Source organism: Melopsittacus undulatus, chromosome 3, assembly GCF_012275295.1.
Source record: "Melopsittacus undulatus isolate bMelUnd1 chromosome 3, bMelUnd1.mat.Z, whole genome shotgun sequence".
NCBI lineage: Eukaryota > Metazoa > Chordata > Aves > Psittaciformes > Psittaculidae > Melopsittacus > Melopsittacus undulatus.
Genome location: NC_047529.1, coordinates 78,487,832 through 78,559,920, shown reverse-complemented (window position 1 = coordinate 78,559,920; position 72,089 = coordinate 78,487,832). Strand labels below are relative to the sequence as shown.

The window sequence follows — 72,089 nt, the reverse complement described above, 5'->3', positions numbered from 1 at the left end:
ACATAGGACTCTACCATTGGTTGTAAAAACATGCGAGTCCTTTACAAAGTCAAGGAAAACTGATCAGTAACAGGGGTTGCCTTTGGTCATGGTGCTGCAAACTAGTAACAGGGAACTTTGTAAAGGGACCCGTTCCAGGTTCTATAAAACCCAGTGTAAGAAATATCATTTGCTCCCTCTACCAATGCTCTGGGTCAAGCCTAGTATTTGACCGGAGATCCATTGGTTTTGGATTTTTATACAGTCTTTGTTTTTTATTAGGCTTTTTAACACTTGAAAATCTTGCAGCAATGTGTCTGTACAGAATAATCTACCAGCTACTTTGCAATTTTTGTCTCAAAATCTGTTCAGGAAATTTAAAAGGAGAGGGAAAAATTCAAACAAATTTAATTTAGGTAGTTATCATCACTCTAGGACTATACTAATTAGCTTTAAAACAGTGTGTAAGAGTATAAGATACTTTGTGTTATAAAGAATGTCTTTTGGGAATTACTGTTCATCCTGAATCATAACACAAAAACACAGAATTCCGCTATGAAATTAAGAGGTAAAATATTCAAAACCAATAAAAATGAGTACTTTCTCATGATAACAATAATTGGACTGCAGACTTATTACCAAAGGAAGCACGAGGCAAAAAATAGTAAGAGTGTAATGGATGGGAACTAGCTGAGAGTTGATTCCTGCTTGTCGTGGTTTAAACCAAGTCCGCACAGCTCATTCACTCACTCCCCCAACTTGCTCCCCCAACTCCCGGAGAGTTAGGAAGCAGAATCCAAAGAATGTAGCCCCCATGGGTTGAGATAAGCACAGTTTAATAGCTAAGGCATAACACAAATCACTACTGCCACTACTACTACAAACAATAACAATGAAGCAAATAACAAGTGAAGAGAATACAACACCTCACCAGCCACTGACCCATAACTCACCCCACCCTACCTGACCGAGCACTGACCGGTACCTCCTCCATCCCCCCCAGAGCTCCAGCCCTTCCGGCCAAATTCCAGTTACCTCCCCGAGCATGACGTGCTGTGGTATGGAATACCTCTTTGGCTAGCCTAGGTCAGGTGTCCTGTCTGCTTCCTCCCAGCTTCCCCTCCTCCCTGGCGGAGCATGAGCTCAGAAAAGGCCTTGGACAAACCAAACATTTGAGCAGTAACTCAAAACATACTTGCTATCAGCAACTGTTCTCAGCTCGAAAGTCAAACCACAGCACTGCACCAGCTACCAAGAAGGAGAAAAATAACTGCTACTGCTCAAACCAGGACACTGCTCATGACTGAAAGACAGCAAAGTATGCTTTTGTCAAAGTGTATTTGTAAAGTATATAGTTTATGTTAATTGTGACTATTTGTCAGAAAGGAACAGGAAAACATAAGGGTGCACCTTCATACTTGGCCTACCCGGGGTGCCTGGCCAATGCTGTTTATGACAAAAAGCAACTTCTTGCTTCAGATACCACTATTAAACAGCAGATTATTATCCAATTTCATATGTATAATATGCAGACAAGGAACAATTCTTGTTTACAGCCAAATTTTGCAGTAACCCTGTATTTGCAGGAATATCTTCTATATCAAATATGTCTATTTTTAGGCTTTAAGATTAAGCAGTAGAAACATGATTTGGATATATTAACAATTTTATATTCCCAAAATGGAAAGAACAAACATGTTGTTGCTGGAGGTTACAAAGACTATGAAACACAGAAGAGTTTGTGATGCCATGTAGGAATATCATTCCCTGGCCAAATTGCAAAGATATTGTTTTCTTGCTATGTGAAAATCCCTCAGTAGTTTATCTTGCCTTATTTATGTCCCATATTCAGCACAATTCGTATGTTTTCCATATTCCAGTTTCACTTCCAAAAAAATAGCTTTCAATAGTCAGCAGTGTTCTTAACTTTTCCCTTCTTTTTAATAAACTGTGAATGTTATATGGCTAGTGTTTGACTGTTTTGTTGAGTGCCGTGACCGTCAGCTGAACAAAATGGTAAAAAGAAATTATATGTTTACACAGAAAGCAAAAATTCCAAAGTTATAAATGTTGTTGCTGCAAATATATTCTGGAAGAGATATCAAAACATGCTTCAGGGCTCAAACCAGTATCTCACTAACAAATAACATGATGAAACTTAATGCATGGGGTTTGATCATTCTTCTGAAATATCTAGAATAGAATTCTGCTAAAATCTAGAGATTAAAAGGACTGTAAAATTCACTAAGCTTGATAGTTGTCAAATAACCAAATGTGAGAACTGTTTGGAAACCTGATCATAGTTTCAGAGTGACAGTTTCCATAGGTGACATTCAGATACAGATTTCTCCTAGCTACAAGAAGTGAAGAATGGACAAAAGAAGAGAGGAGAAGAGACAAGAGGGAAATACAGCAATCTGTGGGATATAGTTCAAAGTTAATCCAACACTAGTTTTACTTCTTTATACGTTTGGGGGTGTGGGTCTTGGGACCGGGTAGATGCCCTTTATAGAAATAGCTTGAGAGGCTCTGACTCACATTGTTGTTGAGTCACAATAACACTAGCAAAGACTACCAATTAGTTAACTATATCAATCTTTTACAAAAGCAACAGAAACATGATAAAACACATTCATGAAAATAACATAAGCATACAAATAACACTTTACTGCAAATTTTTCACCCTATACAATCAAATAGCATAAACTGATTTAAAAACATTTGTCTCAGGCTGTTCACAATGAATGCAATCGGCTTGACAGAGTCCTGATTTGGAGCTATTTAAGTTGATAAATTTCCTTCTGGATGTGAGGGGTCCAGTGGTTTTGTGCAAATGCTTCAAAAATAAAATGTTTTGCTTTGGACATTTTAAAGTACTTTTGGTTGGGTTTTTTTGTGTTTTTTTTTATTTTATTTTTCATTTAAAAATTAACCTAAATGTAACCATTCTCTCTTATTTTGTGAATAGCTCAGAGAACTAAATACAGCAGAGAGTCCAGTGTAAATTTTAATAAGATACAACATGATGAATGCATTTTCATTAGCTGGAGATGAATTTAGAAGTGCCTTGAAGAACATACAGTTACTCAAGAGAAACAAAAAGTATCTGCAGTGCCAGCAAATCATTCCCGCATAATCAGAGAAAGTTGGACTCATACTTAGGCCACCTGCTCTCAGTCTACAGGACTGCTAAAATGGCACCAAAATCCCCAGCTCCCTGAGCTTATAATTTACTTTCTCATAAGTTTGTAGCTCAGTAGTCTTTAAAACTGTGGCTAGAACCTGATATTTAAACAAGGTTTATTATATGAATACAAATATATATTATAGAAAGAAACCTGGAAAAATCTTGGATTTAGATTCACATTTTACTGACTATTAAAGAGCAAATAATATTAATTTAATCTTATTTCATGTTAAATATTTTTCAGTCTCATGGAATCCAGATTTGGATTGTAGTAGTCAATGGAATACCTAAATGATCACCAAAAAACAACACTAATTGTTCAGTTAGTATTTGAAAAGAGATTGGAAAGAACCTTTAAACAGTGATTGTAGCACTTCTAAAGTAAATGAGAAATTAATTAAGGCAATAATTTATTTTCCAATCTAGCTATAAAAGGAAGAATTGCCAAACAGAATTTCTTAATTTAAATCATACTGTCTCTCGGGCCAAAATACATGAAACTGGAGGTGGGCTGAGAAGACCCTTAACCAGATGCCTCTGTGGTCCTGGGTCAACATATTTGGCTCTAATTTATCCTTTTATCTAAAATAAAAAGTTAATCTTTCCCAACCTAAAAAAAAAAATAAACAAATAAAAAATGTATCACAATAAAAATACTTAAAGCATTGCTTTCTCCAAAATGCAAACTCTTGTATCATCACCCATCCAATCACAGTCTCAAAATTACTTTCTTATTTTCTACAGTTCTGAGCCTTTTGAGATTCCCTGTGTTTTATATAGCTGCAGGGACATCAAAATATAATTAACAAAGGAGTTGAACCTTTCTGGTCTAAAACTTGAAGCTAGCTGGTTAGGAGGTTCCAATAACTAGCTACCATGGCTAGTCAGATGGCTGATCACCTGTCCACCCCCTAGAGCCTACATTATAACATACTATGAAACTGCATGCTATGCCCACATCACAAGTTGCTCCCAGCAGATAGACAAAATCAACCACCTGGAGAAAGAAAGGGATGGTAAGGCAAATTAAATCAGTCAGCTGGAAATTATTCATTTAAAAGACAAGTGTAAAAAGTTTGCAGAATAATGATATATTTTCAAGTTGTTTGAACTAAATTAATGGAATTCCAGTACACTAATGTAATAACTGGCATTAGGAATGTGCAAACCCAAAACTATGTCATGAGCACATCATTTGTATTGTGACTGTATCATGTATATCAGTATTACCACTCTGGTCAACCCAGCTTTTAGCTCACCTGCCCTTTCAGAGCAGGCTAGTCCTCACTGCCCTGAGACAGAGAAAAGAAACTAGTAGAAAGCAAATTCAAGCAGAAGGTAGCATCAGCTTATACAAATCTGAAAATACTGCTATTTAGCAGAGAAATTAGAGGGAAACAAGATCCACTTTCTTTTAGACTGTGCCCCATAATAAATTATATGCTTTTTTTTCATTATGGAATCCAATAATGATGTCTCTTCATTGATGCACTGGTTGCTAGCACAGTCCTGGAAAAGAAGCAGGGGATATTTTAGATCTCCCACTATTGTATCTCCTACTGCTGGATTAAATGAACTGTTCACAGTACAGACAACTTTCTCATAGAGGTAACCCACTTAGCAGCATGTCACAGAATTGCAACCAACAGTAGCAAGCAGGAGAACAGGAGGCAATTTAGAATAACTTGGAAAATAAGAAGTGATATGCTAAGGCTTTTCAGTCTTTTCACAAATCATGAACTTTGTAGCATGTGTGACAATGTCCTAAACTGTTGCATTTACATTGTTCCAGTTATAAGAGAGGAGAAAAGACAGAGTAACATTACCTCTAAAGCTAATGTTGTGTGAGAAAATGAAAATAAAAATTAATTTAGAAGTATAGTATTTTTTCCTAAAGTAGATATACTTCTGAGAGAATAGAAATTATTTGAAAATCCTGGGTTGAAATTTGGAAATAGTTTGGAGAAAAAACACACATTTTGCATAAATAGACATTGATAAATACAGTAAATAAATACACTAAATATTCATTTAGTATATTTTCTTTTCAAAGATGACAAGTTTAATGAATAAAGGAGGATCAAAAAGTCTGGTGAACAGGTAATTAATTTTAGGAAGAATTAACCCCCTACTGTGTGTTGTTTTGGTGAAGTGGTGATGGAAAAAAACCCCCCCAGACTACTACGTCTTGATTTTTTTTGTTTCAGTAGCAAATCAAAAGGAAAAATTAGTATGTTCACACTTCACAAGAGTCATTTCAATCATTACATACAGCCATCTGTGAAGGCTCGTAAGTTACCCTTTTGAGTGTTTGATTAGCTCTTTACAGTTCTTGATAGAGTTTATGATACTAATGGAAAATTAATAAGACCCCTTTCTGTCCCAAAGAAAATTGCAGAAATTAAAGAAATTTTACTTTTACTACTTGTAATAAGAGGAAAAGAACAGTTTGCCCCTTGTGATTCCAAGTGATCAGAGAAATTTTTTAAATCGGTAAATTTGAATGAGTTGTTCCCTGGCTAGAACTCAGTGAGTGATTTAATGCTGGTGTGAAAGGAAAATGTGCCGGTAGAACCAAAAGAGAGGAAAGCAGCATGAGTACAGATTAATTAAGTGATAAGCTGAGATAGCTGCAGGAGTTAAATTTGTTACTTTTTCTGACAGACAGAAAACAATCCAGCCTTCACTTGCAGGCTGATATAAGAGCAAAAGAAAATGCAAGTGATTTTCCATCTTAGGAAACATTCTGATCTATGCAAAGTGACACAAATTTCTATACACGGATTTTGCAAAGTGTCTTCTCGGAACTGTTTCAAATCTTTTACATTTCAGTTGGGTATTTTGTACGCTGCGGGACCAATAAAGCCATTAACCTAGGGATGTAATTTCCTCCCTTTGTCCTTGGTTTCTTCCACTCTACTATCCTGATCTGTCCCATGTCTTCCACTGAAGCAAGGGTATTACCTTTAAGAGTGTTCTTAGATTTTCTCTAGCTGTTCAAGCCCTACATGTGGCTTTTTACAAGCACACTCATTTTTACAAGCACAATAGGATTCTGTGTCCTAGCATTTTTCATTTGCAGCCCTCCCTGAAACTTCTCTTTCAGCCATGGCCCTCCCAAACCACCAACTCCCTCCTGAGTTTTCTGTCCATACTTGGGAATCAGCAAAACATGTTGTGGTGGATATTGACTGGTTTTCTTGTGTGAGTTACTCTCTGGCTTTAGATTCTCTTTTTCTATGCAGCTAGGCAGGCAGACATAAGGGATAACGTTGAGTTACAGCTATCTACTTTCACAAAAGTCAAAGGAATTAGATGGCTTTGAGGTATCTAGACATTGTCTAGTATAGCTGAAAATGACCAAAAATGTATTTAAAAATTACTAGGGAAAGGGGGAGGCTGAATGCCAGTGAAACATAAACCTGATTTTCTTAGGAAGCCAGGCCAAAAATGGTGAGTAAATGAGAATATCTGGTGATCTGAATTTAGCATGTTCAGCCACTGAATAATTCAAACCTGTGGAAAAGTGTTGAAGGGTTATTGAACCTGGGGCTATAGATTCACTGCTTTCAGCAAGGCAATTAAAACTGCTACCAGGAAGAGTAAAACTTCCACACTCAGATGTGAAACAGAGATTTACTAAAAATTGATTAATGTCATCTTGTACTATTAAAGATAGATGACAAGCTTCTGGGTGCACTGTTGTAAAATCTTGACAAAGAACCTGCTGCTGTCTACAGAGCCACTACATTTCATGCAGCATAAAACAAACAAAAACTTTTCACATCTGATCCACTAATATAGGCTAATACAACAGATGCCTGCAAAATCTTTTGTAATATCAGTTTACAGTAATTAGACACTGCATACCATTTTGTCTCTCTCAGAGTACAGCAGTGTTGTGACATAAATCTTCTTTTGGTCTTCTAAGTCAGAAGTGGGAGCATTATTCACTCACATCTTCCTGAGCATCCAGCATTTTACTGAGCACTCAATGTGGTATCTTATGTAATTTATAGAAGAAAGAGACAAGTATACAAGGGTTGCTAAGAGGATAAGATAGATAAAAAATAAAACAAAGACAAGAGAGATAGATGACAAGTTGAGGGAAAAATAGTTTTATTATTTCCTGTAACATTCAATCCAATGCAAAGTATGGATAGATCTCAGACCTCTTAGTTCACTAATCTACTGAAAGCAAAGAAAGTATAACATGGAAATATGGCTCTTCAAAGTGAGTAAGATGGATTTTTCAGTGTGTCAGAATTGAAATCAGACACACCTACTTCTTAAAAAGTACCTCAGAAAGGAGTAAGCAGCCCAGAGACAAGGAGTGGATTAGAAAGGCCATTGTTGCAGCTCCTTAGTCCCAGATCTCAAAGATGAAGTTTTTCAGTGCATACCAACATACACTAAGTGTTCTTATGTAAAATTAATGCACTGAGAAACTAGAATTAAAAGACCAAATGAGCACTTCCTATCCATTTACGGTGGCCTCTGATCTTTTTTATACACTTTATGAAAAAAAAAGTGTAATTATTGCTAATCAGTTTTCAGCAGCCACACGTCTCAATGAAGGAGACCTGTTTTAGGTAGAATCATAAAATATTTTCTACAAACTAAAATACATTATGATGTAGCTAGCTATAATAAAAGATTTGGTTTTATTATGTCTCTTACAAAAGATGCAAATATATCTCAGTATTTCTTTTCTTCATGTGAGAACAATATGTGTTTCCATATTTAGCCCAAAAGTATCAAAAATCTATCAGCTACCATGCTGGCAACATGAACACCAAATGAAGTGTGGCCATGCAGTCTACCAATGGTTATATATTTAAGGTCATTCTGAAAGCCCTGGTGATAAAATGTAGGCTGAATTGGGTACTGATTAACAAAAAACTAGTCCATATCTTATATACATCTTTTGGCTTTGGAAGTAGACTGTGAAGGCTTTGTCACATTTTAGGATGGGCTACATCATGGAAGAACCCACCCAATATGTATGAGCAGCAGGGCCATTTTGCTCCATCAGTTAAACACCATCCATTCAGGCTCCTTATTTTGAAATAAATCATAGAATCTTAGAATGGTTAGGGTTAGAAAGGACCTTAAGATCATCTAGTTTCAACCTCCCTGCCATGGGAGGGACACCTCACATTAAACCATGTCACCCAAGACTCCATCCATCCTGGCCTTGAACACTGCCAGGGATGAAGCATTCACACCTTCCTTGTGCAACCTGTCCCAGTGCCTCACAGTAAAGAGCAGCAATATCTGAAGACCACTGGAAAAATGTAGCTTTGATGCTGGGGATTATTTTCCAAAGTCTGGGCATAAAAGATTGTTGGACAGTTAAAATTGTCTCACCTTATGACCTAAATTCAGACAAAAGTGAGGTGGTCTTTGTATTCCCTAATCAGCAATATACTTCCTCCCATAAAGAAATAGACCTGATTTTAATTTAGCACTTGTTTTGCCCAAGTGAATATTCTTATTTAAATCAAATTCTTTCCACAGAAAAGCCTGTTTCATGTATCTTTCTCTGTTTAATGGTAGGAGATATGCTGTGTATTCAGCTAACAAAATGAAGTACTGTGCAAATTAACATCAAGGAAGTCCTCAAGTGAATATGAGGGTGGACTGCATAATGAAGATCTGAGATCAAGGGCCTGAGCTGTGATAGTTCTCTTTCTCTTTATGCTGTATTTGTGCAAAGCAGTAGAGAATGTTTTGCTAGGATAAAAGGCTGTGATGCAGGAGAAGAGGAGGATATTTTACCTATAAAACAGAAACCTACAGTTACATGAAGTAATGATTCACAGAGAGTCAGAAGAGTAAGGCTGGAGACGCATGATACAACAGGAGCTGCACATACAAGCCGGGCAGTTAGACTTCTCAGGACAGAACAAATTAGATAACCATCAGATCTACAGCAGTTTAGTTTTTTTCAAGTGTTTTTCAGTGCAAAATATACCTACAAAAAACCTGCAGTCACTATCTTTTGTATACAAATGCAAATACTTCCAAAGAGGAGCATGTATAGCAGAGTAGACTGGTGGTCATTTTATTTCCTTTTCCCTAAAAGGATGTCAGGAAGATTACAACATGGGAAGGTTAAGAGCTAGCTCATGTCTGATTTTGAGATTCTGCCACAAGCATAATACTTTCCATGGTTTAGACAGCTCTTCTTAGCTAGCGAAGTAATAAATGACCATTTTGAGGCAGTGACAATGCAGATTTATTCACCTCTACAGGTAGTTCAAGTATCTCATTATTCTTTTTCTAATTATGTGTTTCTTTTAGTTTTTGTGACCTCAAATTTGAGTACTAAGGAAGCTGCCAAGTGTTTGTTCCAATCCCCAGGTTTTGGGAATGAACTCGTGTAAAATACTTTCATTTTTCCCTCTGAAAAAAAATCTGCTTTTTATTTGGACTTATGTGCATAAAAAAGTCAAACTTGGAAGAGAACAGCTTGATGTTATCAAAATGAAATATTTTCATTGAGTTAAAAAGACATCCTTCTGGAAGTATTGCATTACCAGGTGTTGGGTTGGTTTGCTTTTAAAAAGGCATTTTATCATTTGCAAATGGGATAGCTTGCAAAGATTGTGGCCGCTCTCCTTACTAAGGTCAGCTAAATTCATTCTTTCACCACTTTACCATGATTTAAAACTTTAACAAGTTGTTTCCAAGGAACTAGGTGAGAGTGACAATAAGTACAATAAGTGAAAACTCACTCCAGGGAGGAAAGTAAATCCATCAAGAATATGCTTGAGCAGGAGAGCAATAGCAGTGCTTAGCAATGGGTTAAGGGAGCATAGCAGGTGTCAAAGCTGCACTGGAGGGTGCAGAAAACACTCCTGACATATCAGGGGTAAAGACCCAGGAGGCATTAGGGAATGAGGCAGAGGGAGGGTGACAAGGAGGAATCAGTCTCATGGCAGCTGGCTGAGACAAGGCACAAGGAAGGTAGCTTCACTGCCTATTGCTGATCTCACTGCACCCTTGGGATGCATATTTGCTCACATCCATGTCTATCAGTTTATGGACATCCTTGTGCTTTCTGCTTCATAATAAAAGTGTCACCGAATGAAAGAGGGACTTTCATTGTTTACAGACCTTGAGCACAGAGCTCCTTGCACACAAAAACGTATTTGTTCCAATCCCCTTCCTCAACAAGAAATGGGCGCTGAATCATTCTCATCCAAATGTCACTGAACTTTCCTGGTTTAGGCTCCTGGTAGTTCAGCTCTCAAAGCCAGTGTCCAGGGACACACAACTCTAATAAATTTGATGGAAATAACACTGCCACTTGATTGACGCAAACAGTGACAGCAAGTATCAGTCTTATGGTCCATGTGACTGCTTAGGACAAGCTCAAGCCTTGAAAAGCTAAATACTACCAGATTAAAGAAAGAAATCCTATACTTTTGACTGTTTTTATTGTTCATTTCTGTTAAGTCTGTATTTTCTTTTTTAAAACAATTTGTTGCTGGGACTAAATAATATATGCAATCTTCTGATATATGCTGACATTCTGTTGGTCTAGCTCCTCAGATATTGTGGAAAAAATACCATAGAGCATGTGGGAATTTCACTTGCAGCTGTAACATATTACCGATTTTATTTTGGATATAACAATAGAGACTTAAACTTTTGGGAGCAAGAAACTGCCAGTGGGGCTTCTGGGTACTACACAACACAGTGAGTCCTAGAACTCTATATAAAGACTTTTCTAAGCTGCAGAAAATTCCTTTGACAATGTGTTAAAAAATATCTGCCTGTTAGGAGCCAGGAGTGGCTGTCATATTCTTCCTACAATGCCCTTCAGCAGAAAAGGCCTTAAACATTTTCAGTCAATCCAAACCATCCGGGTTACATATAATGTGCCGCTGAAGACTGCTTTATCAGTTATTCCTGGATTTTATACTTTTGGTTTTGTCAGCTTACACGCCCATGGTCCTCTATAACACAATGTATGTTACCCCAAAATTCCGATGCTTGCCAGGAAGATCATCCATGTCTTCAGTAGACTGTCAAACATCTGATTCATATTTATGGATGAAGATGTGAAAAGTCTGTCTTTAGCATGCATTATCACTAGCTCTTGTTCATCATAATAACCCACAATATGTGTAGGCCCATTAGGATTTGGGGGAGGGCAATGGAAATAATTCTGTAGATCAGGACCAAAACTGAACACATTTTGAATAAAATTTGGGCTGCTTATGTTCTAGCAGCCTGACTTCTCGCTGCTTATGACAGTGTTTAGACAAGCTTTTCAGGGAATTTTGTCAAAGCTGGTAGCCTGGATGACACTTGGATGACTCTAAGGTGGTGAATGATGGTCTGAACCATCAGAGCAGTTTCTAGGCAGCCAACCAGAAGCTCTAGATGGGAGGGCTCTGAACTGCTTTGGTAAACTGGGACAGACTTCAGAAGAGTAGCACTAACATGGCAGTGTTTGACATGTTGTGGTGACCCACAATATTCTGAATATGTCATTCAAATATTTTATCTTGGATTTTAAAACTTTGAGGATATGAACCTTCTGTTGATTATGCATTCAAACAGTGGTAGGGAGTAGGCAAAGAGGAGATACTTAATGAATCGTCTAATCATAGAATAGCTAGGGTTGGAAAGGACCTCAAGATCATCTAGTTCCAACCCCCCTGCCACGGGCAAGGACACCTCACACTAATCCCTGTCACCCAAGGCTTCCTCCAACCTGGCCTTGAACACCACCAGGAATGGAGCATTCACAACCTCCCTGGGCAACCCATTCCAATGCCTCACCACCTTAACAGTAAAGAATGTCTTCCTTATATCCAATCTAAACTTCCCTTTTTAAGTTTTAACCTATTACCCCTTGTCCTGTCACTACAGTCCCTAATGAAGAGTCCCTCACCAGCATCCTTATTGTCCCCCTTCAGATACTGGAAGGCTGCTATGAGGTCTCTTCCATGAGGCCTTCTCTTTTCCAGGCTGAACAGCCCCAACTTTCTCAGTCTTCATACAGGAGGTTCTCCAGTCCCCTGATCATCCTCATGGCCCTCCTCTGGACTTGTTCCAACAGTTCCATGGCCTTTTTATGTTGAGGACTCCAGAACTGCACACAATACTCCAAGTGAGATCTCACGAGAGCAGAGTAGAGGGGCAGGATCACCTCCTTCAACCTGCTGGTCACACTCCTTTTGATGCAGCCCAGGATACAGCTGGCTTTCTGGGCTGCGAGTGCACACTGAAGCCAGCTCATGTTCATTATCTCATCCACCAACACCCCCACCTGTGATGCTCCCTCTTTGTTTCTTGTAAGTCTACATCTAGAAATTCCTACTCTGTAACTGGCTTTGAATCCTTTCTAATAATAGCATATTCCAAATAAAGAAGATTCTTCTCAACTGGTTTAAGAGAGATCTGACCCTTGATATATTTTTGCCTAACTACAGTGTGGACATCTATACCTGAACTGCTGTCCTGGGCTTCTTTGATAATCATTAGAGAAATATATACTTTTCTAAGAGATCTGAAACAGATTTTTTAAGAAATTGAGGTTCTCTGAAAAGTTATTTCTTCCCATTGACTGCAAATGGATGATAAAATGAGTACATCAAATGCAGATGTCTGCATTTCGGATATCCAATGTTAAGGAAAAAGTCCACTCAGTCTGCAAAATTGCTGCTTCATGTATTATGACTTATCTCTAAATATTTGATCTTTTAAGATTAGTGTTCTGCATGTCTCTTTACTGAATAGCATCCAATTTATTTAAATTATTTCTCTAATTTGTCAAGATCTTTTTAAGTCTGTAGTCATATATGTTTACAGATCCTCACAGCTTGATGTCATTGGAAATTTAATAAGTACACTACACTATTTAATCGTTGACTACCTACTCAATGATTCAAGTCACTAATGAGAACATTGATGAGAACCGGGCACAAGACTGATCTCTGCAGAACACTACTCAATATGTAATGCTAGCCAACAAAGAACAATAACTACTAACATGGTTTCCTAACCACTTGCATATCTGTGTGATAGCAATTTCATTAAGACCTCACTTCCCAATTTAGTTTATGAAAATGTCACAAGAAACAGTTAAAAAACAGTAATAATGTCAAGATATCCAATATATACTTTTCTGCATACTCAGCACTTCTTATGAACAGAGAAGGAAATTTAGAGGGTATGATACATTCCTGACAAATTTATATTAGTTACTTATCATTTTGCTATTTTGGGGAGCTTACAAAAATATATCTTTTCATGTGTTTACTATTGCAAACTGAAGTTCAGATAATTGGTCCTTAATTTCCATCTCTCCCTTACCCCTCTTAAAGATAAACTTCATATTTTCCCTCTTTCCCTCAGGGACTTGCTCTAGATTAAAAAGCACTGTCTGTCTGAGTAGCTGTTCTAGGCTTCTTTGTTATGGAAGCAGACACTGAGGAGAAAAATAGAAAAGGAACTTTTTGCCTATCTCCAGATCTTGCTCTGATGTGGAGGCATGTGGCATGAAAATAAAAAGCAGTAATGTCAGTTTTGTCTAAAGATTGCGAGGTGCACACAGTCACTAAGAATTGTGTGACTGGACTCACTGAAAAGAATCCTGTACAACCCACTTTCACTGGACCTGCTTTGATCTAATCAAAGATAATTAACAAATAAACTACATAATTTAAATAGTGAGATTAAATAGCCAAGCTTAGATTTGTTTCCATCTTTTGATGTCTGAATACTATTGCAAAAGCATGACTCTATCAACAAATGACTGATTTCAAGAAACAAAACTGAGTAATATTCTAGGAATTGATTTGTGCTTAAAATCAAGAAGAGCTCTTGGTTTCTTCTGCAGAAAATTATGTTTTTATTAATCTCAGTTTTCTCCTGAAGCAAATATAGCATTGTATTCTGAAGGAGTTGCCTTATATTTTTGATTCCTTATTTTGTCTAATCAGTTGAAAGTATTTCCTATTTACATTTGTGTTTACTTTTCCATGTGAGTTATTACTTAGAGAGATTAGTATTAATATTATAATTTCTAGAAGTATAGTTACTTCAATTTACAAGAAACATTGCAGAAATATTGAATCATATTTCCTGAACATAATGAAAAAAAACAAGCTATCATTTAAGTAATATTACATTCAAAGAAGAGAGGAAATAATACAGGAATAACGGGAGATTCTCCATTGCCATTTTTAAACCTATAAAATATTTCCTGTGCCACTTGGAATCTACCTTATAATAAATGAAGCCACATTTTATTATTCATCACTAAAAACTCCAGCGGGCTACTTCTGCTTCTCTTCTTTCTTTTTTTTTTTTTTATCACTGTTTTTACTACTGGGAAAAATAATTTGGCATTCATGTCAAAAAATAAATAGGAACAATTTGACAGATATCTCTGTGAAGATCAGAGGAGCTCCGTTACACCAAGAAAACAGAGATAAAACAAAGACTAGAGTTACTGAGTTGAGGGAATGAAAAGACAGGTGCTAATTACTCTTCAATTTCTTAGACTACACTTTAGTTTCTATCTGAAAAGTATTTGTTCAGTCAAGTGGAGTTTTTTTCAAGATCTGATTACTTTAAGGGGGATGTAATTTCCTTTACATCTCCACCTACCTAATAAAGGGCAAGAGAATTAATAATTAATTATAAGCTAGAGGAGAAATCATGCTGACAAAATTCAATATTTTATTTTTCATGTAGGAAGCATACGTGAGGAGTGATTTGAGTGTCCAAGTTAGCTCATAGTATTCTCCTTAACTAATTGCTGTTTCAATCTTGTTAATTTTCTTCTGGCTTATGTGCCTGTGCCCATTAAATTTTGAAAGCAGCTATTGCCTTGCCTTGCACAAGCTGTATCTTGATGACAGAAAGTCGTTCCTGAAACTATGGGGAAATCAGTTTGTACCTGCACTGAGTGCCAGAATTTCACAGGAAGTAAGTGGATTTTTCTTGTGTTAATTTATTTACACTGCAGAGTTTATAGTGGTTTATAACATCCCACTCAGCGTATGCGATATAGTGAAGACACTAACCTGAAAGCAGGATGCCTGGAAACCATCAAAAGAAGTGTCAAAATAGGTGCTGCAGAAGTTCAGTACCTTGAAAACCTGACTGAAAGAAATTGTTCAAAAAGGTAATTTTTGTGCTTAGCAGACAGACCCCATACAGGAGAGTTTCCAAGAGAACAGCATCGAGGTATATGCGCAGCGGATGTGAGTCAACGTGTCTGTTGCCAGAGAGGTGGCATTTAGCTCTGACTATGCAATCAATTCCTTCTATTAGCAGTCTTACCAGAAAGCTGGCTGCCCTCTCTTGAAGATAAATATGCTCGCCAGTTCATCACTCCCTGTAGACTGCATGAAAAGACCATGTATATGGGAGTTTCAAGGAAAACGTAAGTAGGATTGTACTGGCCAGTTTCAGTATGACCAGTGTTGCCTTGGTTATAGCCAAATAAACACAGGGAAAGAGACAAGTGGGTATACAGCTGGGTACAATTTATCTGTATGTCTTTCCAGAGATAGTTCCTAAATGCACATTTGTAAGAGAAGATTTACATAACTTCTACCAGTTCTTTCCAAAGCACTTCTACCCAAGATGGGTCTCTGTAATGGGAAAAATATCTACTGCTTTTCAATTTTCCTTCTTTCTCCTTCTGTAACTTTTCATAACTTCTTTACCTTAGTAGAAGTTAGAATTAAAAAAAAAACCTTTATCACTGTTCTTATTTTTCATCAAATCTAATTCTAAAAACATTCTGCATGCTTAGGAACAGAAATTTATCAACATAAATAATTCTGTAAGTTCAAAAAAAGGCAGAACAAAAATACACAAGGTGTATTTTTAACAACTTATAGTCAAGAGAATAAATACTTAAATAGACCAGTGTTATTATTCAAAGCATAACAAAATCAGCCCTTTTCAAATAAAGCATTACTCATATGATACAATGTATGAGAGATTTTAATATAGATAATCTGTTTACATCTTTATAACTAAACTTTCACAGGTAGTAGTTAAAGAATCAACAGATACTGACTTCACAACTATCAATGTGAACAAAACATACCCTCTGAGACAAGTTTATATAAAATAGAAGACCTCTGTACCCAGTCTGAAGCTTGGTTCTTTAACTCCTGGAGAGCTAGGTTATGGTACTGAACATTTTCTACAGACGCATTTTAGATATTTGAATTTGAAAAGGAGTCTAAACTTAGATTTTGAAAAATAATTATTTGAGTTAGTTATTGGATTTTTTGAAAAAGTTAATACTAAAAATATGCATAAATATGCATTCTTGTAATTCATCTGCATGAAGAAGAGAGAGATTAAGAAGGTGGGTTCCTAGAAAGCAGGGAACAGGAAAAATCTCACAAAAAAGAGCTCGTGAAATTGTAAAATAGTCAGGGATATCATCTGAACATCAAGATGATGGGCAGAATTCCAGAGGGCATTTGTCTAGCTTTTAGGTAAAGTCAGATGAAAGATGCTCCACTCACTGCTGAAACAACAGAACAAATAAAGTGAGATGGCTTTCCTAAATACACAATTAAAAAATAAGTAAATAATCAGAAATCTAACACTGATTTGTTACTATCTCTTTCTTGTTGTCTGTAAGATCTGTGTTAACAAGCAAATATTCTTTTTAAAATATAAAAATGCAATGCAAATATTTGGTCTTTGAAAATGTAATACTATAATTCAGAATTGGTCATTAATGGAAGTATTAACTGAATAATAATATATTTAGCTTTTTCATGAAGGTCCATTTGTAGTAAAGAGATTAAAAATACAATGAAATTAACACAACTAAATTAGATTTGCAGATTTGGCTCAGAGAATGAGTTCTGTAAAAATATTATAGACATTTATTATTTAGCTATTTCACAAAGACTGTGCATATACACACAGAAATTATTTCTATTACACTACACTGGGTATCACTGCTTGCTGAATGCTCAGTCTCTAAATTTGATCCAGAAGAGACAACTGATACACGTAACTGATTTCTTAGTTCAAATTAAGTGCTGCACATTAATGACAGGGCCACTTGGGATTTTTGCATGGAAATTAAAGTCAATGCAACCAGTTTTCACAAGGATACAATTCTGTTTTATTCTCTTCTGCAATAGAAATCATTTTATATTCCTGTGATTCTGAGCATATGTAGATATGTAGATTTACAGTCTGCACTTATCCAGTTTCTGTTCTAAATGGAACCTTATATCACATTCAACATCACCTGAATATTACACACACTTATTAATTTGTTTTAGTATCATTCAGGTGGTACTAACAATTGATTCTTTTTCATGTGGCATGTCACCAAGTCATATTAATTATCTACCTCAATTTCTCTGTCGTCTGTATGGGAAAGCTGTGTCATACTAATAAAAGTACTGGAAAACAGAGTGAAAATGACTGCTGGGAGGTTTCCTCTTCTATTTCCTTTTTCAGGACAGGATAAAGAACTACTAAAACAGGTGTTTATTTCCTGTGGTGCACCAAAATAAGGAAAACAGGAAACAACTACAATGTCAGAGGCAAACAAACATTGCCCCAAACAAATTATTATCATTTACAACTAAATAGTTAATATAGCCTGATTTTAAATTTATATGTTCTCACTGATTAATTTAACTAATGGCCGGCAGGGAGTAGAAACTGTCAGCAAGAAAAAGTCAGGTTCTAGTGGTTACAGAAGTTGAACTATTTGTAGATCCAAAACTACTGTGTGGGTCACTATTCAAAAAGATGGATCAGATCAGGGCTTTGGTTTTCATTTCAACAGTCGGCAGTAAAGTTGATACGGCTCCATAATCGGTATCATGTTTGGTAACACCTTTTTCTAAGTTTTTGTATATAAAACATGAGAAAGGAGTATCCATAAGTATCAATTGCTACAATTTCTGATTCTTAACCTACTATTTTTTACTGTAGTGAAAGAGTTCTATACTTACCAGGAGAATAAACTATCTGCAAAGTCTTTAGTAGGAGTGTCTATACTTGCTTGGTAGAGAAGAATATATGCACATGTACTTGCAGTCTTGTATTAATGTTCGGGGTGTCTGATTTACTAGTATTGACCTAATCACAGTTGTGCATGGAATAAAGAACATGCCTAAGAACATAAAGTTTTCCATAGGCATTATTGGAAAGGGAGGACTATGAAATCAGTCGACAAAGACAACCTGACACACACTTTTCCACATGAAAACAAGACCAGGGCAAATGCAGTAATATATCACCTGAAAAACTTTGAATCCAATTGTACTTTAAAGTCTTAAGTAGTCAATAATCTGCCAGTCCAGCTCTACAAAACTCAATTTCAGAACCTGACGGTCAACATGAATCTTAAATTCTTTAACATTTCACATTTGCTGTCTGTCTTCATACTTGATTTCTGTAACACTGAAAAGCCTGAAAGACAAGAAATTGCAAAGACAATGCTAAAACCTTAATTCCCTGCATAAAATGAATGTAGATCAGGGAAACTGTGCATCACAATTAACCTTAAACAAGAGATAATTATAGTGAACATTCAGGACATGTCATTTCTAATCATAATTCCAAAAGAGAAGCATACAAACATTTTCTGTGAAGCACCCAGCTGAAGAAATAAAAATTATTTGATCTTGTCAGGAGCATGACAAGCAGTGAGCTAATCAGGGTCAGTAATCAAAATGCAAAAGAAGAACTCAAAAGGGATAACAGCAGAAAAGCTATGTGGATTTTTGCAAAGATGTTCCTTATAAAAGAAAGCAAAGATGCTTTCCATACCATGGGCATTCTATACAGAATTTTCCCAGTTTACATAAGAGGCTTCAAACCAAATAATTTTAAATATGTTTCTATGAACTAGAAAAATCTTTTTTTTCAGAGTGAAACATTTCATAAACAGTTCCCTGCCTTTAAGTATTTTGAGTGGGATCAAAAACAATTGCTTGTTTGTTCATGTTATTTCCCCTAGAATTCAATAGGACAATATATTAGGAGTTTTTTATTACTACACATGCACTCACACAAATAAAAGTAATTGTAATTATGCAAAGGAAAATAAGCATGACAAGTCACAGTTCTTTTATTATGACGTTGCCCTAACAGGAGGAAGTCTTTACTTTAGTGGTTAAGTTATAAATATATACTTGATGGAAAAATTATAATATTGAGAAGCAAAGTGAGTTGCTCAAAGCAAAACAAGAATTAGAAAGCAAGTAAACTTGTTGCCCAAGGTTTCTAATTTCCTAGCTTAATTCCCATTCATTCTCATTTCAGAGAGATCTGGGGGTCTGCCTGTCCTCAGGATTAAAAAAGTATAGTTTCAAGAACCTCATATGCACAATGGAAGTAAATCTGAAGAGAAAAAAATAAAGTGTACAATGTTAGTGTTAACTCCAAAGCAACAACAAAAAAAGTGGTAGTAATGATCTATCTCACAATAATGTCTACCATCTTTACAACCATTATGCAGGGAAGTTAGAGAGGACTCAAAGGAAGTTATTGATTGGTCATGTTTACGTACTGGGTGAATAAAAGCATTTTCCTTTCATGCGTAAATTATAACCACTGTCTACCACAATTCCTTTTTTTTCTTCAGGTTGCAATTGACTAACACAAAAAAGTACTAACTCAGTCCCATAGTCATAGCCATAGAAAACATTCCTATCACAGCTAGCTTTAATTAGCAAATTTTTGTTAACCCAAATCACCCCTGACCCCTGTAGAACACATCCTCCGTAGCTTTAATGGATAGTTTATGAACTGAAGCTACTCTCATCCCCATGACTACCAGTTGCTTTGTTACCTACACTAGCAAATTCCTTGCAAGCAATCTGTGAAGCCTGGGCTGAAACTGGGTGTTTAACTCTGGCAGTGTGATCACAGCGTTATGATTTTATTATTTTAGAACATCATGGTATTTTGAATAGGTGTACTGAGAAGAGGGTATATGGTAATACACCAATGTATCAGATCTCATAATTATTCATAAGCAGCCAAAATTCAGTCTCTGATTTAATCCACTGTTAAGCATATTCATTACAGTTCTTTTTACTTGGTAATTAAGCTTCTCAAAACCTGATGAAAAGTGGTATTATGACAGGAACAAATTAAATCAGAACATTTTCAAGTTCTGATCCTTTTCTCATTAGAGGATTTACCTTTAACCTGCTTACAGTAGAAGCTGTATTTCTTCACCATATTGCCACTTACAGCAATTGGAAAAAATTTACTTTTTACAAGTAAATGGGATTCAGGTATGTTTTTTGTCTAACTGTATCTCTGACAGATCACAGTCACATTGCCATATTTGTTTACATTTCTGTAGAGAAACCTGTCCTAGTGCCATAGGTGTTAACATTTCAGTTTTCCCCCATGAAGATAGAAGCATTTATTAAGTGTTTTTGAAGAAGGACTTAGCAGGGGCTGGTGCTGGGGTTTTCTCTTTCTATAATAGCTGGAACTGTTCAGCCTGGAGATGAGCAGGCTCAAGGGGATCTTATCATTGTGTATAAATACATGAAAGGAGGGTGCAAAGAAGAGGAAGCCATGCACTTATCAGTGGAGTGACAGAACCAGAGGCAATGGGCCCAAAAATAACATACAGGTAATTCTGGATAAATGTGTGACTTCAGCCATTCTGTGATTCTTTGAGAAGAGGATGCTTAATAAGCATAGCACATTAGCAAGAAAATTGTTATGGGAACTATTATGATCTCTGGTTATTTAAGCATTTACTTTAATGAGACAACAACAATATATGACAATATGTGTTAAACTGTCAGAGGAAAGATGAAAGGTTAGTGCGTAGAAGACACAAGGCTCAATTACTAGCTAAAATCCCTGGCTGCAGCCAGCCTGTAATACCCTAGAGGGACAATTCAGACATGTATATAAAAAGCATATAACTGCAAACCATACCCAGTGTTTAACACTTTGATGGGGCAGAACCTGAACCCATCAGGCTGTTCAGAGACAGGAAAAAGAAAAAAGGAGAATTACTTGATCCACACTACAAGTAGCTTAAAAAGCTATTTATATATGATCAGCCTGAATGTGGAAGGTTAAGCTTTTTTTATTGGCTACTATTTTTAAATCTATCTTATGAAAGATATAAGCCATTATTTCTGACATGTGTTCAAAAAATCAGGTTCGAACAGTGAGCTACTTTTTTGGTTTGTGTATTATTAAGATTCTGTCTCATGCTTTTGTCTCTGGCATATGTTGGTGACTTTTTGGCATTTTCTTCCAGACAAAGCAATACCATCACACAGCAGGATATGGAGCTCAGAAAGAGATCCATTAACAGGCATGCTCTGTATCAGCACTTGGCACCATTATGCCTCCTTCCTCGTGTATGGTGATCCTGCAAAGACCCTATCTTGAGGCCTCTAGTATACTGAGGTGTTGCTCACCAGTGATTATCTGATAGCCATCAAGACTCAATAGAACTTCAACTCCACAATCACCAAACCCACTGTACACTTCGTTTTAGAAATCTGTATCTTCTAGCCTGATCCTTGTTTGAAGAATTACTTTTTGCTGATGGCAGTAACTGATGTGCCTGTGTGGGCTGAGGAAACTTCTTCCTGCCAAGACGTTAATAGTGGGTGGAAGACAAAATTAAAAAGCCACAGTTATTCATAATTCTCAACACAGGAATTTCAAAAATAGGATTCTATATTTACCAATTTTGTTTTTTACATATGAAATGTATTTTTTTAGAAAAGAAATATACTTACTCTAATACTTTAATCTTTGCCTGAGACATAGAAATCTTCCTTCCTCCTGTCTCCTACCTACTGTCACCATTAAAATAGTCATTACCACTGGCCATGTGCTAACAGTTCTACAGTCCAGGAGTAGCATTGTCACTGTCTGTGTTGTATAACGAATATATCTGTTACTTACTACATTTTCTTCACCTGGTTTGATAAATTGCCACTTTATTACATTGGAATTCAAACAAAACACAGGCTGGAGCTGACTTTCATGTATCCTTAGTTTGGTACTCTGTCTCTGAAGAACAAATGGGTGTGAAGAGCAGTTAAAGTGATTGCAAGGATAGTAGGTATGACATAACCACATTACTAAGACAATGACTGAACAAAATGATACAAACGCATTTAGTTCTTATGGAGCTGTTCTTCCTAGCAGATCTCAAGCAGTTTGAAATGACGGATTTCCTTTTACAGAGACAAAAATGAAACATGCAGAAAGACAATAGCTTGCTTAAGGATACTACAAGGCTGGTGGTGGGGGGCATAAGAATCCAGCTATAAAGCATCCCAGACTGCTGCTGTCTCCAAATATAAACTTTTTAATTTCTTTTTATTTTTTTTTTAAGTTCAGAGATACAAATATAACTACACAATTCCAATATGGAAAGTAACAGAGCTGTTTCTTTGGACACTTACCTTCAGTTTGACAGAAAGTATGTTTTAATCTCTTCTCAATTAATATGTACCTTTCCTGATTAACAAATCATGTGTAATCTTAACAAACTGTTTTGTCTTTCTATGTCTGTAATAGAACTTATCAACAGCAGAGACTAATTAAAGCCTGTACATATATAACATAACCAGTGCACAGTAAATAATCATAAAGCTGAAAGTTATTACAATGGATTGATTTCATGGAGCATGGTTAAATGTAGAAAAATGATGAAATTTAGAGAATAGTATTGATTGTTACATTACAAAGAGGATTGGGGTCACAGGCCAAACAGAAAAGAGAAATCTTGTCTGCATAATAAGGTCTTATTTGAGGAGAGATGGGAATGATTTGCAAACCAACAGTTACACACAACAGAAGCCAAGTAAGAAAAAGAAAAAATGAAGGTATTGCGAATTTCCTGGAATTTCAGCAATGTGGAGATCAAAAATAAATATTGAGGGTTGAAGATCCTGGGGGAGGTTTTCTAGGACAGAAATGGGCATGAAGCCAGTGAAGACACTGTGCACAGTGAGGACAAACAGCTGTCTAGCAACACAATGGAGAACAAATATGTAAAGGTTGGCTTGAAGGAGTTTTGTACAACTCCACCAATCATGGTAGCCTATGGCTCAGACCCAAGGGCAGCATATTATTGATGGGCACATTGTACAGAAACTGAGAGGCTGCAAAAAAGCCCTAGTTTGACGAGTTCTGTAACCATAAGGAAAGTGCAAAAGGATGGATACCAGGCAAAGCCACAAGAGGAATATCCAATGCATGGTGACAGAATTTGTATAGACAACTGCAACTTGTTGGCTTTTTGGACCTAAAGATTTAAAGCCAAGCAGAAAAAGAGCAAATAGGACAAAGACTAAGTGCATTTGAACTACTTTAATGTAAATGGAAGATTAAAAGAGAAGAAGAATTAAACAAATGAGAAAAAACATCATTTAAATTTAACAAATTCTTAATATGAAGCAGGAGATAAAACACATATCAGTTATTCATGGGGACCCCCATCCGCTGGCTTAGATTAAAAAAAAAGAATATATATATATGTATTGATGAATTTGGCTTTTACACATTTTAAATGTTTATTTAATGAAAATGAACTATGTTATGCATTAAGGGATGAAGCCTTGGGTGATACGGTTTAGTGTGAGATGTCCCTGCCCATGGCAGGGGGATTGGAACTAGATGATTTTAAGGTCCTTTCCAACCCTAACTATTCTATGATTCTACGATTCTATGATTTAAAAATAGCAACACTTTATGATGCATAAAAAAAAGCAGAAACTTAATAGCTGCTTTAATTTATATTTTATGTGCAAAAACCCCAACATAAAAAAATATATGAACCTTACATTAACTAAATCGAAGTTATTCAAATAAATGCTCCTTCCTCATTTTTTTAAAAACTTAAAAACTCCTTTACACTAAGAATGTATTATCTACAGATGAGAGCATGGGACTGAACATGGCTGCTCTGTTACTTTATCATGGATTTCACAGATTCACTCTGGCATAGGGAGAGATTTGATGTCAACCTCACCTTAGCTTTTGTGGACTATTAGCAGAACCATGTGGGTCTAACCTGGTATTTGTCCAAACACAGAGCTTCTATCCCACTGTGACTCAGAGATGGATACAGTCCCAGAGCTTTACAGTCCAAACTTTCACAGCACCCTACAGAGGGCTACACAGAGAAGAGTCAGGTGAACCAAAGCAAGGCCATGTCCGCATCTTGCCTTATTGGGGGTTGGGGAGGGTGTGAAGAAGGTTAGTCTGTAATTTCTCTAACCAGATCTGAGAGCATTACTGAAACTCCAGTCTTAATGCCACATCTGAGAGAAAGCTGCTCTACTCTATGAAAAAATTCCCATTCTTACATAACAGTTATAACAGAAGGTGAGTAAATGAGCCCCTTCCCCTGGCTTCTCCCATCTCTAATGCAATTATTTATTTTATATATATATATATTTAAAAAATGCAATAAATATGTTGGTAACTGAACATCAATGAAACAGATTTACAGCGAATTTCACTACACTGTGCCTGCTCGTGAATTTGGACTGCTGTGTACTGGTGATGCAGAGGTTATGTTCTTTGCATGGCACACTGTAAATTGCTATTGACACCGGGTTTGGAACAGAATAATGAGCTGTGTTACTTTCACTAGTTTGTAATTAGGTGGCAATGTTTTTCTAAATTAACTAATATGCAAAATATTTCCACATTATTTTGTGTGAAGCATGTTTAAATGAAGAGATAAGCTTAAAATACAGCATATAATCATGGTCAGACATATACCCTGCAAATTGCAAAGTAACAACTGTCGCCCCTACACACACTATACATAACAACAGGCACAAGTTCTCTTATTTGTTGGTGCTCATGCCAAAGAAGCAGAACTGAGCCCATTTCCTGTGCACTCACCGGGCTGCATTATGTATGGATCATATTTAAAGTGGAACTAATAATTTTAAAGCAGCTGTCATAACTGTGTGCTTGTCAAACTCAGTGATAGGCACCCAGGAATGTGATTTGCAAGAAGCATCAAAGACACCAGTAGTTCACGGTTCAAAACCAGCTGGTCTTAGACCTTCAATAGCTAAAAGCCTGACGTCACCTGACATCACTGAATGAAAAGAAACAAGGTAAGAAAGCAGCTACATATAGAACTAACATTTACACCTGACTAGAGACAGTGGGGAAATAATAAAACTGGTTAGCTGATGAGACAGCCTACAGGAGTTTTTCACAAACATAGGAAAACAGCATTAAAATGACATTTACTAAGCAAGCCACCAACCAGAAGTGCTTGGGGGACTCCCCACACTGAAGCGAAATGCCAGAGCTGTATAATGATTAGACTTTGATGGATCCCACTGATGTCCCAAAGGCTGTTCTCTTTCTATTTTTTATTTCTTTCATCTGATATTCATCCATAATTGGAAAAACTATTTTAAGTGTCCATTTTCCTTGTTATTTATATATTCCAAGCTCACCAAATTAATTCAACACTTCACCTGATCATCGATGACATGATACTTACCAGTTGTTTCACAGAGAAAGTGACACCACAATCCAAGACCTGACCCATTTAGAAGTAGCGACAAAATCTGATCACATGTTATGACAAACAAATCCCTGCAGCTGAGATCCCCCCAGTTTTTGTGCTATTAAAGTCACATTCTGCTCTTCTTGTTTTCTGCTTTCTGCATTATGCTCAAGTGACTGAAATAGGAAAAGACATTTTAGAAAGGTTAAAACGAAAGGTTTGTGCAAACTTCTTCAAAACCTTTTTCTGGGCACCAAGAGACAAACATTTGGCTGGTACAAGTCAGTATATGTCCCCCTCAGTAACAGAAGCTCATCCTATTAGTGAAAGTTTGACCCAGTCTGTGCCTAGATAAAGATATGGTGTGCAACTGAGACTGACCTGTGCCATGTCAAAGTTCTTGTGCCTCCCACCTCCAGGGAAGCCCAAATAGGAGAATTTTCTGCAGCACATGATAAAATGCAGCAACATTTGGACTTTTGATCTACTCCACTGTCTCAAATGTTGATGGACACTGCATTGGGAATTATTTGTTTAATGAGAAGAGTATTTTCATTGAATTCCTAAATCATTTATTGTCTAACAGCCATATAGGCAAGTCATTATCTTTTATATACACTGAAAAGACCCAGGTTAAGCCTAGTAAATTGTTGGTGACCTACTTAGTGTTTACATTTCAGTCTACTGCTGCCTCACTGCGCTGCATCTTAGAACACCTCCAGAACTAAAAGTTTCAAGCAAAATTTAATCCAGTCCTAGTTAAATCATAGCCAAGGCATAAACTTGAAAACTCTGTAACATTATTACCTGAGGATAAAGACAACTCAGGCCTAGCACACTAATTGCTGCTATGAAGAACCTGAAGGGGTCTCATAAATGAACCTCTGTGAGCATTCCTCAAAAGCAAAGGCAGATAAAGAGCACATATCTCAAATGTAGAAGGTCTCCAATTCAGTGCTCATCACCATCATCATAAAGATCTTGCTTTAATGGGATAGGGGACTGAGGGAGAAAAACCTTTGTGCAGTGAATGTTTTTGCTGTGTTGAAAGATGTGACCTGCTGAAGTGAATAAAACATCTGGAAGACGCCATTTATGAGGAAACATTTTCATGTATTTAGGCCATTGGTTTGAAGAAGAAAGGAATAAATTGTTAGGGTTTTTTTATTTGCTCTTAATAGCATAGCTAATGAGTTTAAACTGTAGTAGGAGCTATTTAGCTTTCTAATAGTCTATGAGAACTCCACCATTCAAAGGGTTACAAGAACAAACATCAGGAGCAGTTTAAGTGCAGGTGAATCTGCTTTAGGGACATAGAAATAAACCAGGTGTATTTCCGTGGCCATTACTTTTTAATTCTATATTGCAAAAAGCTATTGTCAAAAAAACTCAGAATTCTCAGAAACAAAATAAATTTATGGGAATCCTAAATTAACATAGATGTATAATCAGTGGGTTGCACAAGGTTTTCTACATTAAAGACTAGATTGAATGAATGAGTAATCTTTATTGTGCCCTTGGGGCAAGATCCAGGTGTTCAGACTTAGTAATTTAGAAATCATGCTATTCAAACCTCCTCTGAAACCATGCAATAGATTGTACTTCAAACAGTGACTGGCTCTATTTTCAAGCAATTTGGATATGATTTTCCCAACTTCTGTGCTACCAACTATCATAGCTTTTTAGTAGCTTTGATTTCCTTCCTGATAGACTTTTATTTACACAAGAGATCATTAGGAAGTACTTGGTTGAAAAATAGGTTTTACAACTATAAAACCAGTGGTAAATTATTAAAGCTTAAGAGGGATCTGCTGAAGCAAATATACAACATGCAAAGAAAATAAGAACAAAAACCCAAGCCTGTCATTTTTGTAGGAAACCATATACTTTATGAGTTCTTACACCTATGAGTATTCAGAATCCTATTCTGCTAATCTGCTAACCAGTGAAGAGATGAGGAAAGATGAGAAGGACATAGTCTGAGACCAAGAAATCCCCCAAAAAAGCAAAATTACTTTTTGGCATAATAGCATTTGAACTTACAGGTTGCAACCTACTAAGGTTAACACAAATTTAACCCAATAACATTAAATATTGATGTTGTAACTTTCTTTTGCATTTTACATCAAAATTAAAAATCTATTTGTTCCCAGAAGCTAGCCGCAAAGACTGAAAACCTTTGATTCTTTTTAATAAAGCCATTTTTATTAATTCATATGAAAATTGTCAACATAGGAGCTTTTGGATTCCTGCAACTCCCAACATAAGAGCAGAGATAATTCTCCCTAAGCTTACACTGGCTTCTTTTTACTTATTATGATATTCCAGAGAGGTGCCTTCAGTACTGGAGTGAGGGGAAACCCTTCATCCAGGAGCCTCAGTTCCGAGAGCCAAGAGCCACCGGGGGAGCCTCGAGACTCTGCCAGGCCTTCCTCAGGAGCCTGCAACTCCGCTGACACGAGCAGGGACTCACAGGGGGCTGTGCCAGGAGGGAAGGCTTCCTAGAGAGATGATGAGTGCCTTGTGCTCATCAGTGTTTCAGAAGCATTTGGACAACACCCTTATAACATGCTTTAACTTTTGGGCAGATCTAAAGTGATGGAGCAGTTTGACTTGATGATCATTGCAGGTCTCTTCCAACTTCCAATTTTTTTCTCTCTACTTCCTTCTTGCAATAACAGCACATACTGAGGAAATGTGGAAGACATTTCTTCCCAGCCCTGCACTAGTGGAAGGGATTGAATGGATATCATGTCCCATCACAGGCATTGGCTCTGTCACTCTGTGGGAAGGAGGCCTGTGCCTTCTGATAGGGGTGAGAGATGGTGATTGTCTCTGGATGATTTGAGTGTCTGAATAGATTTTCAAAAAACACATGTGACCTGGTTTTTGAAGACCTTCTGTGTTCATCCATTTATGTGGGTTTCACAGGGGAGCAAAAGATCACAACACTGGCATCAGTGAGGCTCAAAGATCAAGCCCTCAGCCTGAAGCAGGACGTGCTCCTGAACTAAATGATTGCAATGATTGCTTATGCAGGCAGTACCTGCTCATTTCTCTGTCATTCCCACCCCCCCAAGCCCACCCCACTTCCGAATACTGGGTTGTAAAAATGCCTGAGTTGTTTCTTTTGGAGAAGCAGAGCAAAACACAGGAGCATGGGAACAGCAACGCTCCATCAGGAGTCCATCTGGCCCAATGCTCTCTCTCCGGTGGCATCCCATATGTGCCTAAGACGGGTATACGAGCAGTGCAGGTCTCCTTCTGTCAGGGTCCAGAGGGTGTTCATAGGCCTCAGTGCCTGGAACTGGCCTCCCTCGGGACCTGCACTGCCAACAGGCCCTCAGACCTCTGTCAGAGTTTGTCATGCAGAGCTATGTGCATAACATGTCACAGCTGTCCTGTTCTGTTCTATTCTGTTCCATTCCATTCTCTTCTTTTCCTTTTCATTCCATCCCATTCCATTCAGTTCCATTCCATTCCATTCCCTACTCTCATGATGAGTTGTATGATGTCAGCATTATTTACCTGAAATGTGAGGGGTTTTTCAGCATCAAAACCACTTTCAAAGACACAAATCAGAAGGGTTACAGGTGGAAAGAGTATTTTATTTATTTATAACTTAATTTAGTTTAATTTAGTTTAGTTAATTTTAGCCTACTCTAGTTTAATTTAGATTATGTATTCTTTTTCTAAACCTTCCAGAGCTGATGCTCACAAGCATTAACCCAATGGACATACGTAGCCAGCAGCAGGCTGATTTATCCTTCACTTTAGCTGGAAAAACATCCCTTGCAGGCTGACGAGGGAAATCCGTGGCAGGAGCAGTGCTGCGGTGGTGCGAGAGCAGAGGAAGGACCCAGCCAGAATGGGCCAGGGAAGACCTGACTCGGGGTGGTGCACCCTATGACACGGGGGTGACGGGGCCCCCACAGCCCTGCCCACTGCAGCCCTACTGCTACCTCTTCTCCCAGCATCCCCAGGAGAAAAGCCTTTGGGGTGTTGGCCCTGAGGCAGTGCTTGTGCTCAGGAAGCCCAGGGGGATTTCCCTGCCCAGGGTGGCCGCACCTGGGTACTGCTGTGGGGTGTCCCGGTAAATTAATCTGTATGTTCAGACTGTATGTTCCTGAAGACTTCAGGAATAATAATTTATCAAGGAGATAATCATGAGTTTATGTAATCAAAATTATTCCTCTACCATTTCAGAAATTCATTAGAACTTTGGAAGTTGTATATACAATGAAATCTCCTACAAATATGAAGAAAAAATGAAATTACTGGAAACGAGTAATTTGTGTTAACCACAGAATCATGTACGTTGGAAGGGACCTCCAGAGCTCACCTACTCCAATTTCTTACTCAAAGCAGGTCCAGTGAAGGCAGGTTTAATCTAACTTTTCTTTACAAAGGGCAGCCAGTTAAAAATGGTCAAGATGATCAGTCGTTCTACAAAAATATGCCTCTTTAAACTAAAATGTTCATGAGTAGCGAAGCAAGAAGATAACTAGAAAGTAAAATTGTTTTGTCTTCTTCAAGAAATTAATTTCATGCTGGAATGATCCAATGTATTCTCTAGAAGGAACGTTAAGGCAACAAGCACAGGAAGTAACAATTTAAGATTAACATTGGGTTAGAATGCACTTATGCAACCTGAACTTGTGTAGGTTCCAGTAATATAATTACAGTTACACTGCATAAAGGTGTAAGAACTGAAGTACCATTATATAGTGCTCATTGTTTTTGATATGATGGGTAATAGTTAGCCAGTTTTTAGCACCCTGTTTGAAGATCAGAGGTTGGATAACAAGAAACAACTTGTTTTCTTCCTATCAAACACTGGGGAAATATAATAAAGCTTTAATAATCAGAGAAATGTTCAGAAACCATGGTGATGAGCATGGTAAGCTTCAGCCTCCAAATCTTGACAAAACTGTAGGCACGAAGGTGCAAAGAGGAATTTTCTATGTGGAGTTCACATTATCACAACACCTGCTAGTTTGTAAATAACTTCAGGGTGTGGTTAGGGAAGCCATGCCTCTGTCAAGAGAACTGAAGCCATGCATCTGTCAAGAGAACTGAATTTACACCTCAGTAGAGCGTTACAGACTTGCATTGCATTTTTGAGTCAGTGATGACTTCTACGATAGATGCAAAGGTGCTTATGTAAGTTTGTCCTGCCTTTTTTGCAAGACCTCATTTCTTAGCTGATACTGTAGGCATTGCTCAGATTTGGGATATGTGTATTCCAATACAGTAGCCTGTTACCCAGGAACTGTTATCATAATGCTTTTAAACCAGTCACAGAAAGAAAAAAGTCTCTGTCCAATAGATTTTGTTCTGAGGAAGATAACAGAGAAATTTGGTCTTCTAATTGAAAGATACATGTCTGGTTCCCCAAAAGCTGTATTTCTGTTTCACAATAGGCTTTTGCTCCTTAGAGAAAATAAAGAAAAAAAAAAAAAGCCAAAACCAAAAGCATGGCCCCCATTTGGGAAGTCCTTTGAACAAATCAGTTTTACCAAGGCTCTGTAGTCTGGAGGAAGTTGTGCTTCCTGAGTCTCACAGGTTTGTTTTATAAACACTTGCAGCAGTGCAAGCACAAGGTCCTGCACCTGGGAAGAAATTGCTCCCTGCAGTGGTGCTGGCTGGGCCTGACTGGGGGAAACAGCTTTGCTGAAGAGATGATGGAAATGTTGGCAGACAGGGAGTGAGCAAGAGCCAGAAGTGCATCCTGACAGCAAAGAGGGCCAACAACATCATGAGCTGTATGACTCAAAGAATAGCCAGAGATGGAGCAAGGTATTCATCTCCCTTCACTCAGCACTTCTTAGACTGCTTCTATAGTGCTGTATTCCATTTCAGGTTCTCCAGTACAGAAAAACATAAATAAAATCGAGCAAGCTTAGCAGAGGGTCACTCAGATGGCCAGGGACTGGAGCACTCACCCTTGTTAGAAGAAACTGAGAAACCAGAGTTGGCTCAGGCTGTGACAGTGATGGCTTTTGGGGTACCTTTCAGCAGCTTCCAGCACCTCTGAGAAGATCAGTAAGAAGATGGAGCCAGGCTCTTCAGAGCAGGGCACACCAGAAGGATGAGATATAATGGGCAGAGAAGCCTGAACAACCTGGTTTGAGCACAGAGCTGACTCTGCTTTGAACAGGAGCTTGGACAAGGTATCCACTTCTCAATTCCATTCTAGCCTGATTCACCCTGTGATCCTGTACATTTCTACAAAAGAAGCCAGAGTAGAAAGGATCACAGCTAACATAAGTTAACATGTTTTGCTGTTGCCAAAGTAGCAAAATCATCATGGGATGAATAAAGAGCAGCACACTTGCAGAAATCTCACAGAAAAGAATATTCTGCCCTTTGCTTCAGTCATGAGTAGGAACAGCCTTAAATTGCAGCTATAAATTCAACTGCCATGTGTTTCCTCTTTCAAAGGATATTGTTTAAACATTCTCTATTCTGGAGTACATATAAAGCCTCATTTATAGCTTTCTGCCTCTGTGTTTGTCTTATCTTTCTGGTATTTTCTTTCCTGTTTGTTCCTCCAGACATTTGGACTAATAACAATAATAAAAAAGCTTTTATTTTGCTCTAAACCATCATAGGTGTGATAAAGGGTGGATGATGAAGAAAGGCAGTCTGAAAGAGAGAATTCAACCCACCACCCCCCCCCAAAAAAAACCCAAAACCAAACCCAAAGAAAAAAAAACCTAAACAACTAAAATAAAAAAAAAACAGAAGGAAAGGAGGGAGGGAGGATGGAAGAGAGGGAGAGAGGAAGGAAGGAAGGGGAAGGAAATATTAATACAGCTGTATATGAAACTGAGACCAAGGAAAAAAAATGACGCGTGCGTTTTGTAAGGTAGAAAAGAGAAAAAAAAGATAAGAATTTTTTGGCAATTACTACTTTTAACCTATCACTGTAACATCTTTTCAAAAATAGTCTCTGCGTGGCATCCTATTCTACAAAGATCAATGCATGTTTTTATACACATTGTACATGGATGGGTACACTACATAATTCCAACATTCTTCAGAAAAAGAATCATCATTTTTTTTTTAATTACATGCTGTATCAAGAGAGAAAATTGGATGGACCTTTTCAAGGTACCCCTATTTCAGTTCTTACAGAGGCAATGGCCACAACAGGCAAATTCCTTGTCCTTCATGATGAAAAAAAAAAATTGTTTTGATTCTATTATGTGTGGAAGAATTAAAATAGCTCAGGCAACCCTCAAGTTAAACCTTCAGCTGCTAGTCAGGTTTCATTCAGTCTTTATTTAGACAAGGCTGCCACACCTGCATTCCTAAAAGCAGGACAACCTCCCAAAGTTTAGTATACTTCAAGTGAGTTTATATATTTATATAGAGTTTATACTTCTGCACCAGGGCTGGCCAAAATGGAAATTAGGATTATGTGGAACCAGATACATTTATTTCAGACAGTCCCTGAGTGCTATGCAAAAGGGAATTATGCATGTGTGCCCTTTGTGGCTTTTGCTTCCTCTATCCACGTCTGCCAATTCCTACAACACTGCCCCAAGAGGGGGAAGTGACTGTTCAGGACTGAGGAAAACTATCCTGGTCCTTTCTGTCCTTCTTTAACTTCCTGTCAGCACCACAGCCCATTACAACCATTTCCGTGGAAACCAGATCACCTGCTCTCCTGAAGAAAATCTGAGGGGAAAGCTGATGGGCAGAGGAAAGCTGTCTCTGAGGTGCCAGACAGGTGTGCTACTGATAAGTCAAGGCTGAAGAAAGAAACCTCTCTGCCACCACTGAGATCCTGGAGCAGAGGAGCCTTCTGCTGCAAGGCAGATGCCATGCTGCAGGGGAAGATCTCCCACCATGAGGAGAGTCTTTTCATTGCTTGCATTTTCTCTTACATAGTTAAGCCAACAGCTAATAATCTTTTGACAAATGTTCACACAGACAGCTTTAACAGTTATTTTCTGTTCATTTAGAACTTGCTTTGCAGTCACTTGTGCATGTAAAATGCCATTGCTTGCATATTTGCTGCTTTTGACATGAAGAAAATGAAGATCCTTACCAGGTTTACATACCTATACTACTGTAGGTGAATCTGAAACTCTATAAAAGGTTGGTATTTACTCCTTGACACTGGGTTTCTGTTGAGTTTCTGTCTCATTTTTCACCAAGAAAATCAGAGTGTATATATTTTAAAAGAGCCATGAATTGTTATTTGGAAGATACCAGTTATGATTAAAAAAAAAAAAAAAAGACATACTGGTGCCTTATGCTGTAAGTCCTAAATTCCCATGAAATGAGAGAAAAACAGAATTTCTGACTTTTTTATAATTGATCTATGTTGTGGTGAATAAAAATTGCACAACTGTATCTGAATGTTTTCTTTAATTCTAATTTGTAATGAATCACTTTATGTTTCCTACGTTGTCATCTGTCTCAACAACATTAAATTCCAATTTGTTGACATCTGGTCTAGTCCAAATCAAATCAAAGATGTTTGATATTGCAGACCTGTATTCAACAAGCTTTCAGACAAACTGCAGAGGTTGTACAGAATTTTTCAAACACTGCAACAAAACTCGCTCATCCTTGGTACACACCGAAAAATAGCATGAGAATCAAGTATCAGATGAGAAAGTATCAAGAATTAGAAAGGGATAGCCAGTTATTTCCACCCTTAGGTAACTGTAAACTGGAATAATTCCACTGAAGCCATTAGAATTGTGATGGGGAAAAAAATAGAGAAATTACATTTTCTCACTTTGAACCAAAGTTGGTTACCATTACGTATTTGGATGACTATTCTTTAACATTCAAAAAAAGCATTATACTAGTTCTCTTGTAATACAGATATAAATAAACTTTCCCAAAACTTTATCTCCCTCCACACACAACCTACCTACTTACCTGAAACTTCAGCTTATGTAATGAACAAAATTTTCCTTAGGATATCTGAATTATATCCAGTAAGGCAGCTTGGAAAAAGGAGGTTTCAAAGCAGGAAATGTTCTCATTTCTTACAGATTGTCTCCATTTCTACTTTCTTACCAAAAATCTAAAATAGGTTGGCTGAGTCATTTTTAAGCCTGTAAGTCATTATAATGACCAAAACATTTGCTAGAGTTAGTGGGCATGGAGAACTCTCTTCCACAATCAGAAGCTGTTTTCCTCATTGTGTCTTGATTCAAGGTTTGCATGTAAATTTTTGGAGCCTTTACTGGTTATGAAAAACTAGTTTAGTCTTTAGAAAGAGATGAAAATAAATGGAATGGATCTGTATAATGACCAAGATGAGGGTAAGAGTCAACATTCCTGCATTATAATCCTGTCTCTGAAAACAGTTTGAAGTGAACTGTGAGCTAGTAATAATTGTTGCTTCTGATTCTTCATTTGTGAAATGTAATAGATTATAAATTTGAGAGTTAGTATGATTATACAGGGCTTTGAAAACCCTGAAGTTAATATATATTCAGGATGTATCCATCAAAGAAGGTATCAGGAGAGATAGTTGCACATGCAAAGTCAAGGAAGTGCAGGATTTAGATGGCACCAATAATTTTGCTCCTTCCAGTATGGATCTCCTGAGGAAAAACATGTGTTGTGATTTCAGTAATGTAACCACTTCCTCCTAACTCTGCAGCCCTTCTTAGGCTATCCATGTCCACATCAATCAGAACACCATCCATAATGTCTTTTCAACCCTTGCTGTGTCCCCTGGGTTAGGTCTTGCAAGGGAATCAAGCACCACGAGCTTTCCCTGGACAGCTACAGAGATTTAATAAGCAGCATGGAAGGGCTGCAGTGAGAGCTGTTTTCTCAGATTGTCGTTATACAATTTAACTTCACATGTAGTTTGATTTTAATCATCATCACCCTAAAATTAGTGGCTGCAGAACTTCACTCTGAAATAGTCTTCTCGGTATATGAGCTTATAGTCCACAGTATAGAATCATAGAATCATAGAACAGTTAGGGTTGGAAAGGACCTTACGATCATCTAGTTCCAACCCCCCTGCCATGGGCAGGGACACCTCACACTAAACCATGCCACCCAAGGCTCTGTCCAACCTGTTAGTGTTTTTTCATTGAAGATTTCTATGCCATATAGTTATAATAATAATATTAAATATATAATAACTACAAATGTAAAGATCTCCCTGAGATGAAACAATGATAATGAAAATATCAGCCTAGTGCTAAATACCATCAACAGAAAAGCTTGTGTCCTCACAGAGGCCAACACCATTTGTCAATACATTGCAAAAAGTATGAACACACACAGTCCTTAGCTGGACATGGCTGGTCGATTGAAACCAAACCATCCACCCCTTTCAGCCATATATCCATTTTACCATTTTACCATTTATCCATCAAAACCAACTTAAAACAGGATATCAGGGTTTGTCCCAGCACCCCAAAAATGCTCTGAGTACTTTGTGAAGAGAAAGTGAACAACACTAGCTGCAACATAGCTTGGGGTCAGGCTGGGACGGATGAGGACAGAAACAAGATGATGCATACCTACAAAAACAAATTAGCAACATTAAGGGTAACATTGATTTGACGTACAACTATTTCTACAGAAAAGAAATATGAAGGATAGAAAATGTAGGAAAGGTTTGGGAAGAAGAGAGATCTAGAACCATGGCCATTTGGAGATACCAAATGCAGAAGCTCGCAGCAGCCCTGTGTACCCCAGGCCTCAGTACAGCTGCTATTCACTGGTCTCAGTTTCTAAAATCAAAGTAAACAAATAAAAGATCATAACACAGATATACTTAGCAAGAAGTACTTCATGTGTGGGCCCTAATGGCAGCAAACTTTGTGAGATGGTTTCATGAGCTCTGGGAAGCCTCAGGCACCTGATGACAGAAGGCCTGTGTCAGGACCAGAGTTTCTCCTCAGCTTACTTTTCACTAAAAACAGTGTAGATATGAATCAATGTCGTACACCTTCCCTCTCTCTACCTGTTGAAGAAAGAAACTCATCCTGTACTCCCCCACCTTCCTCTCCGCCTCCAGGTGTTTTGAATGATCTGCCTGTCATATTTCAAAGCAGATTCCATCTTATGGTGAATAACAGTATCTAATAAAATCCTAGGGCACCAAATCTTACTGCTGGCCATGAACCCCTGAGGTTACCAAGACCTCTCTCTTTTGCCTGTGGTGGAAGTGCCAAGCTACCAGCTGCTGGTAAGGGAAGGGCAGTAACTTCTTACAAGTGCTCCAGGCAAGATCCCAACACCAAAGATGGTCCCCCCGAATTTGCTCCATCAGTCATATAGCTACTGTGATGGAGGGAGAAGAGGAATTAAATAAGAATACAGTCCTAAGAGCCTGCTTCTCTTCCCCAGCCTCCAGGCTTCTATTTTAGGCAGAATGGGCAAATCTGCCCCTTCTCCATCTGTGCAGCTCTCCTGAGTAGTATAGAAGAGGACAGCCAGAACCACAGCAGTCAGCTGCATCCTTCTAAGAAGTCAGCTCAACCACCATGCCATCACACCACATCATTATCACCACTTGGCATTCATGATGGCCAGTGCCTTTCACAAATGGCTAATAAATAGATATTCTATTTTAGCCTTTCCATTTTCTTTTTATTGGGTCTGGTTTCTCATGCCAGCATTTTGCATGCATCTTGAAAAGTAATATTCCAAGTGTCTTCTCCCAGGTTCTTCGTTATACATATTAAAGGGAATTAAATTTCAGACAGCAGCCTGAAATTCCTCAGCACCATGGCCATATCCAAGCTGGGGAATGTCTCTCTGGGCTGGGTTTCACCAGAAGCAAGTCTACGTGGTGGAGCATATGAAAGCACAGGAGAACACCTCATTCCTTTCTTACCAGTCCTCCCACAGTGACACAGTGACAGAAGCTTGCCTTGCTGTGCTGGAGCACTGCTGGGTGTATTGCTAGGACTACTTTTATTACTTGAATAACTACTCTTTCAAGAAAACACTGAAGAGCCAGGCAGAAGTATCCTGGAGTCTAAATCCATTTTACCTGTCACCAGCTGTACTTTACTGCTCTAGAAGCTTTTTTTTTCTCTTACAGAAAGAAGCGTTATCTGTTAGCAGTATAATAGTTGCAAAAAATACTCTGCAGGGGACCACCAGTTCTAAATACACTGTTATTGAGTCACCATCTCATAAAAATCTTCCACAGATCTGGTGACATCCTTGATGAATTATTCAAAGCAGTAGTATCTCAGAATATTTTTAAGAATTTTACATGTGTTTGCTTACTTTTCATCTTAAAAAAATGCCTATTTCATTAAAAAGTATTCTTAATATTTCAGCATCATCAACTGAATTGAAAAACCAATGGTTTTCCCTGAAAAGTATCAAAAGGACAGGATCAACATAATTTATTGTGATTTAACCACAAATTGATTGTATGTTTAATACCATAATGGGCTCAATTTAACATGACTGTCATGAACCTAAATATATGCCTGCTGGGTTTTAAACTTGACAATGATAGCAAGAAACACGGCATGATCTGACTTTCACATCTTAGCAATGTACATATTGAAGCTAATTCACCTCTCAGTCAATGATGAAATACTTTTATCTTCACTGCAGGTATTCCAAAATTACGCTTGTAGAAATCACAAGAAAAGCAGGTCCCAGAATCCTTCTTATATAGAAGAAAATGTTGGTACACATTTTGGACTGGGTCCACATCCACTGTGAATCATGTAGATGTTTTGATTTACAACAGTTGAAAACTCTGTCCCAGCAAGCATAAATTACAGGCTTCATGTGAGAGGTAAATCCTGGAAAGCTTCAGCTGACACAGAATCTATGTGCTATTCTCCCATGCAGAGTCTGTGACTGTATTATCAATCAAAATATTTAGCTCCTGAACACTGCAGGTTATACTTGGGCATAACCAATGCAAGAGGTTCAGTAAGTAGAGCCATACTTTCAGCTCTCAGCCATCTCCTTTTCTTCCTAGCTTGCAGCAGGGATTTCAGAAAAGAGGCTCATGACTGGAAGCCTTTTCCTCCTGCCTTCTCCTCATGGTACACCACCCTTTTTACCTCTCTGTTTCTTTCTTCCAAAAGGAACTCCCTTTCTTTCCATGTGCTTTGGGCAGAGCAGAACAGAGCCCCTTCCACTCAGCTCTTATCTGAGGATGTGTATCATTCCAGTACTTTTCTTCTATGACATTGTTAGGGATTTGCATCTTTACTGAGAGTTGGGTCAGGTCTATACATATATAGTAATTTGGTCTCTGTAATTACTTTGTGAATTCCTGCAATCCATCTATCTAACAAGCAGGTATATAATCCCTTGGGAAACTACAGAAATTGCACACATTGCTTCAATATTAGGAATTGCATAATGCATTTTTACTTCTTTCTTAAATAGGATTCAGTCACTAGCAAAAAGGAATAATATGAAGCAGTTTGCCAAAGACTGCCAGAAGATTGGTCTTGACACCCCCATCTCACATTCTCTCCATCTTCTTGCTTGGGTTTCAGAGACTTCCCTAAGCTTTACCACTTTGGTTAAAGATCCAAATGTGTACTGATTGTTATCTAACATATTTGCTCTCTGATAGAAATGCAATTGGGAGTGTGGGCCAAATTCCATACACTTTTAAAATGTCATAGTTTCAGCAAAGGTCATTCTCTAAGAGTTCAACCGATTGTGCTACAGCAGCTTAGCTGGTCACCTCTATAAAAGCAAATTATAAGTTACCTAAGAAGTTACCTAAGCACTGGAATACTCGTAGTGTCAGAGCCATGTCATTAGACTGAATCAACTAACTTTTTCCCAGATAATTCCTGAATAGTGTTCAAAAGTTGACACTGGATGGAGACTATCACAAAGAGTTTATGTGCACATAGCCAACCTCTTTTGGACACTCAGGGGATTTGTCAGCATAGACATGGGCTGTTCTGTACTAGCCAGCCTCAATTACTATCAACATTTCTGGACGCTTTTGTTTTTCCAGCTTAAACATGGCTTACAACTGTATATATGCTCTTAGCTCACTCATGCTGTAAAGCAGAAAAAAATCATTCTAAACCCCACTGGATGGCTTTTAATCAAAGGTGCACTTAGGTAGAAACCAGGACAAAGATTGAGTCCCAGTACTGTTACCTCACTCAGCAGATATCCAATGCTTTCTTAAACCTCTATAATACACTCATGCATTTGATGCCTAAAATATAGCCTATGTTATGAATGTCTTGCTGTGCAATATATATTGCTGTTATGGCGACTATTATCTCATTTCAAATTAAGCACATACCCTAGTTAGAAATCCTAAGGTGGGACAGTTAGAAGCTAAAGCATAACATTGTTACATAAAGCTTGGAAAGTATCTCTTCTGTGAGTAAAGAGATAAGTATGCACATGTAGTCCATGTCTCCAATTAATAATATAGCAGTGTCATCATGGACAACTGGATCAATAGATTAAACCACCCCCAACCTCATTGAAATTCAGCACTGTAGGATGAGAAGGTCATTACTATATTCAGGGGTTGAAATTAAGAGGAAGATTCATTAACTTTGAATCCAGCTCATAACGCCTGCAAGACTGTATACTGTGCAGTGGCTTTACATTCTTAATAAGACAGGAAGCATTAGAAACTGAAAGACTGTCAAAAATAATTTCAGTGAAGTAATATTTAAAAATAAATATTATTTGCTATAAAACAAAGTAAGAATTCCAGAAATATGTGTGTTTTAAAGAGAGGTAATAAATACATCAATAAACAGATAAATTCAATTATATTTTCTCATGTTGAACTCTGATAACTTTCTTAAATGAATTTTAGAAATTGATGATAATCAACAATATAGGAACACTGTGCTGGAAATGACTGCAAAATAGGAGTTGAAAGTTCTATGCATGACAAATACCTAATGAAAGGGGAAAATCTTTGGTACTTCCTTTATTTCAGGATCTTTTCTTCACCTTCCTCTTTAGCAGAGGACCCTTACTTCAGCTGCATGTGTAAGTATTGGTATTGTTGTTGGCATCACGGAAACTGTCAAACTTACTGAAATTAGATCTGATTTTATATGCACTTACAGCAGTGCAAAGGATAGAGCATAGCTGTAAAGATACCCCAAAGTTGGACAATTGCTACAGTAGCAAGCTTGAAATCGGGCCCAAGGTTAGTAGCAAGAATGTGTCATGGTGTGAATGACATGAACTCCAATGTTTTTTGTTGCAAACCTTGCAACAGGGAAAGAAAAACCGACAGTATCACTGAGCTTCTGTAACAGGTTCTGTAAGACTGTATCAGTGAGAGTTTCCACACAAGCATCCGCTGAAACCACCAAGCTCAAGCTCTGCCATGGCCAGAGATCAAGGGCTATATGTGTGTGTGCTTTCACCTGCTTGTTTTAAATCCCCACAGACAGCAGGTAAGAAAACAGCTCTCTGCTCTAATGTCAAAGTGCTGACTACGGTTTTTTAAACAGCCTTTCAAAAGAGTAGTATCCAGCTGCTGCAGAAGATGGGGTGGACACCACAGTTCCTCTGGTGTGAAGCTGTATGGTTGCACTTCCCTTGCTGCCTGGGAGAAAGTGGCTGGAGTGGGGAAGTACTGCTGTTTCTACCTCACTGCCCATGACAGCTGTGGGAAGTAGCACTGTCCTGATCCTATCTGCCTCAAGTTGTCCAGAAACGGGGTAGTAAGAAGGTATTTGACATTTTCTTTCAAGCACAGCTCTTGTTTGCTCCCATCACAATCCAGTCCAAAAGGGAAACCATGTCTTCTATCACCTTGGGTCTTTGAAGAATCTAACAACAAGGGATGTTCAGTATTCCTGCTGTGAACTTTTGTGTGTTAGAGTGCTGTAAGATAAGAGCAGCAGACTTGCATATTCAGTGCCTGTATGTGTGAATGACAAGACAGGAGGAAAACAGGGATGAATATGAGACATGTGTTCATAGATGTCAATGCAGTCTTACTAGCATGAAGAGTAAAATCAAGGGGCAATCCTTAACTCAGCAGCGTGCCTTCAGGTTGGTGTTAACTCAGTTACATGCCTGGTTTTGGATAAGACCTATCATGCTTCCTGCTACTTCAGAGCAGGGCAAAAAAAACCAAAAGTCTGTTTGGAAAAATAAAAAGAGAAAGGTCTTACAGACATGTTCTCATCCCATACTCATAATGGAGGCGAAAGAGCTACTTGAGAACTAGTTTTAAAAGTTATAAGAATCTCTTAGTAGTAGTCACTTAGCCACTTAGTGGCTAAGGAGAGATCAGACCTTGACTCAGACCTCAACTCAGACCTCTTTCCAGTCATACTATGTTTAATACAAGCATGTGTGATTTGAAAAGTACACTGACAGACACAGTAGCAAATATCAAACTTCTTCTTCAACTTTTGTTCCATTTAATCATAATTCATGCAGTTTCTGTGATGCAGAAGAGTTTACTAGAGCTTTTCTGTGCTGTTTCAAATTAGTTTTTCCTTTGTAATCATTCCCCAGTGATCACTGAGTAAGACTGAGAGGCTGAGCCTGCTGATTCAGAAAGTCTTAGCTTGAAAGATAGCAAAATATTCTTGAAAGTATTTAAATTTGTCCTTATCACTGAAGGAATAACATGATGGAAATCAACAACTTTTAAGCAGAAGACTATATTAAGATTGCACAATGTTTCATACCAACAAATTTAAAATTACACTAAGCACATAAAGAAGACAAGGAAGTCTCACTAAAAGCATGTTCTCCACCCCCTGAACTAAATTCTATGATCTCTCAGATCAACTAATTATATATTCTATACTTCTTTCATGTTGTTTCAATTTTAGCAAAAATAAAAATCTACATGTTGCTATTACTCTGAATTCAAAATTAGCTGATGCTAAATGAGGTTTAGTACAACAATGATAATGATACTTTTTGATCCTCCTCAGAGTTAACACTTATTACCTGCAAAACACATCCAAGCTAGAAGGACATCAAAAATACAACCAAAGAAGTCTAATTTTATGGCAATTTTGCAGTGACTGCTATGACAATACAGCAGCATTACTAAACCGAATTCATATTGTCGATATATAGTGCCATTAAGGGCTCTGAGTTCACCAACAGATGAAATCCATTTTTCAGTAACACAAATGCTGGCTTAATTTACAGAGATTTATGGATCAATTTCTTGCCCACAAGCTGTGTATCACAGTCCTATATTGAGCTTCTTTCATGCCCTTAAGGGCAATCTTCAGGAGAAGCCTTTCAGATTGTGTTTAATTTTTAAAATGTTAATTTTTAAAATGCTCTCTTGCTGGCTTTCAGCAACTCTTAAAAATTATAACCAGAGCAGATGCTGACTTCTTGTATTTTCTAATCCTTCAGACTTTTACTGCTAGGTACACAGATGTTACCAGCAAACAATGATATTTGTAGTGGCCTAAAACGGAGCACCCCACTTTCACTTCCATACCAGCTTAAACTGTTTTTTTCTTAAGAGGTTACCTTTCTTTCACCGTTTTCTGGCTATAGGTTTGTACAACAGATGTGCTTTCAGCATAGTTCCAACAGAAATTTCTGTTAAACTCTAATAAATACGGAAGACAGATTGAACTCAAAGCTGGCATGTTTCTCCTCCTCATTTCTCTGAAGGGGTCTGAGGCAAGGGGAAATCTTTCTTTTGACTAGCTTCTATCACAGTAGTTTATAGAGAATAAAAAATAGTATTTTACCTCTAAAAGATTTTTTTCAAACAAATTATTTATTTTGTTTTAAAATTGACTAAATTTTATGTGTATAAACACTATATTTAAGTATACAGATAACTCTGGAATATGAGAAACTTGTTAACCTTATTCCTTGAATAAAAGTTTTTCTGGTTTATAGTTAAGAATTTCTGTGCATATGGCAATGAAAACAGTATTTTTGAACTTTGCAATTTTATTTAATGATTTCTCTGAAGAAAAAAACCCTTACTAATGTAAAATCAAAGGAACAGAATTAAATAGTAATATAGGTGATGGATTTTCTTTTTCAGTTTATAATCCTTGTAAACCCATATTAAATTATAAACTTAATTGACTCAGACAGGTAGAAGAGGAAAACCTATAGTTACTCTCTACCCTCTTCTCCATAAATAATGGGTTTTATGCTTTGGAAGCCACAGGTCAAGTCACATTGATATAATTTTTTTTTCCCACTTTGACTGACAAACATTTCAGGCTAGATAGCAGTATCAAAAGTTTGTCCTGGTTTTATGCAGGAGCATAAACTTCTGTTTATGTATAACTTTTGCTGTATAAGCCACAAATTTCTGATAAAAAAAAACCCAAACAAATCAAAACAAAACTATATTTGTTACCTCTCATCTCCATTTGGTCTTATATGTGTTTTGAGGCATGAGCTGTGCTTGGTTTTATCATTTTAGACAACCTCTTTTGTATATATATATTTTTCTAGCAATGTAAGTGACCCAGCTTCAAATATTACCAAATTAAACCAGTAGTCTGTCTTAAGCAGACAAGCCCTCACATTCCTAAAAGTTTCATTGCTTGCTTGAGCCCCAAGTATCATAAAACACAAAGTATTTCTTGATTTACTACTTTAATTACTATGAAAAGCAGTATGGGTAGGACAAGACATAATGCCAGAATTTGGAGTCAGAAAGTCCAAGCAGTATTTGTAATTGAACCACTGCATGGTCATGGACCAAGCATTGCATATCTCTGTTGCTTTACATTTAAAATAGAATAACATTTATCTTGCTTGTATGCAAATACCGAGAATATAACCATTGTTTAACACAGGTGAGGAGACCAGAACAAATATGAACTGCTTACTTTTCCAAAACACTTTCTAAAATATATACAGAGAGACTGGAAGTCCTGTGGTATTGTCACTGATTTACTTACCTTTAAGATATGACACCTTACATGGTTTTTTACCCTGCTTTAGTGAGCTTTTTGTACCACAGTTTAACATCACGACTTAGTACACAGCCACTGTGTGCCATAGAGGATGACATGGATCTGAAAATATTCACAGACTTTCTTGTTTCATACTTGCACATATATTTTTTAGCTAGGGAGGGGTACATAAGTAAATGCATTGCAGAGAGTAAATGTATTATTGTGCTGCCTGCTGTGAGTATTTTTAAGGCAACACAGAGCTTTTTAATTTAAAAACATTATGTGCATTTTCACAAGTAGCTGGTGTTTAAAGTACGTTTTGTAAGCAAATTGCAATTGATGTCTTTTCTGCTAATTTGGTATCCAGGGAAAATCTTGAAAATTAGATCTATATATGACTAACGAAAGTCTGTTGTACAATGTAGTTAACTGAGCCGAAGTAGACCCTCATGAAGTGACACTAATCATAAGACGTAAGTCTCATAGGTCTTGTGTCGTCATGTTTGCTTTATGATTCATGCATGAGCCAGCTACCGGTGAAGCCTCTGGAAAGAGCTTTCATCACTGCGCTCTCTGGTGGGCACACACAGGAGACATGGGCAGAAAACAAGAGTTGCAGGAGGTGGCAACCAGAGACATACCACCATAGCTGTACCCCTTCTAAATCTCTCATATGAAGCTGTAGCTGCCATGCATTACTCGTGGAAGAGCTATACTTCCTCCTGCAACATGCAGAAGTGTCTTTCCGAGCTTGGTCCTTCTGCTCAGCAGCTGAGGACTCCCTGAACTATATGTGCCCACAGCTAATGTGAGGAAAAAAAGGAAAAGTGAGGAAAAATATCCTTACTGTGAGGGTGGTGAGGCACTGGAATAGGTTGCCCACAGCAGCTGTGGATGCATCATTCCTGGAAGTCTTCAAGGCCAGGCTGGACAGAGCGTTGAGCACCCTGGTACAGTGGAAGATGTGCCTGCCCATGGCAGTGGGGTTTGGAGCTAAATGATTTTTAAGGTCACTTCCAACCTAAACCATTCTATTTAGTACTACGGGTTAGAGCCAGCTCCGAGCTTCACAATCCTCTCAGTGTGGGTCCTACATAGGCTAAGGAACCCACTGTATCTAGGCTCTTAGTGCAACACCAGCATTCACCATTACTATCTGGTTTTGCTACAAGGTAGCATCGCGTTTCCAGGCGTTTGCTTTTCAATGAGCGTACAGACATACAACATGCTATGCTAGCTACCCGAAGTCCTGCACAAAGACTGCCCTCACTTTGGGCCTTACAGCTACCCACCCTACCCCCCCACCCCCCCCAGCTAATTTCCCCAACTCTCCCACTGCTCCTCACTATGCCTCAATGCAGCCACAGCTGCACCAGCCAAGGGCAGCAGCACTTCTGGCCCTTCACAAAAGCTAGCCCAAGACTCAGAGATCAAAAATGGGGCAGAGAAGGGTGAGGGTTTCCTCCTCTTCCCCAGCCATGCATCTGCTAAGCAGGGGACATCGTCAGAGATGTTCCTGGTGTCAGGGCTGGTCCTGACATTACAGCTGGCTAGGGGATTTGGAGGGCTCTTTGTATCCCCCCCAGCATGAAACTAAAACCTCCAGAGCAGTCAGAAAACATAGGGAATTACTTTTTTTTTTTTTTTAAATCTGGATTTCTCAAAATACCTCCCAGGCCCTTGGCTTGAGTGCTGTGCTGTGATGCTGAGATACTGTGAAGGCAGTTCCAAATGCAAAAAGCGGAGTAATACTAAACCTTAGAAGCTAAGCCCTCAGCGGCTGAATGATCTCAGAAGCAAGAATGTTTATTCCTTTGTTTGAACCTTGCAACTATTCCTGCATGTGCCAACAGGCTCAAGCAGACCATTGCTGCTTTTATTTCATGCTGGGAATATCAGCACTGTTTTTCCCCTCTTGCCTTTTATTGTCCTGTATTCCTTCAGAGGAGAAACCACTCCAACAAGGAAATATTAAAATCAAAAACATGTCTTGGCATGACAATTTTTTCATCCTCTGGTAAAGACTCACATTCCAGCAGTTGTCCATATCTGTAACATCTCATCCTGTACTCCAAAGTTTAAATGTATTAAAGGGGGAATCCTTTCTGTCATGACAAGTGTATCCCAAAATCAAGGATCTATCCCAGTAATTGCCTGGTCCATCCTTACATTCAGGCATTTCAACTCAAGACACCAGCTCCTCCTAACCACAGTGGATGCACTGTTGCATATTCATGTTATGCTTTTTAGATATATTGCAAGTCAGCACCATTAGCTTCTTCCAGGAGAAACACCCAGGCCACACCACAGCAGCCATGCAGCTGGGGTGTTCAGGAAACCCCAGATGATCGGGAACTCAGTGTCCAATTCCAGGCAAGTCTCTGTTTGCTGCTTTACCCAGGCTGGTGCTGAGGGCACCCACTGCTTTGGAGTGGTGGCTTTGCTTTCCACTTGTCACTCCATGGGCACAGAGTGGACAAAAGTTATGTTTCTGGGGCAGCAAATGACTCATTGAAGAGGCATATGAATTTGGCAGCAGGATAAAACTTTTTTAGAAGTCTCCTGTTTTTTTAAGTGTAGCAAATGTGTATGTGTCCTACACAAGTATGTTTGAAAAAGAACAAAAATTAAAATCGGTAACTGAATTCACGTCTGGGGTTTTGTTCTTTCAATAGCAGATTTAACGTGATTACCTGTGACCAGAGTAACTAGATGGATAACTGCGATCAGCGGAGGTGGAGGAAATACACTCTCCATGGGCGCAGCAAGGAGGAATTCAATGAATCGGGCTTCTTGCAGTGTTTCAAGAGCACCATCGTGTGGTTTTCCCTTTGCATAACATATTTCGTTTTTTTAAATATCTACTAGAGCTTAATTTCCTCAAACGGATTCTCAGGCCTTGATTTTAGGAGTAGACATTTTGGGAGATGGTGAGGGAATTCTTACCACAGTCTTTATCTAGATTCCTATTTTAAACTCTGTGAGTCAGGACTGACTTTATATTTTCACCACTGAAATATTCTGAGCTATGTGGAGAGTGATTGTTGCCAAATCCCTGGGTTTTAAACTTTTTTGTCAAACAAAACATTCAACATGCTAAAATGTTGCTTCTTTGCTGTGGAACCTTTGATTAGTGACAGTATATCTGGCACATGCCACACATCAGAAATCAGCCTCCAAGACAAACAACTAGGCTGTGTGCTGTGCTAAGGCACCAGCAGATGCAGATTTGTAGTAAGAGGCTGGTTGTGGTTTTTTTCTGTTTTGGTTCTTCCATGTCCCACTGACCTCAAAGCACAAAGGCTGCTGCTGCAGGATAAATTACAGAGGTAACTGCGTACAAACTCACTCTTGTTTTTACAAGTTATGATAGCATCAGATTAATCACTGTTATGTGATACTTGTCTCCAGTTTCTCTAGTAGCTGTTGCAGGCCAGCTAAGATTGACTTTAATGCACATATTGATTTGACTTTAAAAGACATAAACATCTCAAGTCGTTCCTTGGGTTTTTCAAGTCATCATCAAAATGAGAGAGAAAAAAGCTGAAAAACATGGAAGTTAAATATGGATTAATAAGGTCCTAAACCCCTGGCTCTGTCTGCCTCCCATGTAGGGTCAGGATGAAATAAGGAATATTCTGGCTCCATACTTGGTCAGGCCAGGGGGAAATGTTGCTAGCCACAGAAATTTTCAGAGCAGAGAAGCATCACACTCTTCCTTACCATGCAGAGCAATGCCTAGAGATAAGCAAGTAACTGGGTGAAATCTGTACTCTTGCACCAGCAAGCCAGGGGACTCTGTCAGCCTGCAGGTATTTATCACCCTCTGTAGATCTGAAAGGCGCATGCAATGTGAACAAGAAGCTTATCATGTCCCTGCACTGTCACTGAGGCTGCCAAATGTTGAGTCTGAAAGTGGTTTTGACAGCACAGATGTAGTAGTTGGAGATGGCTCATCTCCATATGGCAAGTGCTATGCTCTTGTGCTAGGTACAGCTTTCACGTTGATTACATATCAAAGGCAGGTTCAAGATAGGCCAAACACAGGCATTAACAACGATCTGCATTTACGACTCTATTGCTATCTTTGGTACACAAATTATGCTCCTCAACACTGGCTGGGGGGACCCATTAGTACAACACCTCCACTCTGATGAGCTGCTTTCTCACTGTGCAGTAGATGCCAGCATGCCTGGGTGGAGACATATTGTCCATTATGCTTTTTTTCTGACCTACACCATTCACTGAAGGTATTTATGACATGACCATTAATCATGTGGCTTTCAGTAAGATGCAGTTTTCATACAGGTCCAATGTTCAGCATTATTGGGCAAGGTTTCAACTGCTGAACAATTTTACCCTAAAGGAAGAAATAGCTGCAAGGCTACCACAGATCCCCATGCTTCTCTTGCATATGGAAATTGAAAGCATTGGTGAGAGGCCAAGGTCCTTAAGGAACTGTCATCCACCGGTTGAGGACTACAATCTTGAATGTCTATTTTGATTATTAACACTAAAGCTGGTAGGCAAGGGACTGAGGGTCAGGATAAGACAAAAATGGTTGGACAAGAAACAACACAATGGTTTGCAGCATAGCCAGTACAGCTTGGCCAAAGCTTTCTCAGAGGTAAAGTAACCTGAGCTTTCCAACAAGGTTTCAGGTAGAAGGTAACTGCCTCTTATCACTCAGAAGTTAATGAAAGATGTTTCTTCATATTGTTCATCTTCAGTTGTGACCCCTGAAGCCATACAGTCCAATTATTCCCCTTATCTGGAGGTAACAAGGAATTTTTCTCAACATTCTACATAAGAGGATAAATTTCAACAGGAAACAAACCAACATACACACAGAAAGCAGCTGCTCTTCATTCCGTGTACAAATTGTTAGGCTTACTAGAGCAAATAGTTCCCCGTAGTAAACTCAAAACCTGAAAAGGTAAACCTGTTAAGTTTGTAACAGGTGAGCAGACTTTTGCTTTTAATATTTATCTGTCTGTGCTCTGCCTCAGAGACTAACTGTTGCTGCATGCATACCAAGCACCTGACCATTGCCTTTTCCATGTCTCTCAAATACTGCACACACCACGATCCAGTAGTTGAGGGCAGTTACTTCCTATACAAACACTATTCTTGTTCTTACCTGGTTGGTAAAGGTGGTATGGTCTAATTACCAGAATAAGGTATAATAGGATGGAAGACTTCCACCGGTCATTCTCACATGTATCTGTAGGTGGACTCCAATAGACAAGATTTGTTCTTGAAAGTTCTTGATACAACTCAGCCAGCCTTTTATTTCAAATCCCAGGTTTAGATTAGGGGATTAAGCTCACCACATAAAAGCAGAATGCTAGAGGTATGGCTCAACTGTTTCTACCACTGCTGTCACAAACAGAAAATTAACAAGTGCAGGGAAAAATTGCCCTTCAGTATAGAAAATCTGTCCCATTTCAAAGAGCAGGACTACAATGCTGCCTTCCCAGTCTGTTATCGACTTACTAATGGGGGAAAGATCACACCCAAGTCCCAGGCATTTCCAGAAAGTAATCCCTCCTTGCTGTGGAATCACAAACACTTTGCTGATGATGTGCTGGCTCTGCAGCAGCAGCACAAATTCAGACCAGAAGAAATTCTCCATTGAATGCATTGGTTCAGAAACGATCAGCAATTACTGCTAAAAGTCTTTAGGGTAAGCTGCAGGAAATCAGCATGAGAATGGATTCAGTACATTTTACACAAAACCAGGGTATCTGCTCCTTGTTAATAAAGCAGCATTTTTAAGCACCACCTACTGGAAAATTTGAGAAATGAGCATGAAAAGTAACCTTTTAAGATGATAAATAGGAATTTTAAGATTTTATGGTTGAAAGCAGCAATTTATTTTGACATTTACAAGACAAACATGAATAATATTTAAAGTAGTATTTACAAATATATACAAATATTAAAAAAAATATCTTATTTGGAAAAAAAGGCAAAGTATTTTTTAGCACCATAGCCAAAATACAGTACTTCATTTTTTCGTGAAGTTGGAAAGATTGGCACCTCAGTTCAAGGAAAACCTACAGTTTCTGAATGAAGAAATGAAGGAAGAGCAACAACACAAGATTTACGTAATGTAAGGCATCAGAGAATAACGCATTGACTTTTCACATTTTAAAATTAAGGCAAAGCCTTGGGAGGAGAAACAAAATCTAGACTCCCTCATAATTTCATGCTAAAAGAGACATCACCCACCTCACTTGACATTCTCATTCGAAATGCTTTTAAGAGACTTTTGAACAAGAGTAAAAATTTAAATAAAACAGTTTATGCTTTCCCTTCTGTCATTGACAAATTGTGCTAGGGTTACACATGGAAGGCTACTTCCCAAAACTATTTTGTTTTGTTCAATAGACAAATTGCCAGGACAGTATTTAAAATGTTATTCCAATTCATATCCAGATTATTTTTTTCATTTATAAATTAATAAGACGTTTTAGAATTCCTAGGAATTTTAACACAACCATATAGCACAGAGGAGTAATAAAATTAACTTTTTAAAAAAATACAAAATAGTAGAAAGCATTCTTCCTGTTTGGTTTTCTTTGAAGATAACCTCATACCCCAAAACCCTGACAATCTGTATATGGATGGATCACAGTCGCTGTAGATTGCGTTTGCTTTTCTTAGTCCCAGGAAGCAGTTCAAACTTTGAGCTGGGTTTCACTGGTTTGCCACTCATACAGTCACTGGACATGTGGTAGCTGCACATGCATTTTGTGCAAAAGTCGAAGCCACAACCTTCACGACTGCACATCGCTCTTTGTAGAAAGGAGTCATACTTCGCAGGGGAGCCACAGCGGTGGCAGGCTTTAAGGCTTTCAGTGGTTTTCAAGTTCTTGGCAGCCTGTTGGAAAAAGCATATAAAGAAAATCATGAGTGGAGGTTAAATACAGACCCCAAACATTCCCTGATGTCATCTAACATGTCACAAAACATACTGTAACTTATCCTACTCTAAAAAGATAAATCATGGATTTAACCTAATTTTGGTTATATCACATTCTGATAGGAGATTGAACAGGAATAATCAGGCTATAGCTGCAGGTACTTTGGACTAGAGATATAGAGGAACAGAGGTGGCCAATTTAAAATTCTTTCAATTTTAAAGGCCAGACTAAATGCAAACACAGCCCTCCCAAATCCTCCAGACTTCATTCAAAAATTTTGATTTAGCTAACCTCAGTATAAAAATAGAGAGAAAATATACCTGAATACCATTTAAATCATTAAGATTTTTGAAAAGTAAGCAGTATGTCCCAAAATTTCAGCTGTAGTGCACTCAGCTTGAGACATCAAATGAAAGCAATTCCCAATTCTCTCAGTTTTTTGACACAAAGCCAGGTCCACTATTCAAAATCATTCAGCATTAGAAAGTTATAGACCTGCATAGCACTTATATCATTTAGCTGTTAAAAGCAAAATGTTTATACAACTAAATTGTGTGCCTTTAGACTGCTACTTCAGTGTACAGCTGAATTTTCAGATTCTTAATGCTATGAAGTGCTATACAGTAGTATTAGAGCAACCTCATCATACTTTCCAATGCTATTACATCATCTCCTATTGCACCAAGTTGAAGAATAAGATTTCTGAGTCTGAGTATGAAATCTTTTTCTAGTTAGGAAAAAATCTGTTGCTTATTAATAACCAATGACTTTCAATAAATACTTCCAAGTCCTATAAGACTTGCAATGTGGACCTATACCTATATGTGGGGGACAAAAATGCTTAAGAAAAATAACAAGGTGAAAAGAAACTTAAGGCTGTTGGGCCACTTGTTGCCAACTCCAAATGTGCATTACACTAAAACTATGTAATTAAAAAACAAACATTTTAATGTTTGATAAATAGCTAATTATCTATATTAACAACTAGACAATTTGTTAAAGAAAAACCAAACCAAGCCCATAGATTAAACAGGAAAAATATCCATTTGTTTATTTTAAAATATAAGACCTAAAGAGCTACTTAGTCTTTAGTCTTCATTTTTTAGCAAAGTTGTCAGTTTTCCAGATTATCTGGAAAACATGATTCATTATAGCCCATGGAAACTAAGAGGAAATTACTGAACTTTTTCATATCTGATCCAAGATAAAAGTAAAAATGCTCAAAACATCACTAATGTGTTTTGAAGGTACCGTAGGTACCTGGGAAGAAAAAAAATGTAGAACAACCCAATGTATTGATATTCTCCACTCGTGACATTGTCTTAAAATAAGCAAAAGCAAATAAACTAAATCTGGCAGAAATACTAATAAGAGTTACAAGCACTTCAAATTGGAAATACTACTCTCAGAAACACACTTTACAAGCTGATTGTGTGCCAGACAACATGTGAGAAATTAAAGAAGAATGGAAATCACCAGTTACCTCAGAAAACTCCATCAGCCTGCTGTGATTCTTGGGTGCTTTGGATCTGGTGGTTTTTTTATTCAAGTTTTTTGGTGGGGTTGCTTTCTGAATGGCAGCTAAAGCCGCTCGGTGGAGAACATAATCCCTTGTTGCAGCATGCTCTGGTGCTTTAGTACCATTCTAATAAAAAGAAGAACAAAATTTGAGAAGACTTATCTGATGCTGAGCTTTCGTTTAACAGAAGCCAGCAACTTATTTTTGATCCTTTCTCCTGCCTAGGTTTCCACTAATAAAGCTTCATACAAAGTAGTACACTACTAATTTCACCTTAGCTTTCTGAGCAACAGCTACCATAAATACTTAGAAGAGACTCCCTAAGCTCAGACCATCAAAACCACCCATCTTCTGTTATGCAATGCAATGTACTATATTAACACATCATAATTATTTAGGCAGAGCACGTAACATGGTCATTGCAGTGTTTTAAAGCCCAAAGCAATATTTCTAATTCCTTATGGGGAACAGGAATGCTTGAAGCTTTAGAAAGGAAACTCCTCCCACCAATTTTCTAAGTTTGCTGCTCAAGTTTAAAAAAAAAAAGCATACAATGGCAGGAGGAAATCAAGCTTTATGGGATGAATCATAGAACAGTTAGGGTTGGAAAGGACCTTAAGATCATCTAGTGCCAAGCCCCCTGCCGTGGGCAGGGACACCTCACACTAAACCATATCACCCAAGGCTCTGTCCAACCTGGCCTTCAACACTGTCAGGGATGGAGCATTCACAACCTCCCTGGGCAACCCATTCCAGTACCTCACCACCCTAACAGTAAAGAATTTCTTCCTTATATCCAGTTTAAACCCCTGCTGCTTAAGTTTTACCTCAGCAGGCTAGAACCATAAAATACAACCTAAAATCCTAACTAGCTGACCACCTCATTCTGTTGCAGATCCTAAGTTTTGCTTCATTGTACCTCCACCTCTCAAGGAAGAAAAACACCCTTAGTGTTTTGAAAGAGTCCTTCCATGGCAAAGCACAATGCTTAATGTATTTTTTATTTCATAGAACAAATAGGCATTAGGAATAGCTCACAGTGAAAAAAGCTCTGTTTTCTGCAGCCAACATGTTGCACTTTTTCAGTTTCTCTCTCCCTTTTTCATCAGTGGAGAGGCTGAAATAGCTGACATAAGCAAGCCTCTGCTTAAGAGTCTCTGAGGTTTGCCCAGTAGGCAGTGCTGGAACTGACCTTCCTTCCTTCCTGCCATCCTCTGTAACACAGGGCATGTGAAAGCTCTTAAGAGCATCTGCCTCTCTCCTTGGGCTCAAAAGACAATGAGGTGACCAGCAACACCTGAAGCAGGGCATCCTAACAGAATAAACTCAGACACTCCAGTGACATTTTCAGCCTAAAAAACTCTTCTGCAATTGCTTAGGCCTAGGAGGAGTGAAATTGCTGGTTTAGGCTTGAAATACCTAGGAAGTGCAGAAACTTACAGAAAGGTTTTTCACAGCTTTGCTATAAATTTGGAAAATCCATTTATCTTCTTGTAGAATTTTCTGCCACGTTGTGCTGACTTTGGCAAAACTGCAATGAGAATACAAACATATCAGTTACTTCTTAGGAAAGGGAAAAACTTTTTATTTAATGGTGGGAATAACTATGTTATCTTTTTCTTGCATATAGAAGATGGGATATATTCACAATTGTAATCTGTAAATTTGCCTTCTAAGGAACAAACACATTCTCCATATATCATGGCTTACATTAACAGTTCATGTTTTAATATGTTACTACATAGTACTGACCACTGAGAATATGTCACAAGCCCCATATGTAAAACATTCTTAAGCCACCTGATTAGGTGGTTTCCTTTCCCAATGAAACACAATGAGATTAATATACTTACTTGACTAAGTCCATCTCACCAAGATGCCTTAAAATTCTTCCTAATATATGCTTCAGGTCTTTTTGGAAGAGTTCAGCAAGTATGTCTAGTCTATCTAAGCCCATTTTCTTTCCAATTAGGTTGCAAAGTTCAACCTTTCCCATAAAAACAATTTTGTCTACAGCAGCCCAAGACTTGAGATTTCTTTTACCACTTTTTTTCAAAGTTGAGCAAATCATTTCTTCATAATGGATCACTGGCAACAAAGTTTTCTTTGAAAACTGTGTTTGGTTTTGGTTCTTCATAAGACAATGCTTCGGTGTTCTACAGAGATTCCCAGCCAAAGGTATAATATCCTCATGTTCTATTGCATCAGTGTATTGATTACTTAATATAGAGGAATAACCACTGTCCTCATTAAGTTTACTGTTTTCCAGTGCATCCACTTCATAGATACCTCCCTCAAGTCTCTGGGTTACTTGTTTGTTTTCTTTGTTATGTACAGGTCTTCCTTCATCTTCATTTAGATTTCTGCTGGCCACATGGTACGAGTCACTAAGGAGTATTTTCTGATGCTCTTCAGCACACCTTTTACAAAAACCCTTCTCATAATTCAAGGGGCAAGATTTTTCTAGTCTTGTTTTCTCCACAGTAGACTTCAGTGGTGTAAACCCAGCATGAAGAGACATACAACCAAAATCACATTTCATTTTGAAAGAGCGATTAAGGTTTGCTTTCATTATTTTGTTTGTATCCTGCAAGAGACAAGGACAGTATTACATCACAGCTAAACTGTGCCACAAATATTTTCTCATAAAGAATCAACCGTGCCTTCCTTCTGCATTATGAATTTTAACCTTTTATCTAGGTCGCCCTCCAGTGTCTAAACCGTAGACAACCAGTGGGACTAAGACTCTGTAAGAACCACTATGCAAATCTATCTCCTGAAAACTGGAGCTTTACACTGCTTTACTTTGGGATGGGAAAACCGACTGGGCGATTTTACTGGGGTTTTATACACCTTTCCACCAGTACAGATTCCTTCGAGACAGACTGGTGACTCCATTTCTTACCCTACATGCAGTGATATACTAAGGACACTTGTGGCCCCTGCAAGAGAGCCCAGTGAAAGAGGGTCCTTGAGTGACATCAGGCCCTGGTAGGGGTATGCCAGGACAGAGAAGCCTGAAGTTTGCATACAAGCCCAGGGGCAATGCTGCTCTTGCAGCCAGGTATCTGATGGGACATTTTAAGAGGGGAGGAGGCTGGATGTCACAGGGAAAGCTTGAGGGTTTAGATGCATGTGTAAGTTACAAAGGAAAGCAGCATTCTTTAAACATTGGTCAAAGTGAAACAAAAGTTGCTTACGAACATGATTTTAAGAAGGTCAAAAGATATGATAGGGAAATGGATCTCTTCTTGCCTCTTCCCTTTCCCTTCCCCCCCGAAATGTGGTGCTATCTATATTAACAATTGCGGGGGGATGGGCGAGGGCTAAAGGGGAGAAGGAAGCCATTGCCGTTGTGTTAAATCTAAGAGGAAAAAAATTTCAATATACTTTGCAATCTATAGGGGGAAAAAATAATCTGCCCTTATTTCAAGCAGGAGCGAGTACTTCAAAAGATTTAAGCACTTCCAACAGTTTTGAGAAAATCATAAAAAAAAGTGTTTCATGAACGTTTCAGTTAGAAGCCCCTTCTCCTTGCCTTAGTTTGGGGGGAAAAAAGGCGCAAATAAGTTCACGGCTTTGTACAGTGTGAGCGAGGGGAGAGCTGCAAGCCCTCACTAACTCCCCTCCTCCCCTTCCCGCCAGCGAGCAGAGGAGCTTTTGGGCTGAAATCCCGCAGAACTGGGAAATGTGTTTCCCCCCTCCCCCACGTTTCGGGGCATCAGGGCCGGCCCCAGTCCCCCGGCGAGCCGCGGGCCCCCCGGGCACTGTCAGGCTGCTCCAGCCCAGTACTCAAGATGGCCCGGGTGGGCTGCAGGTAGATGGGCTCCCGGCCCCGCAGTACCCGCGGACCCTTCAACAGCGCCCTGCGCCTTCGGGGGTCTCCGCGTTCCCCGCGTCCGAGGATTCCCCCTGAAAGGGGGGTGGCGGGACGGGCAGGAGCGCGCCAGGGGATGTCCCCCTCCGGCGGTGTGGCCGGGCGGGAGACAGCGCTGTGCGGCACCTCCCAGCCCGCCACTGCCTGCCGGCGGGAGCCGCGTTCCCCACCCCAGCGCGGACCCGAATCCCACACGCTACTGGGTGGCGGGACCGCGGGGCTCTGTGGCTGCCCGCACGCAGCCGTCCCTTCCCATCCCACCCATCCATCCATCTAGTCCCGCGGGCCGGATAGCTGCGGGGCAAGGCTGCGGGGGAAGGCAGCGCCGGGCGGCCACCGGGGATCCCCGTGTGCGATCCGCCTGATGCCCCTCACAGAGCCGCCAACACCCCACGTCCCGCCGCCACGTACGCCAGGAGCCCCCTCAGTCCCGACCGCAGAGCCTGCAGCCCAGCTGCCCCGAGCCGAGCCTACTGCAGAGACCCCAGCCCGGAGTCCCGCTCCCCGAGCCGACCCCGCCGCAGAGACCCCATCCTGGAGCCCCGCTGCCCCGAGCCGACCCTGCCGCAGAGACCCCATCCTGGAGCCCCGCTGCGCACCCGCCTTTGCCGCGCTCTCCCGCTCACCTGCAGGGCTGCGCGGCCGCGAGCAGTGAACGCGCGGTTGCTCTCGCCGGGTACTTTAAACTTTGAATTTGGTATCCAAAATCGCGCCGCCCAATCGGAAGCCGCTGGCGGCGGCGGGCGGCCAATGAGAGGCGGGCAGAAGGCGGGGGCCAAATCAGAGCAGCCGCGGGCGGAGCCGCTCCGGATCATATTTTCCCTCCTCGGCCGGCAAGGAGAGAGGCGAGTGGTGGGGAGGTGGCGCGCGCGCGCTCTGGGGGCGGAGCTTGGAGAGGGGGGGCGGAGCGGAGCGCGGGAGACAGGGCTCTTGGCAGAGCGGGGCCGGGCTCTTCCCTCCGGTCTCCCATTCCCTCTGGTTTCCCCCTTTCTCCTATCTCCCCGCATTTTCCCCGCCCGTCCTGCGAACCCCTCGTCCCGTCCAGCGCCCTCCCGAAAGAGCAACAGACTTCCGTTCTGTGAGGCTGGGGGGAACACACGAGCCTAAGTAATGCTTAGCACCCAACTACATCTGGGGTTTCTTTTCTAAATGGATGCGACAGGGATCTTGGCCCCACCTTTTTACAATCGGAGTGCACGCTCAGAGTGTGCAGAGCTCCTCTATACCGGAGAAGGTCTCCTGAAGTCGCGCAGCGGATCCTACATCTGAGTTCCTCCCCGTGGAAGAACCGTATTGTGCAGTGCGATCAAGGTTATGGGTAGTGGGCAGAGGGAGGGGAGCGCTACTGAGAGCCAAGGAAGCGGGACACTAGCACAGGAATCCCTCTGTGTTCAAAGTACAACCTTCTCACAGCCCAGGGATCTTGCATTTGCAGTGAGACAGAAGACCACACATTAAAATTAATTTGGAGCAAGAACGGGACTTAAAGTCTTCACTCAGTAAAACTTGTCAAGCCAGGCCACAGAGATTCCACTCAAGACAGCGAAGTCTGCATTGTATGACACTGTCACATGCCAGTTTTGGAGTACCTCTGTCAGCCTCCTGCCAGAACCATGGCTTTTCTCACATTGATCAGAGACTGGCAACTTGCAAGGCAACAATGTATCCAGTGCCTGTTCAGTAGCCAGACAAGAACGGGGAGGCTGCGGAGCCAGGCAGGATGTAGCCAGCCAGGTCACCAGCCAGAACATCAGGAAAGGTCTAGGGTGATAAAGACTCCCAATGCTTAGGTAAATTTAATGCAGTACTCCAGGGCTTAGACCTGACTGATGGCCCTTACTTGTCTAAAGGAATATGAAACCAAAGTTAGAGAGAGAAGGAATCACAAACTCCATCCATCACTTGGCATAAAATAGCCTGGCTTTAAGTGAATTCAGGAAGTCTGTCACAAGGGCTCTGTAGTTTTCCGTTCACAGTACTGATTGGGTAGGAATAAAGACTTCAGTCCTCATTCCTGCTCCAATCAATATCTTATTATTTTTACACACAAAATGCACCAATTTTTACTTTCTTAGGTGCTAACTGGGAGTTGCATGTCTGCTAGTAAATCTAGACCTAGATGTCACACTTAACACAAAATATGTATGCCTAATCTTACGCATGGATGCTCCCAATCTGAAGTTAATGTATACATCTTTAATGAAAAGATTTGGAACTTAATCATAGTTACTATACAGTATTTCATAGAAAACAAAGCTGATAAATGTACTGAATGATTCTATGCAGTTTTTTGACATGAAGTGGTTCAAACTGCACTCTAAAATGTAATAAAAGATAATAAACTGATAAGGTCGATTTTTATAGAGGATGTTTAAATAATACATTTCTATAAACTACATATAGCAAAATTATTTATTCCTATTCTGATTTCTTACACTCATTTTTATTAGAAGTCTGAAAGTGAACACTCATATATTCATGGTAATATTTTTTCCTAGGTTCCAATTTCTTACTTACTGGTATTTATACTTCAAATACATTCTCTGTGTGTAGGTAGAGTACATGATGGGATAATGTGGCATGGAAGCTGCAGGGTTTGTATTGTTTTATATATTTGGGATTGTAAAATGTAATGTAAAATAGAAGTTAAAGCCTTCTTTACTCAGAGCTGTGAACATGTGCACATACAACAGTAAAATGAAAAGGCAAAAGTTTTACTTTGCTTTCACAGATCAAATGTTTTAAATAAATACACAAAACAAGCGAGATGCCATTCATACTGTGTAACATTTAGAAAAATCCAAAAACTGGACACTCAATTAAAAACATAAAGAGAAACTGAACTGAAGCCAAATAGAAATACCAGCCAAACAATAGTGTCATGATTCTTTTCTCTTTTGAATCAAAATAAATTCATATAACTTGCCATTTGGCTTCCACAACTTTGTTTTTTTCCTTTTCCTGGAACAAGGGAAATTCCCAATCATTCCTCTTTGTGTTTATTAATAAGTGCTAGGTGGTCATGCAAACACAAACGAGATACACTTTAACTCTCTTTCATGTAAGTAACAAATATGCAGATTAGCAGTGGTGCCATTTATTACTGTCTTTAATCATTCAAACACTAGCATTTGTTTTTTTCTCTCAAGTAAGCTATCTGACACTGTACTGATGCTTAAACTATTGTTTAAATGAAAACTGGAACTAGAAATAGCCAATTGTTTAATGCGTACCTTTCAAGAGTGGTGTACCATCATCTTCCCACTGGAGAAAGTTAAAAACTGCAGCTACTTCCGGGTCAAATGCATTTACTTTTTAAGTGGACAGCTTCAGCAATAATGCCTCATATGAAGTCTCATAATAAAGTCTTTTACTTAGCAAGTAAGAAAACTGTCTATCAGTCATGAGGAAACAAGTTGTGGTGTCTTGAATTTTCTGGGTGGTGCACCAAGTAGCTCCTTTGCAGACAAAAGTCCACATCTGTTGTAATGGGCTGACAAAGAGCAATGTTCACAATAGATTTTTTTTTTCATTTTCTGAAATAATTTCCATTAAAGATTCATAATCAGCATATTCTCTCAGAGTTTGTATCATTTCATCTAGCTTTTCTTCTCCTAGCATGAAACATTCAATATTATGCACTGATCTGCTTATCCTGTGGTCAGTAATCCGGTCCTGTGGAAAGTTGTATGTTCTTATCTTCTCTGACCTTCCTTTAGTCCCAATCTGTTAAACAAGAAGAATCAGTTTATCATCATCATCTTTTTATAAAAGGGTGAACTACTGTTAAAGCCTTTAAAGCAAAAACTTTCTCTTCCTCCCATACTTATCCAAAATAAGTTAGTTACATAGTACTCAGATCAGTTCAGCAGTTGCAGTAACTGTTCTCAAACGTGTTAAAGAACAATTTTACTGCATGTTTTTCCAATACTATTCTCACTCTTCTTGACATAATCCAGTTTGTTTCATTAGATCTCTAGAATTTACACACTACTGAAATTTTAAGTCCAGCTAACAGATGACCTTTACTGCTGAAGTAGAATGTGATTTTTTTGCCTTGTGCAAGCACTCCCTAGCCTCATGGTTCTTCATTTACTATTTGCAGTTCAACACAGGAGTTACCCCAATAGCTTATGGTCATAGAGAATTATATCTTTACTGAGTGAAACTTACTTGAATCTTTCGAACAGTGTTTCTCTTTTTGGTTTCTTCTTCCAGCTTAGCATTGTATAGTTTAGCACATAGCATTTGCATAGCCTTCTCTTTGTTTCTAATTTGAGATCTTTCCTGTTGACACTCAGACACGATCCCTGCCAAAAATACCATAATATCTAACACTTAACATTAACACATACTTCTGCAATTTCTAGAAGATTTGTATTATGTTACAATAAGCTGCTTCTTTCTTAAAAACATATTTTGGACTGGGAATGTAAAAGTCCAGGCTTATTAACATTTAATGATACATTTTTGGAGATAAGTGCAGGCTGAGTTGTACAGGTGCTCTGACCCATAGGACAAGAAATTTAGACAACAGGTAAATAATGAAATAAAAGATACATATTGTGGCTCACTTACAGAAGACACCTTTAATACTTGCAACTTTTCGCCAGTTTCAGGAAATTCAGAATTTAAGGAGTAATAAAATACAATAGATAATGAGTACATAGAATATGATCAGAATATACATATGTGGGCACAATTTCCTTAATAAAATAAAGGTGTAGTTTCTCCCTACAAAACATATAATTCAAGTTAAGATGAGAAGTGAACAGCCTAAGAAAGGAGTAGGGAGAAGAAATACAGGCAGAAGATGGCACAAGCTATCTGTTATTTGGATTTATTTTAAGTAACTTTTAAGACCACAGTATGCTTTTCTAAGATTGAGTAGCATTACTTTATGAAAGACTTGTTTACAAATAGCTTCGGATTGCAGTGAAGATTTATAAAAATAGCTACGATGAGGGGAATGGAAGAAGTAACAGGACAATTGTAAAGGAAAAGAAATCAAAAGGAATGAGGAAGGGAAAGGCGGAACAGGAAAAAGGAGATAAAGCAACACAAAGCCCCCTATGAACTATCTCTAGTATGCAACCATAACAAAAATGTACAAAAAATTTAGGATTTCTGTAACAAATACTAATAAGTGCCTTTAGCATAAAAAATAATATAATTTATAATTAGCTGGTTTTATTGTTTCATTTTTTTTCCAAACTTGTAGGAAATCCAAACTTTTTGAATCTGGAGAACTTTTTTTGTCTTCAACAGAATGCTATCCTCTCCACTGTTTACCTTCTGCTTTGCTGAGGTGATGCAACAACTGTAGAATGGATTAATATCTTCAATAAAAATGAAGAAATCAGTGGCAAAAATCTGGATATGTGAAGATAAGGAGCACTCAAGATTATCTTCAGGTTGTAAAGCCTGACTAATGTTTGTGGTAGAGGAGAGGAAAAGTTAAAAAGCAATGAAAGTCAAGGCAGCTGTTGTAGATTGCTCAAAAGGAAGTAAAAAGCTTAAGAATAGCAGTTGAGAAAAAAAAAAGATATGATAGCTAAAATCAGGTAGTATTTGAAGGTGTATGTTATTCCTCCTATGTTTTCTAACCTGAGCTGTGGGCATAGGCTTCCTAATTATGTGTGTAATCTATGGGAAAGGAGCCAGCAGACAAATGGAAAATGAACAATTTGTCTACAATAAAAAGCAACATTCTAATATGTAAATAAAACAATCTATCTTTCAGAAACTAGTCAAGAGAACGCAAATAATCAGATTTTAACCTATTCTGTTTTTTTCAGGCTTTTTTTTTTCATTATTTGAAAGCGTAAATATAACTTTTTTCGTAGAAACTGATCTGGACACTTAGAGTATCATGCTCAATGGCAAAATGTATTGCTTATCTACTGAAGTTAGTAATCTTCACTATTACAAATTGGAGTGGGTATACAATGGTGCATTTAGAGTACTATAAACACACATGAAAACTCTGCTCTACTGTTGCCCAGGTTTGAAAAAAAAACCCACTGTTTCAAAAGAATTTCTGACAGCGGTTTTGCAATGTAGATCTTGTATTAAAGGACAAAAAAAAAGCACCTGTTGGAATATGAACTATCCGTACAGCACTGTCTGTGGTATTGACATGCTGGCCTCCTGCTCCAGTAGCTCGCTTTGTTTCTATCCGTAGATCTTTTGGATTAATTTGCAGCTTCATCTGTCATGAGAGATGGGAAAAAAAAAGAGAAAGAACAAATGTTGTTTCTGTCTAGGCAGATGTCAGATATGTAAACCTGATTTATTTTATAAGGCACATTCTGGCAAGATCAAACTTTTTAAAGTTTATGACTGGTAGCTTTCTTCCACGTATAAACATATTAATAAATCCTTGTAGCCAAATTGGAATGCAACATGATGGAAACTGGGAAATCAAACAAACAGGAGCCTAAGGCATAACCGTACTTTAGCACTGATCTTCCCTCTCTTCCAAAACCACTGTACCCTCTTCTAGCTAACCAATATTTGAACTTGACCAGATGGTTTTTAGATAAAATGGAAGATAATTCCCTTTGTCTCTGGAATGTAGTGATGGTCTCTGGAAGGAGCAAGACAATTCTGGGAGAGAACAGGAAGCAGTGACATCTTTGACTATTTGCTAGGTCAACATGAAACAAAGATCAAAGTAAAGCTTTAATTCTTAGCCAGTTGCTTGTAACCAAGCAAACATGGCAAGAATGAGTTATCATCTATACACTTTGGAAAGTGAGGACACCACAAAAATGGGGAAGAGGAGCTGCTAAAAGAAATCTCAGCTCTGTAAACTAATTCAGTCTCTTGTTACTTTGCAAAAAACGTAAAGCCTACAAAAACGCAAGAGACGAGTGAATTTTCAAGTTACAGTGAAGTAAATGTCCAGTGACTTTCTTGAGATTATGATTATGAGAAAACACAGAAATTCTTTATTTCACACCCTAGAAAAAATTAAAATAAACAAACAAATATGATTTAGCTTAAGATTAAGATTTAAAAAGATCATTAAAAGGAGAACAAGAGAGAGACAGAAAACATGGGTATTAGCAATACAGCATGTAAAAACATTGCTCATAGTGAAGTCTGTTATACTGAAAGATAAATATTACCTCTGTGGGTTGGGGTAATATTGCAACAGTCATTGTGCTGGTGTGGATGCGTCCTTGTTTTTCTGTCTTTGGTACCCGTTGAACACGATGTACTCCCCCTTCAAATTTCATGTACTTGTAAGCCTCAAGACCTGCTATACTGGCAACAGCATGCCTTAAGCCACCTTAAATACAGAAGAAAGCCAGCTGTAAACCTGTAAAAAAACTTCTTGGTTTTATGCTGTTATATTTTAAACATTGTATTTAGACATCATTGTAATTTGTTCATTAAAACTATTAATTTACCACTTAAATACTTAAGCACACTGTCTATTTGAGTTGCAGCCACCTCTGTGACATTTAGGAGAGTTTAAGTTACTAGAGACAACAGTGTGCTAGTGGCACTATAGTGCTTCACATGAGATGACCATGAAACTGGTTCAAAAGTCAAGTATTTAGGTTATACTGCTTCAAATCAACTACTATGAAGGCAGGTTTAATACAAAATTTAGCTAAATCCAATGATATTTCAGTAAACCCTCTACCCTGGCAGACATGTCAAATATTATCCTGTCAAAGGTTAGCTCTTACTATGTGCTTGCCCCTTTCAAATAAGATGCTCCTCTCTATCCTGAAAGCTGATATTCACAGAACAAGGGTTTGAGTTTGCGATCATTTTTCATGTGGTATCTTACACCCAGATTCAAAGTCCCATATCTCTGTCTGCCACTACAGTGTCAGAGACAGTGGAGAAATAATGACATGTGGGTTTGTGCTTTAACGTGTGCACTAAATCTGATTTTGAGCAGTGGCATCCCTTGGGGTACATGACTAAAGTCAGTTAAGAGTGGACTGGAACCAATTCTTAATTGCAGCTTTGTTTAACATTCACCTTGTTCACAAACGTCCACATTCAGATTTCAGCCAAATTCTGCAGCTCTCTGAAATGTGGGAGTTCAGTGTTTTAATGTAGGACATTTCTTTTGCTCATGCATTCCACAAACACGGAGTGTGGATGGGATGCAATAGCCTAATATCACCAGCAAGTCTCAATTTTTATTCAGCATAGCAAAGCCAATTTGAACCTGGAGGCTCAAATATGCCTTTCAGTGGCAGCCTATAGTGTCCCTGCCTCCTAATTTATTTCTAGCTCTTCAGTTTTGGTAACATGTGGTCATGCAAGTAAAATCAGAAAAAACACTGCAAGAGGCTAATAAAGGCTAAGGCTGACTTCATTTTTCTCTAAATTTACATCCTACCTTCCTGAACATTAATTTTTTGTGCACAGGCAAGCCCTCAGCAAGTCCAAGAGTTTAAAATAAATACAGCCATTAAAAACCTAGCAGTTTCAAAGAGAAAATATAGCTAGATATATACTAGCTTAACTTATTACCTCCATTTCCCACTTAAGGCATTAAAGAAAATGCCTCTGAGGGTGTGGGCTTTCCATATTTGTTTTTTGTTAACTTCTATACAGTTGGAACAGAAAGGGTTCAAGATACTTGAAAATATAAGTGAGCCCACAATATGACATAAACAGAAGTGTTAGAAGATGCTTCACCTCTCTCAAAGTTTGCTAAAAATCTCTCTGTAATTACATTGTGTTGACTGAAAAATAAATTAGTGTTTCTCTGACAGACTGCATATCCTATCACTTTTTCTCATTTCTTCTTCAACATTTCACTAATAAAGGAAAAAAATGCTGATGAAAGTATAAATACAGGTAGAGTTTCACAACCAATCTGAGTCAGGAGCAATAAGCTGCACATGAGCCCATCTACTAATCCATACCCACTATGATACATTACCTCCATAACAACATGCAAGTAAGCAAAAAGTGCTAGCTTTACTCCCAGCAGCATGGATAGCAGTAAGTCTGCAGATCTGCTAAAATAGACAGACTTAGCAAATCTAGGTTGCTGAGAAACGTGGCTAGCAATTTGTCAGTCAAACCCCAAATCCCTGTCACTGGTTGGGCATGTTTTGGATTGCAGTTTCACATTTGGCTTAAGATAACTGAACATCTTGCTGCTGGAAGGAGGTCCTGGTTTTCTTACTGCCACCACCAGTAACCACACAGTTCTGCCCCCACTCCTCCATAAGCATTTCTCCTCTTGTGCTGAATTACATTAAAACTAATCAGGGGGGTTGGGAGGAAAGAGGGCTGTGGTATTTTCAGTTGTATTGACTTGGTGATGAGGCTGCAAAGATGCATAATGACAAGTGCAATGCAAAGAAGTCAGCAGTAACACAGAGACAGCAGCCTGATCTTTGTGAAACAACTTTATACACTAACTGGATTAAACTAAAATCAACTAACATGTGTCACTGCCTCAGTTTGTTGTGTAAAGCTATCAACCCCCATTTTTGCAAAGACACTGTTCCATGAGATGCAAGAACACTGTTTTCTATGAGAAACAGTGAACCAACTTCACAGCTCATCATCACCAGAAGATCCAGTTTTTCTACCTACTTGCATTCAGCTCCATGTTGCTGCTTATGCTATCTCTAAGGCTCATGAGAACTGAATTAACACATCAACTAGGCAAAAAACTACACCAGTCATAAAAAGCAAAGTCTTTGCCCGTTTAAGTGAAAGGACATCAAAACAGACAAAAAAAAGTAGGACTGCTCAGACTCAGATAGGCAGTGAGGAGAAAGGACAAACATGTCCTTATACTGGCATCAAGCTGTTAAGCTGATTACCTGTGAAATTTTAGGTAAAGACTTTCATAAAGAATTAGATCTCTTATCTATTCTCTAAGAGTTTCAACAATTCCTCCACTTTGTTCTTCCATTAGCTGTTACAGATGAGCTACACCCAAACATCCATTTCCTTATATAAATCTGCAGATGACATTATTCAGACAAATTCTAGGTGTTCTAGATTAAACTTCAAGGCTAGTTTTAATTATACTGATCCCTCTCTGCCAAGGGATCCATAATAACAAACAGATTTTCAGCCTGCTAACAAACTGATCTAGAAACATTAGAAACTCTGAGCATCTAAGTAGAATAGCATATCCAAAGAAGTATATGTAATCTGTATTTGTAAAAATAAAATCATAAAACTAAACCAACATATGCGCATCACTTTCTGAATCTTCTTCTGCCAACTACTTGGTTTCATTTCTGCTTTTTGAAACTACTGTGAGACAAATTTTATTTATTAGCACTTTAGTATTTTAATAGTACTTCTGAAATGAAATTTATGTATTTTCTCAAATACGGAAGCTGAGAAAAATTGTACTCAGATATTTAAACAATCTTCCACTTCAAAAATTATGTTAGTGCAGTTAGTTTCCTCTAGTCAGGAAATGCAAGTGTCAAATTAATGAGTGTTTCAACTTAAATTAAAAAGTTACAAAGATTATGTATTTCCATTACTGACCTATTTCACTGGGAAAGTATTCTAATATTTCAAATGTCCACTTTTTATAGGCAGCATATCGTTGGTACATATCAAATATCTCTGAGGTGAACAGCATGGCTTCCTGCCCTCCAACTCCAGCGGTTACTTCCATGACAAGATCACTCTCGTCCGTTTCTTCTGAAGGAACCAAAAGCAATGCTATCTGTGAATACAAAAACACCCAGCTAAGACTTTCCTCTGACACTGCTATCCACTACTGAGATAGTAAAAAATGCCAGACAAGCCTGTAATCAATCTAGGCTGCATTCTTCTGCACTAACTTGCTGGTTGATGGGAGAACAGGCTTCTCATGCTCTTGGAGTGAAGAAAGAGCAGTGAGGAAGAGGTGGGGAGGGATGCTCCCTGTCTGTTCACAGTTGTTGGAGCTACATCAGTCTCTTTCAAGACCTACAAACCTTTACGGGGATTTTTACCCATCAGGAGCACAGCATTGTTTGGACACCACAGGATACACACTGGTTCTTGCAAGCCAGAGGAGCCTCTCCCTTGTCATCAGATTCCCTTTCAACCTGGTCTCCACTGCAGAGCTAAGAAGGTAAGGGTGTTCAGGAAGACAGTCCAACAACAACCGAGTTGTATTATTAATTTATTTACTAAAAAATGGAGAGCCAGCCTTATCTTGATTTGTAGAAGACAGCTAGAACCAAAAAACTGTATCACGATTTTGCAGGCTGGATCAAAACTCTGGATGATTTGCAAATGCTTTTCAATCATCTTACCTTACTAGCATTAAGGTGATGTTTTGTTTCATAGACTTCTCCTTCTGTCAAAATCATAAATATTTACAAAAGTACCTATAAAGTGACTCTTGCATTGTTGTTGAAGGAATAAAGAATGTGACAATCCCAGCTTCTACTTCATCAGTAACACTGTGAGTATGTAACTGTTATGTGAGGATCACTACGGTTAACCAACATAGATACTATGTAGAACCTATATAAGGTAGCAGCCTGAAGTAGTTACATAGTATTAGATTATTAAAAAAACCCCCAAACACTAGTGTGGATCATACTACACAAATCTAATGCTTCCAATAGATAGAAAAGCCAGACATTCATAAAGCTACACTCAGCCAAGAAAAGCTGTAGCACCTACTTATAAAGATGAATTGATTCAGTTTCAGGAAGACGTAAGCACACACTTTCAGGCTGTCTCTACACCATCTGCATTTTTCATTTTCCTTAGATAACAGATGCTAATTGAGAAGTATTATTGGCAGGGAGGGGAGGAGAAGAGTTTATTGTATATATCTTATTTTGATGAGAAGACAATTTGGCTTTGTTAATTTAAAGAATGGCAAGGAAATAGAGACTTTTAAAGGGTATCTAACCTGCTGTTTCAATTTGGCTATCTCTTCTTCACAGGTGGCAATTTCCTTTTCTGCAAGCTTCCGCAAATCTTCACTCTCATCTGGAATATTTTGGTATGGTTAATCCTCAGACTTGTACCGGTGTCACTGTCAAAAACATTCTGAAAAATAACTACATGAACAACTTACTCTAAAAAAAAAAAACAACCACCAAAGAAACCAAAACCAAAAAGATCCCAAACAAATAAGATAAAAAACAACCCAAATCCCAAACAAATGAATAAAAAAAACCCAAAACCAAACCCTAAATCCATCCATCTCCCCAACACACTAAACCTGTCAGAAAAAGAGGTTAATAATATGATCTGCAACAAAGATACACAGTATATATTAAGAGTACTTCCAGATATTGTTCAGATGTGAGACAGTGGAAAATATGGAATACAAGTTCCATTTAAACATAAAAAAAACCAAAAAAACAAAAGAAAAACAAACACCACAACCCCCCCAAAACAAACAAACAAACAAACAAAAAAAACCAACAAAAAACACAACACCTAACAACAAAAAAGCCCTAGCAACTGCTGTGCTAGTGGTCAAATAGTGGCATAGGTGGTTCAAAGAAGCTGTGGAGTCTCTGGCCTTGGAAATACTCAAGCCCTAACTGGGCACAACCCTGAGCAACCTGCTCTTGCAGGGGTCTGGACTGGGAAATCTCCAGAGGTCCCTTCCTACCTCAACCATTCTGCGATGTTAAGAAATTACTTTCTGAATTTCAGTGTGATAGGAACATCCAAGGATTTAAAAAACACAGCAGCCCCACAATAGAAACTCTTCATTAAAAGGACTTTTACCCCTATCATTGTCCTTAATAATTTGAAAACAGTAATTTAAAGTATTTTATCTCTGACAGTTTATTCCAAAGCAGCTGCAAATCTTCCAACACATCACTAAAAACAAAGGTATGGAAAAAATCTTGCATGGTAAGAAGAATCTGTAATTTTAAAGTCTTGACTGATCAATACTAACGCTTGTTTTTCTGTAGTACACACTTGATACACTAAAATGTTCCTTTTTTTTTTTTCCTAGTCATTATCAAACATCACCAGCCCCCCCCCCAAAAAAGGTGTTTTTTTTTAATCAGTACCTTAAGCAGCCTCTGATCTGCACTGATTCAGCTCACTTGCTCAGAAGAAAAATATATTACCCCAAAAAGGAGAAAATGGTACACACAGTAGAAAAGGGAGAACTAGGGCAGGCACAGGGACACCTAACTGCACAGTTAGCAGCAAAACAAGAAGACACTAGACTCTTCTTTTTTCTGTGTACAGCAAGCTTTTAAATGGATTCAGTGGAGACAGGAGACGCACTCATAATTAAAGCCGCACCTTTTCAGTCCTATAACGGCATTTAGTCACTAGCACAATATTAAAAGAAACTTTTTGACTTTAAAATTTAGGTTTAATATTGATGAATAACACACCCCACCCCTTCTGTAAGAAGGAAAAAGAAAAAGATAATGATGTGTAAATTGGTTTCAACATCAAGTATGCTTTACCTACAGCTGCTGAGAGCATGCACTGTTGACTACCTGACTAACTCTTCAAACATGTCAACTTGATCATCTCCAATTCTCTTTATTTTTTTACAATACCTACTGACTGATCAAGTGCTAGTCATTAAGGCTAACATAAGGAAGAATAAGAATTAAGGCATCAGAAATCTATTTGAGTCAATCCAGCTACTTGTAAGGCAATTATTATGCAGGTAAGAAATAATCTAATACAACAGTAGTTGCATACTTTAGAATGCATATGTAATATAGGCTCTAATAACAAATATTTTAAAGGATGATCTACAGAAGTGCTCAAAGTTACTGACTAAGCCTTGTGACCACTTCACTTTGCTGAAGTTCTAAACCTGGTTTTGATGGCACTGTCTTCTTCAGCAGGTTCTGAAAGGAGGACAAAAAATATTTGACATTCCATTTTATTAAATCAGTTTGAGTCAATGATTAGTTTGTTCACAGAAACTATTTCTCCTTTTTCAGTCTGAGGTGGGAGAGAATGAATTGCATAAAAAAAAAAGAAAAAAATACCATTTACTTTTAGGCAGTGTTTGCCATCTTCATTAGTCAGAAAACTGAGTAGTTAACACTTCTGATTATTCAGTATTTAGCGAAGTATGGATCTAGGGAACATTTCATGATCTAGTGAGTGCTTACTGATCTTACAGTTCTCCTTTCCAGCATTTTGGTTTCTAACTGCTATCAAAATGAAGCTTGATTCAGGGTAAAAAGTATTTAGTACTTGTGAACTCTAACAGCGTGTAGCTGCTAACGCAATACAAAGTTAAACCGCAGGGTAGGGGAAGCACGAAGTGATGCTGAGGCCTACATCCAAGGAAAAAACAAAAAACAATAAAAAAGGAAGTTTTCTCTGCCAGATTTATTACCACTATTTTACTTGACACTGATGTTGTTGCTCTTCCTTCAAGCATCAGCTGACACGCACCTGCACCCAGACCACCTTCGGTTACGTCCCGCAATTCCCCCTCTCCTTCCCCACCTCCCACGTTTCGGTGCTCTCCCACCCCCCCCGCCGCGCCTCAGTGCCAATGGCGCCGGCACATACATGGCGTCCCCGCCCCTCGCGGCTCCGCACCTTGCCGCGCCAGCTCCCGCACCTCGCACAGCTCCTGCTCCTTGTCGCGCAGCCGCCGGACCCGCGCCGCCAGCTCCGGCCCCACCCCGCCCGCGCCCCGCGCCTCCAGCAGGCGGCGCAAGGCGGGGCCGGCCAACAGCTCCTGCAGGCCGTGCCCGGCGCTCAGGCCGCAGCGCGGCAGCAGCAGCAGGCATGTCTTCGCCGCGCTGCCCCGGCCCGGCGCCGCTCGGCTGCTCTGATGGGGCAGCGCGGAGGCCCGGCAGCCCTGCGCCGCCCGGAGAGCTCGCGAGAGCAGCCGCATGACCGGTCGAGACGGGAGCTTGGGAGCCCTTCTCTCTCCAGCCCTGACCGTGACGGAGACACCCGAACGGGCGCGACCTCCTCCCTTCCGGGTTCCCGGAAGCTGCCGAAGAGCCTCGGTGCTAACTTCTGGCGCAGTCGGAAGTTATCGGGTGTCCGCTGACGGAAAGAGACGAAGCAGTTCGGCTCCCTTCGGCCGCGGGGCTGCGCCCTGAGGGGAAGGCGCTCTGATTGGCCAGCGCTGGCGGGGCGGGATAAGGGGGGGGTGTCTTGCCCACGGTAATGGGGTTGTAGCGCGGTGCTGTGAGAGAGACACCTGAAAGACCCTGGAGTCACCTGCTGGAGTAGGCGTTTGAGTGTTTTGTGTTCATTATGACCACAAAAAAGAAGCCCTCAAAGAGCTGCAAGTCATCC

At 38.8% G+C, this 72,089-nt stretch overlaps 2 protein-coding genes across 5 annotated transcripts; both read right to left on the bottom strand.

The window, feature by feature from the left end:
* Positions 1–50,420: 50,420 nt before the first annotated feature.
* On the bottom strand, positions 50,421–57,513 carry FBXO5 (F-box protein 5). Its single transcript, XM_031049797.2, has 5 exons — positions 57,485–57,513; positions 54,835–55,568; positions 54,422–54,512; positions 52,946–53,107; positions 50,421–51,419 (listed from the first exon to the last, which is right to left on the bottom strand). Exons 2-5 carry the CDS (start codon positions 55,551–55,553, stop codon positions 51,168–51,170), a joined length of 1,224 nt encoding a protein of 407 aa, XP_030905657.2. The 5' UTR covers positions 55,554–55,568; positions 57,485–57,513; the 3' UTR covers positions 50,421–51,167.
* A 1,980-nt stretch (positions 57,514–59,493) lies between these two features.
* Positions 59,494–71,832, bottom strand: MTRF1L (mitochondrial translation release factor 1 like). 4 transcript variants are annotated; one of them, XM_034060680.1, is made up of 7 exons: positions 71,376–71,832; positions 68,734–68,813; positions 67,362–67,545; positions 63,992–64,155; positions 62,952–63,069; positions 61,032–61,168; positions 59,494–60,584 (listed from the first exon to the last, which is right to left on the bottom strand). In XM_034060680.1, the coding sequence occupies exons 1-7, from the start codon at positions 71,674–71,676 to the stop codon at positions 60,369–60,371; spliced, it is 1,200 nt and encodes a 399-aa protein (XP_033916571.1). In that variant the 5' UTR covers positions 71,677–71,832; the 3' UTR covers positions 59,494–60,368. The 4 variants fall into 4 exon arrangements, with proteins under 4 accessions (XP_033916571.1, XP_033916572.1, XP_033916573.1 ...); XM_034060681.1 differs by having other exon boundaries at positions 71,398–71,483; XM_034060682.1 differs by having other exon boundaries at positions 68,734–68,873; positions 71,376–71,434.
* Positions 71,833–72,089: the final 257 nt, after the last annotated feature.

Bases quoted from the DNA above. Each gene is read 5' to 3' on its own strand.
- FBXO5 (XM_031049797.2), bottom strand. From the start codon at position 55,553: ATGAAAGCAAACCTTAATCGCTCTTTCAAAATGAAATGTGATTTTGGT. The intron at 54,513-54,834 runs GTAAGTATATTA...TTCTCATTGCAG, and splicing joins GGTGAGATGGACTTAGTCAA to TTTTGCCAAAGTCAGCACAA. The intron at 51,420-52,945 runs GTAACTGGTGAT...TTTTTCCAACAG, and splicing joins GGCTGATGGAGTTTTCTGAG to GCTGCCAAGAACTTGAAAAC.
- MTRF1L (XM_034060680.1), bottom strand. From the start codon at position 71,676: ATGCGGCTGCTCTCGCGAGCTCTCCGGGCGGCGCAGGGCTGCCGGGCC. The intron at 68,814-71,375 runs GTGCGGAGCCGC...AAAATATTCCAG, and splicing joins GCGGGAGCTGGCGCGGCAAG to ATGAGAGTGAAGATTTGCGG. The intron at 64,156-67,361 runs GTCAGTAATGGA...TCTGTATTTAAG, and splicing joins ATACTTTCCCAGTGAAATAG to GTGGCTTAAGGCATGCTGTT.